Here is a 72,089-nt window from a genome sequence, read left to right on the forward strand (position 1 = left end):
CATGGAGAAGAACGCAGGGTCTTATACTCCAAATTGGGGACAGAATACTGGGGCTCAGGCTCTCTGCGGAAAGTGGGGGTTGGTATACTGGTGAGAAAGGGGATTCAACTGGACCAAGGTATGGGCAGACACAGAAGGGAGGGCTCTTGTAGTGGTGGGAAAGATATGCAATAGAATGTTCACACTTGCAACGCTTTATGCTCTGAATGTGGGACAATCCAGATTTTTACAGTGCACGATCCCAAAGATAATTTTGGAGGCAACGGGCCACATAATTCTAGGGGGGACCTTAATTTATGGCCAGATCCCATGTTGGATAGGAAGTCCGTCAACCCAGAATTATGTGACCCCACAGACTGTGGCCAAGCAGATGTGGTGGATATGATGCCGACATATGGGCTGCAGGACATCTGGTTACATACCACCCAAATGAAGCGGGATTCACCTTTTACTCTGCACCCCACTCCACGTTCACCAGAATAGACTATCTGTACCTCTCTGATGGGGCGGGGGACGCTGCAACTGCCTCTGAGATAATACCAATTTCATGGTCAGATCACAACATGGTTACTGGTTACTGTCGATATGAACTTCTTAACTCTACCGCATTGGGGGGCAAAGTGGCGCTGCAATGAAACTCTGTGGAAGGATCATGTCTTCCGCAAGGAGATGAAGAAAGGGATAGAGGAATATTTTGAAATCAACGATACAGGAGAGATACCCAAGAGCGTGGTATGGGAGGCTGGGAAGGTGACATGGAGGGGGATGCTGATTAGGGAGGGAGCAGATAAGAAGAGAGAAAGGGCTCTCATAGAAACTGGGTTAAGGGAGAGGATTGCACAATTAGATACCGTTCCCCCAAAACTCTAACGAGGAGCATGCAGAAAGAATAGCTGAGGCCAGGCATATAAGAGATGAGCTCAGGCTCTTGGGGGAGAGTCAGGTTGTCAGCAAACTTCAATTTCTTAAACAGAAACATTATGAAAAGGGGGATAAAGCAGATGGCCTGCTTGCTGCTAGATTATAAGGCCAACATGCAGAAAGGTCAATTCCTATCATAGAGGGGGATGATGGCACATTAACGACAAACCCAAAAGAGATTCCAGAAGTGTTCGCAAAGTTCTATGAGCATCTATATAAGTCTTAAAGGGTACAGGAGCAGGTGGAAATACAACAATATTTGCAGGGGGTGGACATGCCACGGCTCTCCCATGAAGATATGGAAATATTTGACGTACCAATCATGAGTGATGAGATTGAAAGAGCGATAAAAAAAGGCTACCACTGCAGAAAGCACCTGGTAATGACGCATATAGAGTTGGCTTCAACAAGGCATTTACATCCTCTCTCCTCCCCTTTATGGTGGAATTATTTAATGACATCCTTCAGATGGGTGTAGCCCCTGACTCCTTCTCAGAAGCACTTATCACTGTAATCCCCAAGGAGGGCAGAGATCCTAAGCATTGTGGATCCTACCGCCCAATCTCATTACTTAACATTGATGCCAAAATCTATACACGAGTATTGGCAGCCAGACTCCAGGTCTGCATACGCCGATTAATACATTCTGATCAGATTGGATTCATTTTAGGGAGACAGGGGGCTGACACTATGCGCAAAACGCTGCATTTGATCCATGACACTAAAAAAATAACGGGAGACCCCGCTCTCTTATCAGTGGAGTCAGAAAAAGCCTTTGACAGGGTGGAGTGGGACTTCTTAGAAGCAGTATTTGAGAAGGTGGGACTGGGTCCCATGTCTCCTAAGGCATCAGTAGTTGCCAACTCTGAATATTCAAACTGGTTTAGCCTGGAAAGAGGTACAAGGCAGGGCTGCCCCCTCTCTGCAGTAGTGTTGTCACTTTCCCTGGAGCCCCTCGCCCAGATGCTCAGAATGGACCATCGAGTTGAGGGATTACGGGTGCAGGGGAAAGAATACAAGGTCGCCCTTTACGCTGATGATATCCTTCTACATATACAGAATCCCATGACATCGCGGTACCAAGCGCTATTCAGCTAATAGAAAGTTAAGGAGCGTTCTCGGGCTATAAAATCAATAGATCTAAATCAATATTGTTCCCATTACAAGACCCCACTTCTGAAACCATCAATAGACTGACCACGCTCTAACTCAAAATTGGCAGCACACCCTCCGCTATCTAGGGACAAACCTAACACAGGATTTGGAGACTCTATATGACACCAACTATCCCGGTCTTATAGCTAGTTTTCATGCTGATCTAAATAAATGGCAGAATATCACAATCTCATGAATCGGGGGGGCTTAATGCAGTCAAGATGGTCTGTCTCCCGAGATTCCTATATCCATTTCAGATGCTTCCATTACAGCTCCCGGAGGCGTTCTTCAGGGAAACCAGGAGGGCCATTCTGAGATTCTTGTGGCAGGGGAAAAAAGCAAGGATAGCTTATGAAACACTTGTTTTACCCAAGGAAAAGGGAGGAGTAGGTCTCCCCGACCTTAAGAAATATTACCAAACGGTCCAGTTAAGGGTCATGGTCCCCTATTTGAGAGGGCAGACTTAATTACAGTGCGTACACCTTGGTAATCATAACCTAACACCAGCTACCGTTGCAGAATGGCTTTGGGTCCCAAGAGGCAAATTGCTCAGAAGACTAAGAAATCACCAGATGCTGGGCACCTTATGGGGGATCTGGAGAGAATGGATAGGTATGGCAGGGATAACCACGTGGCCGTCCTCTCTGAGCCACATATGGGCTCCGAGAGTGCGCAAGGAGATCCCTAACCTCAATAAGTTTCAGACATGGTTCGAAGCAGGCCTCGAAAGGGTGGGACAACTCTGGAGGGGAGAAAGTTTCCTTACAATCACCGAACTCGAGGAATCTCTGGGGATAAACCCAATATCAGTCTTTTCCTTTTTACAGTTTAAAGGGGTTCTCATGCGGAAGGAATAGAACGAGAAGATACAGAGAGGCCTCACTCCTTTTGAAACGTTACTTGACACAATGATGGAAACCAAAAGATTGATTGATCCCGCCCACTGGCATAACAGGGGCCACCACAGCCCCTGCGGTGCGGGAGGCCCCATGACCACATGTCTTGTGAAGGGGCCACACTTGGGCTAAAAGAAAAAGAAAAAAAACTTTTCAAATATTTTTATTTTTTATTTTATTTTTGAATTCACTGCATTTATAAAGACATTATTTCTGTAACAGAACTAATTTCTTTATGAAGGCAGAGTGAATACAAAAAGAAACTTTCTTTTTGAAATCCGGTGGCTACCCCCACCCCATGACATGAAGACGTTAGGCTGGAGGCCTCCATATCATGGGGTGGGGTAAGACCTATGACTTCAAAAATAAATCGTTTATTTTTTAAATCACTCTGCCTTCATAAAGAAATTATTTCCGTTATGGTTCAGTCCTTAACAGAAATAATTTCTTTACCAAGTCAGAGTGACTTCAAAAAGAAACAATTCATTTTTGAAGTTTTATGGCTCCCCTCAACCCCATAACGTGTGCGTGTGTGAGTGTATGGTGAAAGAGTGCACACAAATGTATGGGTGGCTTGGTATGTGTGTGTGCATGTAAGGTGAAAGGATGGACACTTAAATGTATAGGTGACTGTCTGTGTGAGTTTATGGTGAAAGGGTGCACACTTAAATGTATAGGTGGCTGCCTGTGTGAGTGTATGGTGAAAGGGTGCACACAAATATATGGGTGGCTGGGTGTGCGTGTACAGTGAAAGGATGCACACTTAAATGTACAGGTGGCTGCATGGGTATGCCTGTATGGTGAAAGGGTGCACACTAAATGTATGGGTGGAGGCCTGGGTGTCCCTGTACGGTGAAAGAGTGCACACTTAAATATATAGATGGCTTGGTGTGCATGTGTATATATGGTGAATGGTGTGTGTGTGTTTGTGTTCCGGGGCGCAACAAAACCTACATTTCAGGGGCGCTAACCCTTCAAAAGTTGGGAGAGCCGCTAACTTCACGTGTGGTGGGGAGGAGAAAACTTATTTGTGTGGGGGCATCTAACTACTTTACACATTTTAAGGAGAATATTCTAGTGCAGCTTCAATGTTACAAGCAATTAACTCTCCCCTTTAAGTCTGAAAGCACCCACTTATGGACTGCTGTGAGAATGACTGGTCTCCTGTTCCCTCTCTACCCTTCCAATCATGCCCCTGGCATGAAAGTACTAAACCCACATCACAATTTCAATTGCTTAAACATTGTGGCATTTGAATACAGGCACTAACAGTGAAATGCTGTACATTAGTAATTGCTGGGCAAGGCCCTTTCTAACAGCGGAACCCAGGTGCTGTTTAACATATGTGTCCTTTTCTGTTCGGCAACAGTTCTGTAGGTCAGCCAGGTCAAGTCAACATAGTCCACAATTTCCGGTGGGGGGTGGGGTGCTGAAGCCCAGTCAGCTCAAAGGTGTTGCAACACTACTTGTGTTTAATGCCTTGATTACTTATTGGTGATCTTCATTATTCCTAGCCCTATTCTTCCTCATCCCAGTAGTTGTGTATGAGGCAGTACTTGTGTATGAGGCACTATGCCTCATACACAAATACTGGGTTGAGGTAGAGGTACATGAAGGTAATGCCTGATTTAGCTACCTGTAATCTTCAATACTCCTAGTACCACTCTTCCTCATCCCAGTACTTAACTATGAGGCAAGGTGCCTCATACGTAAGCACTGGGGCAAGGAAGAGGGACGTGGAAGTAATTCTAGGCCAATGAGCTGATTTTGGAGGTTGGGGTTGGGGATGGGAGGGAGAGGGGATGTGTGGGGGGTGGGATTTTGCAATAAATCACAATGGTCGTCCATGTCCATGCTAAGCAGACATGATATGTGGTATTTGTGGCTAGAGAGGCATTTTGGTGCAGCCAGTCTAGTCATTCCTCAGTTTGGTATGACTTTTTTTAACAGGACATTTCTGATAAAGCAGTCCTGCTAAGTCTAATTACCTGGCTAGACTGGCATTTGGGTTCTGCCAGTCCAGCCGTTTCTTACTGCGGCACTGTATATCTTTCTGGGCATCTGTGATAAAATTATATGATGTGATAAGTCATATATAACACACCTATACACAAGTGTTTTTAGGCAAGACAAGACAAGGGAAGGAAAACAGAGGGAGGACAAGACAAATTATCTTACTAAGCCTTGTGTCATTCAGATTGTGCAAGTGCGAGAACGAGAAATGTAAGGGGAAAGGGAGGGGGGAAGTGCAAGGGAGAAGGGAGGGGAGGGCAAAACAGGGCAGCAATGCTCTGAGTAAGTACAGCCAAGGCAGTGCGTCTCTGGGTAGTGCAAGGAGAACAAGGGACTATAGGGTTACAGTTACAGCCCCTAACTGTGTGGTAGGCCCGGAGGCAGTGCAAGGGTGACTGATCAAGAAAGATCCTGGACTCAGTTAGACTGAGGGTAGCCAAGCAACCAGTTGGTAGAGCATGCAGGTAGGTCAAGTAGGTCAGCAGAGGAGGGAGACAGAAAGCAGAGAGAGAAAGCAGAAGCTTAAGTTTTGGAGGGGCAAGGAGGTCTTTCCTGAGGGAGGCACCCACAGGGGAGAGGGATCTACCTGCCCCACTCTCTGCCTGGAGAAGCATCTAACCCCTAGGGCTCGAGAAGGAAGGTATTTTGGAAGAGAGTGTTGGATGTAGTGCGGATCCCAGCCCCAGAAAGCCATGTGGACAATGCAAACAGTCTTGAACTTGATCCTTGCAGCCACCGGGAGCCAGAGGAGGGATTCTATGGCTGGAGAGATACAGTCCCTGGGCTTGAGGCCAAGGATAAGTCTTGCAGTCCTGTTCTGGATTAGTTGCAGAAGACAGAGAGAAGAGGAAGACAGATTGAGAAAGTGGCTGTTGCAGTAGTCCAGCCAAGAGAGAACCAGGGCTCTGGAGACAGTGAGCTTCTGGGGGAAAATGAGAAAGGGAACAGTCCCTTTGAGGAGGGGCTGATAGTGGGACCTCTTGGTGATGTCCGAGATGTGAGGAGAGAAAGAGAAAGTGGAGTGGAAGATAACACCAAGAATGAGCGAGAGAGGAGAGTAGGCTGAGGGGAGCCTGAAGGAAAGCTGAGTGTCATCTGCATTACACTGAAAGATAGAGGAGAAGATAGAGATCAGGTGGGCCAAAGGGGCCAAGTAGAGGTTGAAAAACTAGGGTGAGAGGATAGAGCCATGGAGAACGCCACAGGTAGAGAGAGGTGGCAGAGTGAAAGGGACCAAGTTGGACCGGGAGGGGCAGTCCAAGAAGAAGGAGGTCAGCCACTCCAGGGCCTGATCCATGATGCCCAGGTTCTCACGGAGACAAGGGTGGGGTGGTTGACCATGACGAAAGCAGAGGAAAGTTCAAGGAAGATGAGGACAGAAGGAATGCTGGATTCAAGGTTAAAGTTCAGATCTTCACAGGTGTTCAGGAGAGCAGTTTCCGTGCCTCTGGCAGCTCTTAAACCAGACTGATGGTCATGGAGACAACCAACAGATTCAGTGTGGAGAGTAAATTGGCCAGCTTTTCCAAGTGTTTGGGAGAGGGGAAAGTACCAGTGGCAAAATAATGATTACAGAAATCGGCCCAGGCTGGATCAAGGGTGTCAATGTGGTCCTTGAAAGTTCTGGAGGAGCAGGCGAGCACCTGTTTTGATAACACTTCCATAGATGGGACTTGTCTAGGTGTTAGAAAGAAAGAGGAGAAAGGAGAAGGAGGGGGAGGGAAGGCCAAAGGGGGGCGAGAGAGGAAGAGGGAGAGGAAGAGGAGATAGTGTACAGGATTTCCTGAGTTTTAGCGGTAAAGCGAGAGGCCAAAGCCGTACAGAGGGCCTGTTGAGGGAACAAGGAGAGGTAGAGACCGCAACAGGATTGGCCAGTTCCTTGCAGATTTTAAAGAGTTTGGCCGTGTTGATGGAGGCCGCAGAGACGCAGGATTGAATGTGTGCTCTCTTCTTGATGACTCTTATTGCTTTGACTGGCATTTTGGTGCAACCAGTCTAGGTATGTCTTAATGTGGTCTGGCATGCTTTTCTCTAATGGTATTATGTGTCTACACTGGTCTACATTGTGCAGCCAGTTGGACATGTTTTCATTATGGCATGGCATTTTTAATAGCAAAGCATTAATGTTCATGTGCACTGTTGGTGTTGCATGTATTGGATTGGTGTTACCCTACACAACAATAGCAAACACTGGGCCTCATTACGAGCTAGGTGGTCCAGATGTAACGGTGCCGGTAAAACTGCACCGGCACCGTTTTCCGGAACGGCTACCTCTGAGTTATGTGGCTGTGTGGTGTTACACCCTCCAGGTCTGAGCTGGCGGGCATAACGCCACCAGCCGCACATGGACATGGAAACACTGACACCATTACAGCATGGTGCCAGTGTTTACACTGCCCCCATTCCCGTGAAGTCCTATTGGACTCCACGGGAATGGGGAGTAACGGAATCCCCTGTAATGCCCCGGTGATTCTGGCACGTCCGGAGCCTGTAAATCCCCATGAGTCTGGCAGCAGCCTGCCAGTTTTACCGGCACGGCTACCGCCGGACTCGTAATGAGGTCCCTTTTTATCCCATTTTCCTCAGAAAGTGTGCTGCATATTGCATTAAAACACATATTTATATCTTTCTCTTAGTGCAGTGTGTGGCATACCCCTTCAGCAGCACGTTAGTGGGTATTGCGCAAAAGTGGTAATCTGTTCTGGCCCAGAGTGTGGCATGACTCGTGATTTGTTGCTGAGTTGAGGGGGGCCCCCTCAGCATGGCTCGCAGAGGGGCCCCCAGATCTTGTGTTACGCCACTGATCTCGCCATGTATAAAGCACTGATAGAAGAAGGGAAGGAGTTCACTGCTCAAATTAGAGAGAGGTGGGAATGAGATTTGAACCCGGAACTAGACCCTGACTTATGGATGAGGATTTGTAAAGGGGCCTGGCAGGTATCTATAGCTGCCCAATACAAACTACATGCCATCAAACTCCTCCACAGGTGGCAATATGACCCCGCTAGGATATACAAAAGGTTCCAATCGACAAATCCCATGTGCTGACGCCAATGTGTAGAGAAAGACTTTTACTGGCATATGTGATGGGGGTGCCCCTGAGTGAAAGTGTACTGGGATGAGGTCTTGGTGTGGATCAGACAGGTTGATGGGGTCTTCCGAGAGGCAACACCCCTATTGATCCTGTTTGGCCTGGAAGAATGTGAAGGTGAAATGAGAAGATTAACAGGGTTAGCAGCCCCACTTCTTTTGGTGGCAAGGGCCTATCTGGTGATCAAGTGGAAAAATGAATTTGCCCCGAGCAAGAAAGAATGGGTTGTGGTCGCCACAAATATGTTTGTAATGGAGAGAATTACAGCATCCCTTCACGGAAGGGCTGCGCAATATGAAACGCTGTGGAGTGACTTTGTAAGTTAGTATATCGCCAAACCCCCCCCCACAGGCCATCGGCGGGTGAGTGACAATTGGGCATGTTATTTATATATCACCATGGACACTCTGGAGGGACGATACGGAAATGAGCAAGCACCTGAAGGCTGCTAGAGAATACCGCCACTGACACCTCAATTAAATAACGGTATGTTACTGACTCAGAATGTGTTTATTGCAAGTCACACACGCTAGATTTGTGGACATGAACAAAGAAAATAATTCATTAGTGTGAAAGGACATTGTTCCAGGGGGCGAGGGGGGAAACAAACACTTGGTTCACGATTTCATGTTGTTATGCTAACGGGACGGGAGTGGGGGGAAGTAGATTAACAATGTTGGCATGTTTCCTCTGCTAGGTATATGTTGATCATTGTGTTTCCCAAAACCCAATAAAAAAAAATGCTATGCCACAATGAAAACATGTCCAACTGACTGAACAATGTAGAATAGTTTAGAGATGTAATAACATATTACAGTAAAGAAAGACAGGGCACATTTAGACATATCTGAACTGGTTGCACCAAAATGCCAGTTGAAGCAATAACACTTATCATGGTTATTTTATCATAGATGCCCAGAACAATGTACAATTCCACACTAAGAAACGGCTAGACTGGCAGCACTCAAATGCCAGTCTAGCCAGGTAAATACACTTATCAGGACTGCTTTATCAGAGATGCCCAGTTAAAAAAACTTCACGCCAAACAAAGTAATGCCAAGGCTGGCTGCACCAAAATGCCTCTCTAGCCACTAATACTGCATATTGTGCCTGCTTATCCTGGACATAGATGACTGTTAGTATTTATCGCACAATCCCTGCCCCACCCCTCACACGTCCCCTCTCCCTCCCACCCCCTGCCCCAACTTCTAAAATTAGCTCCTCGCCCAAGAATAACCTCAGTTTCCCTCTTCCTTGTCCCAGTGCTACGTATGAGGCACCTTATCTCGTAGGCATGTACTGGGATGAGAAAGAGTTGGACTCAGACTAATGAAGATTACAGGCAACTAACATAGGCATTACTTCCGTGTCCCTCTACCTCATCCAAGTATTTGTGTATGTCTACAAACCAAGACCACACAAAGCAACAGAGGTTTGAATCCCAGATCTGCGCTTAGAAAATGAACTCAAGTATTACGTGTGTTGTAAACAACCAATTAAAATAAAATAAAAAAATAGACAAAGTGCGTCATACACAAGTACTGGGACGAGGAAGAATAGGGCAATGAGTAATGAAGATTATCGATAAGTAATGAAGGCATTAAACACAAGCAGTGGCGCAACACCATTGAGCCGATTGGGCTTGAGCCCTGCCCCTTGAAATTTTTAGCTTGTCGACTTGACCTGGCTGACCTAAAGAGCCGTTGCCGGACAAAACAGGACACAGATGTTAAACCGTGCACAGATTTCGCTGTTAACAAAGACCCAGCAATTACTAATTCAAAGCATTACACTGTTAGCACCTGCATTCAAATGCTTAATTTTTTAGGCAATTGAAATTGTGATGTGGGTTTAATACTTGCATACCAAGGGAGTGATTTAAAGGGTATAGAAGGAGCAGCAGACCGCTCATTCTCACAGCAGTCCATACGTTGGTTCTATCACACTTAAGAGGGTGAGTTAACTGCTTGTAACATTGAAGCTAAACAAAATAGTCTCATGAGAATGTGTAAAGAAGTTGGATGCCCAGACATGAATACATTTGCCCCTCCCTCAACGCCCATGAAGTTAGCACCTATCCCAACATTTAAAGGGTTATGCCCCCTTAAATGTAGGTTTCGTTGTGCCCCTGAACATAAGTACACACACCATTCACCATACACACACATGCACATCCAGCCACCCATACATTTAAGCCTGTACCCTTTCACCATACAGACACAGCCAGGATTGCACCCATACATTTAAGTATCCACACTTTAACCATACAGGCACACCCTGGCACCCGTACATCATACAGGCACACCAAGGCAGCCACCAATACAATTAAGTATGCAAGCTTCCACCATATCGGCACACTCAGGCAACAACACATACATTTAAGTGTGCACCCTTTTACCATACAGGCACACCCAGGCACCCACCCATACATTTAAGTTTGCAACCTTTCACCATACATGCACACCCAGGCAACCACTCATACCACACACTCACATAGGCACACCAAGGCAGCCACCGATATATTTAAGTATGTACACTTCCACCAAAATGGCACACCCAGGCCGAAACCCATGCATTTAAGTGTGCACCCTTTGACCATACAGGAACACCCAGGCTGCCACCCATACATTTAAGTGTGCCACCTTTCATGATGCATGCACACACAGGAAGCCACCCATACCACACACTCACATAGGCACACCAATGCAGCCACCCGTACATCATGCACTCACTCATTCATGCATATTACATTAAATACATATATACACACATTTATGATATGATATGATGTTTCAGAGGTGTTTCAGAGCGCGACTAGGCAAGAGAGAGGAAACAAGGGAGAACACAAAAACAACAACGATCTTACTAGGCCCATTGACATTGAGAACGCGCAAGTGCATGGGCAAAAGGGAAAAGTGCATGGAAGGGGGAGAGTGGAAAGTGCAGTAGATAAATAAATAATAAATAAAAAAAAATAAAAAAATAGAAAGGAGGCAATAAACAGTGATAGTGCAGCCAGCATGTGGCAAGTGCTGTGTTTATGGCGAAAGACTGGGTAAGTGATAAGTGCAGAAAAGAAGAAAATGGGGTGGAGGGCTGTATGGGTACAGATACAGTCCATACAGTGCAAGGGGTGGCTAGGAGGCAGTGCAGGAGGGCGGCAGGGTGAGCAGGTACTTGGACCCAGAGGAAAGAGGATGGCCAGGTGCACAGTGCCAAGAGAGAGCGGGTCAGCAGGGGAGAGGGGGAGAGAAGGCAGAAACAAAGAGGAAGGTCTTTAGGTGCTTCCGGAACCAGAGATAGTTCTCCTCAAGTTTTAGAGTGGCAGGGAGGCTGTTCCAGAGGGAGGCCCCAGCCGAAGATAGAGATCTACCCCCAGCTTGTTTCTTTGAAAAACGATTAACCCGGAGTTAGAGGTAGAGGAGCGAAGAGCTCGAGAGGGGAGGAATTTGCGAAGGGATAGCTGAAGATATTTTGGACCCAGGCCCCAGAAAGCCTTGTGGACAATGCAGAGGGTTTAAATTTAAAGAAACAACATGTTCTTACCTTTAATCTGTTGGTCCAGAGAACAAGGCATTCAGCTCCCTGCAGCAGCCAGGAACACTTGTTCCCGCCATATGCAGAGGATCTTGATGCCACCATATTATGGAGTGCAGGGGAGAAACATTATTTTTTTTTTTTTAAATGGTTTCTTTTTGTAGTCACTCTGACTTCATAAAGACATTATTTCCGTTAAGGGACCAAACCATAATGGAAATAATGTCTTTATGAAGGCAGAGTGACTTTAAAAAGAAGCAATTTATTTTTCAAGTCATGGGGATCCCCCGAACGCATGACATGGAGGCCTCCAGCCTGGAGACTTCCATGTCATGGTGTAGGGGCAGCCCTCATACTTCAAAAATAAATAGTTTCTTTTTGAAGTCACTCTGCCTTCATAAAGGCATTATTTTGGTTACTCTGAAACAAAAACAATGTATTTAGGAAGGCAGAGAGACTTCAAAAAGAAACACATTTTTTTTTCTTTTAAAAAAAAATCAAATTTTTTTTAGGAGGCCCCCTTCCAGGACAAATTCTGGTGGGGCCGCCTACACCACATGGGCTGCGGGCACCGCTGCTATGCCAGTGCATGTGCGTGGAAATATGCTATAGAACATAGCAGGGGTGTTGCTAGGTCTGGAAAAGTTTGGGGGCAGCACTAATTCCACGACTGTCGTGACTCAGGCTAGCTAACATTTTGTTGGTAGCCCCTGAGTTTCTATCCAGGGCTACAACCGAAACACCCAGGGCTAAAACCACGTCAGTCCCCCTAGCAACGCCTCTGCACAATAGCACTCATATACGCTTATACATTCTGCTAATGAATAGAACAGATTTCAGTTAATACGCTTCAAAAGAAAGCAAAATAACTTTTGCTTTGACATAACCAGATGTTGCACACAAAAAGCAATGCTTTTGTTTGTTGAAAGGCCAGAACGATGGCAACAGTTTTCTTTATAAATACTGTGACATGACAAACATAAAATAATAATCAGTAGAAAATACTGTTTTATGTGACGATGTGAGAGAAGTGATACATCGAAAATGGACAATGTAAGGTTGTGTATTGATACATAATATATATTACACCTTCACACCAGCGCAAGGCTTAGTTAAGGTTAAAATGAAGTGTCTATGGCGTTTCAGATAAATGACTTTTCTCAGTAACTTTTGAGAGCTTGCATGAAAAAATCAGGTAATATTCTAGAGTAATATTTCATGGAAGCCACCTGTGCAGGGACACTTCAGATTTGTAAATCAATGACTTCACAATTTAAAACATGTTTACTTTGACTGCGTTTTTGACAGCTTTAAGTATGTGGCTCTCCCGTAGGAAAAAAGCGTTTTGCCCAAATCTCTCAAAACTGGTCGATTCAAATTTCCCAATTGTTGGCAGGAGCTTAGATTTTATCTGGAATTGGTGCACTGCAAATCATTTTTGAAAATCAACTCAGTCAATTTTGAGATATTAACTTCTATCTTATCTTATTTGGAATGTATTAAGTGCAACATACGCCCAAGGGCATCTTGGCACTGGAGACAACACTGGGAGTCAAGACAGAAGGGCAAGGGATCAAAGTACGTGGGTTTTTAGGGCTCTTCTAAAGGAGAGATGGTCCTAAATAACACAAAGAAAAAACACAGCCGCCAATCCCTGTATACCGGGTCCGAGGGACAACAATTAAGCACAGGTGTGTGGACCACACCACTCTGGCAGGGGTATAATGAGCACATTTCTGTTCTGGATACCCTGCTCCCTTGCTGTAGTGAGCCTAGTGGACCAGACAGACCTAAATGATGGACCTAAATTTGCTTGTCAATGGGGAGCCAGTGCAAGCAGCAAAGAATGGGAGTAACATGAGAGAAACGAGGTGCAAACCCTAGCCGCCGAATTCTGGAGGAGCTGAAGTTGCAGGATAAGATATGCAGGTTGCCCCAGATACAAGGCGTTGGCAAAGTTCAGGGTGCACAGTGCCAGGGAAGTCACCACCGCAGCCTTAAACTGCATGGGCATGAAGGGGAGGACCTTCCTCAAGACTTTCATCTGAAAGAGGCCCTGTTGGCATAATGCACCAATCTGCTTGTCAACGGAACGGGTGGCAGACATCTTAACACCAAGGTCTTTCACCACTGCAACCAGGGCAGGGAAATGTCCAAGAGAAGGGTGCCGGTACAGAGGCCTTCAGAGAGCTAGGCAGATAGGCAGTCTACCATCAACACCTCTGTTTTGCTACCATTAACCATGAGTCAATTTCTACTTATCCAATCCCCAACGGCTGCCAGACAAGCCCTAAAGTGAGAGGCCATCTCATCTGATGAATGTCCACATGCACAATGATTTGAGTGTCATCAGTGCAGTAATAACATAAGAAGCCGTGGAGGAGATGAGTTTGGTCAGTGGCTGTATGCGCATATTAAACAGTATGGGTGAGATGGCAGACCCTTGGGGACAACCACAAGTGAGAGAAACAGGGACAGACCAGAAAGTGGGAAGAGAAAGTCGCTGAGTCTGGTCAGACAGAAATGAGCCGTATCAGGTCTAGATGGTGCCAGCCATCCCTTCTTGTGCAAGGCGCTCCAGCAGTATTGAGTGGTCGACAGAGTCAAAGGCAGCAGAGAGGTCAAGTAAAATGAAAGCTCCCACGTTGCCCTGGTCCTGGAGGCACATAAGATCATCCACTGTGGCGACAAGCACTCCCTCAGTCCTGTGCCCAGGACGAAAGCCGGACTGATAAAATTGAAGAAGGAGGAGCTTTCCAGAACCACCAGGGATTCAAGGAGTTTAGACAAAAAAGTGAGAAGAGAGATAGGGCAAAAATTAGATAAGATATCCAAAGGTTTTTTTTTCTTCAAGAGGGGAATGACCAACACATGTTTTAGACTAACCAGAATAGTGCTCATGGTGAAAGAATGATTGATGGCCTGGGCAATGAGAGGATCAATGGAGGGCATAATATCCTTCAGCACGTAAAGAGGGATCGCATAGCTTGGAGAATCAGATCTAAGCTTGGCTGTGGCTGTCATGATATCCTGAACAGACTTTTTCTTTAAAAGAGAATCACAGGCCATCAGGCTTTGGTGCCTGAGCAGTAGGGAATGTCTGCTCCATTTGCACACCAGACGGGCAGATTTATTTGCAAATTATATTGATTTTATCCACAGAAAAATGTGCTAAGAAGTTAAACAGAGCTTAAGAAGGAGCGACAGACTCCGGGGGGACGGAAGAGAGAGAACATACAATGCTGTACAATTCTCTTGGCCAGTTAAGGGAGTCTTCAATATGAGAATAAAAATTGGTGCATTTGGCTTTGGAGAGAGACACTGCAGAATCGGGTCCTGGGAGCCATAAGTGGGCTGCCACTTCCTTTCCTCTTATTCCTTTTAAGGCTAACTGCTCAAAGGGAGTCATCAAACCAAGGTTCCAAGCGACAAGCTGTGGGTTTCAAACATTTAAGAGGGGCAAGAGACTAAGCCGAGACCAGGCAGGCTGAGATACGCAGTCCAGATCTAATAAGGGATGAGCAGTACAATGAACAATCAGATAGGCAGAAATCTTAACAGAAGAAACAGTATGCCACCTACAATGGGCTTCAGAGAGAATTTTAAACTCGACAGCAGGCAAAATAAATGTTGACACAAAAATAATCAGAAAATGGTCAGACAAGGTCACAGAACACAGGCCAAAAGTGGTGGTACATAGCTCAAATGCAAAGATAAGATCTAGAATATTGATCAGCTTATGTTTAGGAATCTTCGCCAATTGAGGAAGAGCCAAATTAAGCATTACTGAGATAAGACCATTTCCTGGGACATTAGGTAGATCATTAGATCTAAGATTAAAGTCACCAAGTGCACAGAAGTTGGAGAATCAGAGTTGAAGGACGGAGGCCAGTTTGGCAAATAATGTAGGGTCAGAGTTGGGAGGACATTAGACAAACAGTATGTGGACAGAGGCAGTGGGGGAAAGGGCAAGTCAAACAAGGATGGCTTCCTGCTATAATCGAATGCTAGAAGGTTACTCGTATATTTGGACCCAGATATAATGACAACTCCCCCTCAGGGTGCACAGATGCCCCATTTTAGCAGAGTATATTACACCCCAGAGGGAGGAACTGAACCACTATAGGGTCTGAAAATACTCTTAACCATATTCCCATTACACACAAGATACCCGGAGCATGCTCACAGAGAAGCTCATGGCACTCAGGGAAATGAACTGTCAAAGAGCGTGCATTAATTACACCACACTTCAACTGGGAGTAAACAGAGCTAGAGGCCGGAGCCAGAGACATTGTTTCACCCAGCATGAAACCAATAAGGAAGATGGTTGAGACAGGGGCAAGCTGCAGTTTTTCCTCCCGAGACAGACTCCGGTTGGTGATAGCACTGGAATCAGCCCACAGGTCTTGGCCCTGGCACCCTGTCTTGCCATGGACAAGCATAGATGAGCGCGCTTTAAGCATGCCTTTTGCGCGCTGCAAGCATGCCCATCGGGCGCATCCTCTGCATGTTACCCAACGGCACATATGTACTGGAAATCTCGTGGGAGAGTGATGCGGCAGCAGTATAGAAAGTAAAAAGTCTTCAGGTTAAATTTTAAAGAAATGAGTGCAGCACATGCACATGCACCTTTTGAAATGTATCTATGTATGATGCATGCAAAGCAGGACAAAGACTGATATGCAAGGATATTTCTCCTCTGTGAAAGGGACTTGGTTGAGACTCTTCTGGGGGCCATCCACCCAAGAACAGGTCAATGGGCCGTGTTTGTGATGGTCGAGGGACTCCCAGAACCCCCTCTTGTTTTGAATATTAAGTAGCTTTGGGTTTCACCCTAAGTTACCTGGGGAATCCAGATGTGGACCCCCTGTTCACTGTTCTTAGAGAGGCACAGCTCCCAACTAGGCTGAAACACGAGTCTGGGGTTGCTGTTGGTACTCTTGTTCAGAGGAGAATTGCCTAGCGTTTCGGTGCTGGACTGCTCCTGGGCAGGACTAAGAATGATATGCAGGGATATTTCTTCCCTGTGAAAGGGACAGTGAGCTAAAGACTTGGTTGGGACTCTCCCGGGTGCCATCCACCAAAGAACAGGTCAATGGGCTGTGTTTGTGCCAGTAGAGGGACCCCCAGACCCCCCTTGTTTTACAGAATCCATGTGCATATTGCATACGAACAGTACACAGAGCAAGTGTTACTGTTAGTACATTACACAGTTAGAAGTTTTTACATTACACAATTAACATCTACTAAAAACTTGCATCAAAGGAGAGTATCAGTTGTCTTGGATGTCAATTTTAAGGTGATGGAATTTAATATGAAATAATGTACACTTTAGGAGGCATACATTACATTAGCAAAATGAAGGTGCATTTCATATTAAAATACTATTCATACATTTGTTATATTAACATTGTGTATATGAACACTAATAACATGTGCCTATGACATGCGAACCTAATACACATGTATTTACTACACATACGATGTAGATGTACAACAAGTGCTCTGACATGCACCTATGACACATGCACCTACACACATGAACCTATGACATGTGCACCTAAGACACACTCCTACCACGCATGCTTCTACCACATATGCTCCTACCACACACACTCTTATGACACATTCCCACAACAAGTGCTTCTATGACACCCTCTGCTATAACATACACTTCTACATCACACACTCCTTTAATACATGATCTGATGAAAAGCACAGCTACTACACACGTATTCACTACACATAACTTGCCCCTACAAAATGTGCTCCTCATACATGTGCTCCTACCACATGATCCTTCGATACACATTCTTACAACACATACTCCTACCACACAGGTGCCTACATGTACTGCAATCATGTAAACAGAGCGTATGAGTTGTAAAGTTGGTACATTATAAATTTAACATCTCCTGAAAACTCACATCAAAGGCAGGTTATAAGAACTGCATACAGAACCTATGAGTTTTACTGTTCATACATTACACAATTAACATCTCCTAAAAACTCACATGAAAGGCAAGTCATGGCTGACTTTCAGGTTAGTTTTAAACTGATTTAATAAATGTACACTGCTCATACAAACTGTACACAGAGTGTAAGAGTTTTACAGTTCATGCATTAATCACTTAACATCTAAAAACTCACATCGAAGACAAGAGACAACTAACTTTGATTCCAATTTTAAAGTGGTGGAATACATGTACACGTTTCTTGTGAAAATGTACTATTTTATATAAAAAATGTATACTTTAGGAGGAATACAATGCATGAGCAGAATGGAGGAGCATTTTATATTAAAACCCTACATGTAAATTTGTGATACAACAAATGCTCCTAAGACACAAGTGTTACATCTGGTGTCCCTGTGTGCTACCTGGTACCGCAATGCATGGTGTGTGATGTCATGTTTGGGGTTGAATGAAGGTTCCACCCAGGCAGTTTGAACTATGTAGCCTGGGTGTTGGGAGACAGTGGTCTCCTAATGTACCTGTGGTCAAGTTGAAAATTGAACTGAACATGTAACTTATTAAAGAAGCTCAATCAACTGACCTGCAGAATCCAGAACATTTCTTTGTGAATGCAACAACAAGCTTATATAACACCCACTCCTATGACATATGCTCCTAACACACACACACTCCTATGACACATGTTTCTACAACACAGATTTCTACACTTCTATGATGCGTGACATGCACTGCTATTACTCACAATCTTACAGTGCACACTGTTTTCACTCATGCTGCTGATACATGCTTCTATAATACATGCACCTTCAACAAATGTACCTACAACACATGCACCTACAGCATGTGGACATATGACAAGAGAAAGTATGAAATATGGACATACAACACATGCTCCTTTGGAACATGCTCCTGTAACATGCCATGTTACAACACACACTCTTATTACACACGCTATTATGGCACACACTTCTACAACACATGTTCCTACAACACACTCTTCTTCAAAACATGCTCCTTCAACACATTCATACAACACACATGGCACACAATCTTATGACGCATGCTCATGAAACACTGAGATTTACAACACATGCACTTATGACAGATATATATAAACAATATTTATATTATACCTTCGCAATAACACAAGGCATAATTAAGGTTAAGACGAAGTATCTATGGCGTTTCAGAAAATGATTTTTCCATGAACAAATGTGAAAATATTTAAGAGAAATATTTCTAGGGAGCCACAGGTGCATGCACCATTTCAGATTAATACATTAACGGCTTCATAGTTCAAAACATTTTTACTTTAATTGTGTTCTGAACAGTTTTAAACATGGGTTTCCATAAACATCTGTCTCTCAGATTTGTAGTTTATATCAAGATGAAGACTCGATAGAGACCTTAAAACACTTGGTGATGGAGTGTGCGGCCCTGGAACAACAAAGAAAGAGCCTAATGATGGACAAAATCATCAAATATGGCCACAGACCTAAAGAACAGTGGTGGAAATTGTTACTTTCAGGGGAAAAAAAATCAATAACTCTGGCACTGATTAAGTTTTTTATTGCTATTCAAAAGATTTTCGTAGTGGATTAGTTGAATGGCTTGTTTTGAAGATATTGTTTGTTTGATCTGAAAAGAACTGTGGTTAAAGGTTGTCTATTTGTATAACCCTATGAATCACAATAAAACACAATAAATAAATAAATAAATGTCTGCCCAAACATCACCAAATTTGCTGCTTCGGCTTTCCTAATTTCTTTGCAGGTGCCTCATTTGTATATGGAATAGGTGCACTGAAAACAAATGTCACACTAATTATACACTCAGCAACGACGCCACCCATTTGCACATCAGCTATAATCACACACAATATAAGCACTCACCCCCAGTATGTACACATTACAGACACTGATGCTAAGCAATAAATAATTGAAGCAACAATATGCATCTAACTTTAACATGACCACACACAACATACACACTCATCCTCACTGCATACAATTACGCTGCATACAATTACAACATATGTTGAGAGAGACCAAAGGGCATTCTCACTCCTAAAACCCCTGGATCCTCTTCTCAGGTGGCCATGGAGAGGTCATTGCTTTTGGATCCTGACCCTGGGGGTTGAGAAGAAAAGTAGGATCACCTGGGTGGAGGGTCCTCATAGATGGTGTGTGGGGTACCCACAGGCAAGACAAAGTAACCCTTTTCCCTATAGATGACCACACTAACCCTCCCCTGACCTTTATGGGCTACTGCAAGTCATCTCCCCTCATTTACCCACAGTAATGGAACCAGGAAGAGGAGACTGATGAACACTGCACCTTCATATACCACTATGTTCCTGGGACAACGAAGATGCCTGCAGAGTATGGTGAGAGTCAGACATGTCCCCTTAATCATGGTCAGGCAAACATAATGAAGCATAGACACCTGCAACCTGTTAAGGGGTTGCAGTTGTATAAAGAGAAAGGTAGAGAACAACACATGGAGAAACAGGGAGCCTGTGGGGAAGATACCAAACGGGGGACCCATTTTCGAAGGAGGCAGCCGTGGTGGGACCTGCAGAGGAGCCAGGATGCCGGCCAGCAACCCATAAAGTCTGTTAAGCCACCCAAGGCGAGTTGAGCCATTGGGCTTTCACTGAAGTGAGAGCCTCAGTATCGAAGAATAATCAGCTGGAGCTGCGCAAGTGCAGGAGGAAGCAGAACGCTGTCCGCTTCCACAAAGAGGCAGCAGAGCAATGATTGTGGGCAAGACAGGCCCCGCTGTGCGAGTGGGACATGACGAAGCTGGCCTGCTGACCTATGAATCAGGACAGAAACAGCCGGAGCCGCTGAGGAACAAGACAGAGGACCAGTGAGTGTCGGAGAGATGAAACTTGAAATTAAGTATATTGGATGCATATGGAATACCGAACTGAGTAGAAACTTGACATTAAGCCCATCAAATGCATATTAAATACAGAACTCAATGGAAACTTGAAATTAAGCATATTGAACATTTGTTGAATAGCAAACTGAATGAAACCTTGCAATTAAACAAATTAAATATTGAATTGAGTAAACATTTATGGGCAAAGTATATAACAGAGTACAGCCAAAGAGAAAGGGTCCATATGCAAACCACATTGTGAAAAAGAGCACAGGTGTGAAAGAGTGCCACAGAAATGTGGGACATTAGAAAGACCACCACAAAGTAAATTTTATGAGTAAATGCAGTGTGGTAAGGCCAAAGACTGGCAAGAGGTTTATGACAAGTTATGGCAGAGCCAAGAGTATAAGCAGGAGAAGCCATAGGAATGTTAATGTTGCACATAAAGCCAAGAGGTCAATAAAGTACAACCAAGGAACATGGCTCTGAACACAGAAACAAGACTTGAAGAACCTGCGTGGACTGAGGAGACTAGGGATCCTGGTTGCATTACCTGTGATGGGTGGACCGTTTGGTCCGATAACTGCACCTAAAAGAGTGTGCCCTGAAATGTGAGACACAAAGACATTGTGAAATAAAACAAGGAGAAGCACTGCAAGTGAACTAGTGAAGCAATCCAGAAAGAGGGCTAGGCTGACCTTGAGTTGTGTTAAACATGTTGAAAGACTGAAACAGCTTCAATTGGCTGAGCTAAAGTCTTGGGGAAGGTAACAATGAGACATGAGGAACTGCAAGTATTGTCTTGAGGACAGATCCTGAAGACCCTTTTCTTTTGAACGGTGGTGCTTTTACCTTGGAGTAGGGAGCCTCGAGGATTGTGTGGAACATTATTACCTGGAACATGAGAAAGGTAATGCTGAGACTTTTGTGGAGCTTTCTTGGACTTGGGGAAGTGGAGCTGAAAAGGAAGCTGAGAAATAGAAGAAGCTCTGAACTTTGTGTTGATCACCATTTCTTTGATTATTGACATACCTACACACTGTTTAGCTTAAGTTGTAAGGGCAAGCATAGGTTGTGGACACAGACAGACTTTTAAGGTGAACTCTTTGACTCAGACTTTTCTCAGGAGGATGGCTCAGGGGCAACGTGCTTGTTTTGGAAGCAAGACGACAAGGAGCAACAAAGGTTTGATCCCCAGGTCCACGCTTAGAAACCTCTGGGTATTAAGAGCGTTATAAATAACGTATCATATCATATCATATAAGTTTCATTCACGTAGAGAACTCCCACCTTAGCATAGGGCAGTTAGGCATTCTACCATCCTGACATTTAAGTTAATAAATATATTTTGTTTGAACTTTAATTATGTTGTCTGTGTCTTGCCTCATGATGCATTCATAATTTATAATTCATGCAAAAATATGCAGCCAACATCATAATGAAAACATGCATAAATATTCACCCCCACAATAGACATGCACTCAAGAAAGGAAATATACAATTCAAGCAGAAATATGCAGCCATAATATTCATGACCACACACAATATAAACACTCACCCCCAATGTATACACATTATAAATATGCACTCAAGGAAGGATAAACATAATTCAAGCAACAATATCCAGCCAACATTATCATTACTGTATAGCATGACTGAGACCCTCTAGTAGTTGTTCCAATTATTAGCAGAGAACACTCAGACCCATCAATGACTCCCAGCCACAAGAACAGGAGACTCAACCATGGGTCAAAGTTTTTGTCTTTTACTAGCAAAACAAAAATGATAGGGATCACACCAGGAAAACAAATATTCCCCAGAGCTTTCGTCCTCCAAGGGTGTGTCACACGGTTGTATACCAGTGTGACATCACACATTCAGGTTCCATCCCCAAAAACATATCAGTCAATTACATTGGTCAGTTTGAGCTGGTTACATATAGAAAACCTATAAGTTAGTCATCTGATTGAACAGCCGTGTCTAGGAGCCGCAACTAACATCACCCCTACTAATATCAGACTACAATGTTGTAGGGTTGCAGAGAAATCATTGGCCCTTGCATCGTGAAAGGTGAATCCAGATTGGTCAGAGGGTGTCCTCCCATCCCTGAGTGTACCTATTCAAGGCATTGGGAATGAACATGGAAGTGCAATGTGTTCAATAATGTTGCCATTCTATGATCACCTAAGCCATGAGAGAGCATTCAGCTGAACATTCAGATGCAACACGTCTAGCTTATTTTCCCTTGGTTTGATGGGAATGGCTCTCTCTGCCGACCTTGTTTGAATGGGCATTTGTCTCGTTTGGCTGGGTTACATGTGCTGGGACCATGAAATGAAGCCTGCCTTCTTGTAATTATGAGGGTTTTAGTCTGACATTCTGCAGGTGGCTTATTGCCTTGGTAACGAGAAATGTTGCATCTCCTCTTGTCCTTAGCTTAGTACCTTGTTTCTGCTTGCCTCTGCCTTCGGAGATTGTGTCAGCTTTTCCATGTGCTCCAACACTGTCTCGCCTTTGCCATTTATTTCAGGGACCTGTAGCTTCTCTATTATTCCCTATAACGTTTCCTTGTTAATAGCAGTCAAGTATGTTCCAACTAGATATATGAACTCTCTGCATCTTGCGGTTTCAGCTTTGGCAAAGACATAAAAACAACAAAATGTACATGTATCTGTCCTCTTACCTACATGAGTCATAAGCATGTGCTTCATGCCTATATGCAATAACCTAGTGCATGTTTGCATAACTTCATGAATGGATGCAAATGTATTTCACGTGTAATGCAGCTATGTCGTGATGTCAATGATAATGTCATTGATTTTGTGCTATGCAGTCAGTCGAGATGCTCGATTGCTGTTATTTCCATATCGTCCAAGTCATTGATTGGGTATTGTCACAATGGTTGTCTGACTGAATAGCATTTCTCACACCTGTGATACATAACATTTTGTGGTGATGGGCCTAGAAGTGAGACACATCTGTTGTTTATCTGGCTTCGTGCTGAGGTTCATGTGGGGGGCATAGGAGCTTGATTTGGCCTCCATCTACATGACCACACGCAGCAGATACTCTCACCCACACTGTGTACACATTCCAACATACACTGAAACAATGGCATGCATAATTCAAGCACACACATTACAAACATACACTCAAGAAAAAAATCATTTCCCCAAAAAATAACTATGCTGTATAAAAAAACAAATGTAAAGCAGCCCCTTATTGCAAAACATAAAGAAGGCCTGCAATGATATTGTCTACAAATAAACTGTTACCCTCCTTAATTTATTGAACTCTATCCACCCTAAAATCACTCCCTCAATGTAACTTGTAATGTTCTGTTGAAAAATAAAATGCAGGCCATGTTCAATGATTGATCTTACTATAATTCACAGTGTAATGCATCCAAATGTTATGTGCTGCCAAACTTGAAAAGAGAATTTGTTTTCCGGAAATAATCCTGCTAGTTGTACCAAGTCACTTTGAATGTCAAAACATATTTCCGTTCCTCTTTGGCAGCACATATTATTTCCTGTGGATCAGAATAAAATCACATTTTGTACCACTTTCATAATACACAAAAAGGTTGCAATCTATTTGTTGCCATTTTCCACTGCGATAACCAAGCCATTCCATTTTCATGTCACCAAAGGGTGAAAAAGTTAGTACTTGCCTCACATAATGTTCCAGGCAATACACCCAGGTATCGCTGACAATTAACAATATTTTTTGCTACGTTGGAAATAAAAAACAATTCAATCACCACACGCACATGGAAAAATACATATACAAATGCATGCTTAGTTACAGATAAGTAAACCATGCGAAATGTAAACTACCAAAAGAATACATATACAAACACATGCGTAATGAAAGGTGCGTACATAAAAATATTCAGAGCAACATTAAACTACAATATTTTGCATCACATAGAAAACACCATACGTGAAGCATGCCAATCTTACAATACGCATACTTTTATATGCAAACATTGTGCACATGCATACTGGAATAACGCTGCACCTATACTTACGTGACTGGAGTAACACTAAAAAACTACAAATACTTACACATGCGTAATTCTAAATATACTTACACAGTGGATGTATAACATTATTTTCTAACAAAACTTTCACAACTAAATATACATTACAATAGTAAAAAGTGCAAGAACCCTTTTTCATTCACAAATGGCATGGGCAAATAATATTAACTGTTCAAGCGTAATGTAGACTAACCAATTACCATACAGAAACACCCCGCAGAACTTATTTTACATCAAACACACTTGGCATTTGTGCTTCACACCACGCCCAAACGCAGAATGTTTCCAACCACACTTACTAACAATATTAAACACTTCAATTGAAGATATTGACAGTGCTGATGCAAAGTAAGTACCATTTACAAACTTATACATTTTAAATAAACATAGCTAGTAGTTTTATAAATAATGGTAAACTCGTGATTTTCAAATTTCATACTTTAGAATAAATTATGTTTTACAATTGTACTACCGCAAAATTCAAAATCTCATCCTCAACCACTCAAGGAGAGGCTTTAATGGAGCTGGGTTACTAAAGTCATTTTTATAAAATTGCCATTTACCAGAGAATGCAATTATTGATTAAATGAGAACATTGTTAACAATAAAACCTATCCTTTGTGTTACTTATTTAATAACCCAATAAAACAATAAACATGCACCATACATACAACTTTGGACAGCAGCGTACAATTCATTTTTTCAGTGAATGTATACGCTTCATGTGGAGCATGAATGCTAAATTCAGTTATGCTTGTAATCCTAGATACAAATAAATACAAATGTAGGCACTAGCATAATACAAATGTAAACAATGCCTAATATACTTACAGTTATAACATAGACAAGTGTACAGTAAACAGTACATTTTATATCTGATAAGTGTCCTTACAAATATAATGTACAAGTGTGTACACTTAACACTAAACAGTATAAATAGAATAATACCCAATGTGCAGTTTGTAAACTATATAATTCAAGCCAAATGCGTATTCATGTATACATAATATAATTAAAATATATGCATTAAACAATAACTCGTGTACGCTTCACGTAATGTTGGTAGCACTGCGAAAATGTGATATGCTTTACACCTTCAACACATATATAGCCCAAACAGTAAGTATACCATTATACATACTGCTAATGTATAGTGGTATACATAGTAATGCTAATCTTACAGCAGCGTGAAGGGCCCTAATGTGTCCTCAGGACCTTGACCCACCACATTTCTCATCCCAGCCGCTGTCTTTATACTGCACTTACTTGGCTCCCCCACTCACCGTTGCTTGCACTTCCTTTCTTCTCCTCTTAGCACTTACCCTGAGTAGTTCTCGATGAGCATCAAAGTACTGTATCCCTCCCCCACCCCTGTTCTACACTTGCACATTCTGAACACTCAGAAGGCATAGTAGGTTTGTCTCCCCTTCCTTATTCTCATTATTTGTTTCTACTGTTATTGCAATTATGTATATTTGCTCTAATTCATTGTCTTCCCCTGTCCCCTCCCTGTTTGCCCTGTGGGCGCTTTGAAACAGTTTTGCTAAATGTATAAGCGCCTAATAAGTGACCAATAAATAGATACATTATCAGCATAAAGAAATGATGTTGCACTTGTATAATGTCTTATTTTCTTTCAATTCTTGTTAAACTCATAACATTTCACAGTATGTATAATGTCATCAAATTTCACACTACAACATGTACTGATATTAAACATAGCGTATAGCATTTAAAAACGGTAAGCTTAAACTAAGCGTAGCAATTTAAACATAATAATTTCTTTTTTTGGTTTGCTTTATTCCACAAAAGGTCATATAGCAACATTTAAAACAACATCACTGATGAAAAAATGGAAATACATTAATGGCAATACAAAGTTTTAAAAAAGCGATAAATCCATAGAAGGCAATATATGTATATATAAGCATGAAAAATACAAGTGCTGTATCAGACATGGATGATATGGTTGTTTGTCATGTTCAGTGCAAACATTTACCAATCAAAAAAGTAATGTCACAAATAATTCATAAGCTTAGACAAGTTAAAACATAGATAAAAAATGTTTCAGATTCAATACAAGAATCCATCTATCTTTTATATTTATAAAAGTGAAAATGTGTGGGTTTGTGGCTGGGTGTGTGGGTTGGGGAAGCGTTCCTTATAAAATTCCACATCGTTTCACAAACCTGCACCACATCTTGCATAGTTACCTGTTAGGACCGTCCAGACATCACTGGCTACATGGCATTTGGACACCCCACCCCTTTCCATGGATTTCAGCAAAACTCTAAATTTGTTTGTGGGTTTGTGGTTTGCAAAGAATTTTTCCAAATACAATTCCACACTGTTTCACTAATCTACACCATATTTTGCATAGTTACCTGTTAGGAGCCTCCAGACATTGCTGGATACATGACATTTGGACACCCCACCCCTTTCCCTGAATTTCAGCAAAATTCTAAAATTGTTTGTATGTTTGCTGCTTGGCGGAACATTGTTCCTTATAGAATTCAAACTGTTTCACCACTCTGCACCAAATATTGCAGTTACCTGTTAAGACGCTCCGCACATTACTGGCTACATTACATGTGGACACCCACCCATCTCCCCAGATTTCAGCACAAATCAAAATGTGTTTATGGGTTTGTGGCTTGGTGAAGCATTTTTCCTTATACAATTCCACATGGTTTCACCAATCTGCACCAAACTGTGCATAGTTACCTGTTAGTACCCTCCAGACATTACTGGCTACATAACATTTTGACACCCCACCCTTTTCCCCGGACTGTAGCACCTTCACACATGAGACGGTTGCCTGAAATTGGTAAAACAATCGATGTGGTGGTAGATGAACCAATCATGACACGAGGAACAAAACGTGAGGTCCCTAAGGGGCCCGGAAATCATGTTTCAAAGTCGTAGGGTGAGCGGTTTATGAGATATTTGCACCAGAATGCACAGCAACGCACTGCATCATGCCAGGGTGAGGTGAAAGGTGGGGAGAGAGCACAGAAGGTCCCAGTATGGAGCAGCACACTGACTCTTGCCTCCCAGGGAAGTCATTTCACCAAAATGCCAGGGGTCGCGGAAGTGACATCACAATGTCACGCCCCAAGAGTGCCATCACAGGAAGTGATGTCATTTGCCCACGCCCCCACGTGACATCACGTGAAGTGATGTCAATTGACCACGCCCCCACGTGCCATCACAGGAAGTGGCATCACATAGCATTGTTTCTAAGTACACTACGAACAATATGGTCACACAGGTAAACACATTAGCCAGGCAGATAAAAGACAGAGACATCGTACACACAAAAATGTACCCTCTGCAGACTACAAAAATGACAAAGACACCCACATCCCACAAACTGACATGTCAAGCATGCACACAGCAACAACATCCACAATAACCGAGATCTGAAGTTACTTAATGTCGGATGCAGCAGGCAGTCTCTCCAACTCTGCTTTCCCATTGCTCTCTGGGTTTTGTAGTTTTCTGTTTCCTTTTAAAAATATAACACTACGCATCCCAGAATGCAGGAAAATGATTTCTGAATGAGCTGCTCCCCCGTGACTGGGTAAACTCAAACCTTACTCCATTCAACAAATGGAAACTAAACACAGTGCATCCCAATCGTACACCCTACACAGATACACCACCGTCCCCATGTATTGCCAACATAGGACACACATGCACTGTACACGCAGAGAGCACTCAGCATGAACTCGCCACCCTATCGCACACAATTGAAACATTCAACACACATTTGCGACATTCGCTCAGACTAGATATGCACCACACACACGACCGCCACACAAACACGTTGCATGGGCTACACCTGCTGTCCTACTACTGCATTCCACCAGGTACTAAAGTGCGTGCCGATCACACTCGCCAAGAAGCACTAAAGTGTACTGCCGATCACACTCGCCAAGAAGCACTTAAGTGAGCTGCTGATCACACTCGCCAAGAAGCACTAAAGTGTGCTGCCGATCACACTCGCCAAGAAGCGGCTGCGAGTCCAGGCATTCATGTGTCCTGCCGGGTAATGGCAGCCATCTGAACAGCTGGCACACAGCTCAGGGGCGCAGTGCTCTCGCGGCACAGCCCTCTGTGCCCCTGGCACTCTGAGTGGCAGCCCAGCCGTACAGCTTTCCGGGCTCCATAAACTGAGCACAGTTGGGCGTTCACTATTGTTTAAAGCGCTATGTAAAAATGATAATGTAATAATAATGTGATATGTATATAGAGCTTTGATATAAAGCTACCATTCCGTTACGAGGAAGAAACACTTTTTGTAAAGGTGGCAACGTGTATGTTGCATTATTTATCGTGGAGTTGTCCATGTTTTCCAAACGCACCCACTTTGGGGATGCGTGTGGGCATGCAGGTCATGGGTGCCAATCCATTGTGAGCAGCCTTAACTCAGCTTTTCATCCTTACGGTGTCGATAAAATTAGTGTCATTGAGAGAGAGAGGGGTGCTGGCGGTATTGGTTACAGATTTCCAGTGTGTTGTTTGAATGTCTGGACGCTGTTTTGGGAGCTGCCTGCTTTCCAGTGTGTGGTTCGCCCCACTGGCAAGCAACGGAAAGGGACCGGGTCTGCTTTTATCAAGCGAGGCAGCGGAGTGGCACGTGCCAGAGAAGAGCGTATTCCCGCCACGTCCCTGTGACTCCCCTTCCCAACTGTAATATAGCATAGGGGAGCAACAATTCCACACCTGGGTCGAGAAATGCATAATTTCTTCCATTAGAGGCAATGGGAAACAAGGGCAACATATACCTGCATGTGACATATTCTGTGTGGTGCTTAAGCACCTTTAGTGCCCTGTCTAAGCACTTGACCTTTGAGCAGTGCACACATACATGCTGCTTTTTCACAGGATCACACAATTCGGCCAAGTGGGTGAACCGGGACCCGAAGTCAGACCACCATGCGATAACCCTGTAAATTGATGTACATTTTTAATACAAGAATGGATCAACATATGTATCGTTAATATCAGTGCGTATTGGCCCATATTACGAAATTACTGTGATTGCAAGCAGATGTCCACGGCCAAGGCCAAACGATAATGATGTTTTAATATATAGCACTTAAGCACTGCTTGGGCCTCATGCCTGTTACGCTGTGCCACAGTAACCGTGGCACCAGCCGTGCACACTGCATGCAGCCCTCACCTTGCTCGGCGGCAGTGTGGTTCCTTGCAGCGGCATCTTCTCCTCGGCCCGGGCGATGCAGGGCAGCCCCAGGAGCCGCGCCTGCCCCAGGCAGGCATCATGGAACCTGCCCTGCAAGTCACTGCGGGCACGATTCAGCCCGCCAGCGACTTGCCTCATAATTCTTTTGAAAATAATCAGATGTTGAAAGGCACTGGCAGGTTGACTCGCGCGCACGGTAACCCGCAAGGCAAGCTCCATGTCCTCACCTCTGCAATGCAGGAAACATAGCGGAGGTGAGGTCGGACAAAGTTCATGGTTGCCAGGCAACCATGACCTCGAGTGCCAGCCGAGTCCAGACCTAGTGGAGCCACGCCCGCCCCAAGCAGGCATCATGGAGCCTGCCCTGCGAGTCGCTGTGCACGCGATTCAGCCCGCCACTGACTTGCCTCATAATTCTTTTTAAAATAATCAGAGATTGAAGGCACTGGCTGGTTGAATCGCGTGCACGGCAACCCGCAAGGCAAGCTCCATGACATCTGCAATCTTTACACGACCCCTGATCAATTATGCAACAGCCTTAATCAGAGGTCTCAAAAAGATCACAGAGGTTGCAAGGGAATCGCCAGAGGTCGCAGTTGTGACGTCTGGCGACCCCCAAATGATGTCCCTGTTGCCTCCCCAATGTCTGCTCCGGGGTACTTCAACCAGGCACAAGCACCCGTTCTGGATGCAGTTTACTTCAGAGTGCAAAGCAAATCAAGTGATAAACAAATCAAAAAAGCAACGTAAAGGACCATTGATTTTTGACAATTGATGAGCGATTTGTCATGCCTGTCCACAGAACCTGTTCAGAGAAGGGGTACTTTTTGATAGTTATATATAAAACCAAAGTTAATAGCTACCTATATTAAATCTCCATGAGTTTAATACAATATTGCTAAAATAATCAGTCAGTAGTCACATCAATAATGTTATCACAAGTGTTTTGAAAGCTGACTATTCTTAATCTACTGACTATTCTTAATTTACTTAACTCAACATTGCCTCATGAGGCGTAATGAAGGAAGCATTTTGTGTCACAGCTTTCCTCCTTATCAACCATGATCGAAATATAAACGTAGACAATGCATAGGTGACAGTGTGGGTAATGTCTGTTAATATCTGATTATTTTTGTGTGCAACATGAGCTTTTCAAATCTCCAGTTTAGGGCTGCCTACAATACGTGATGCACAGCACCAGATCACTTTTAGACCAAGCTCTGTCAATTCAGCCTTGACGTGTTTGCATCACAGTTATGACCCCCGCTCCCCTTCTGTGTTAGCAGATCAATCGGGGGTGCTTTATGTGTAGCTAAGTAAGAGGATTCACACAAGTGAATCCAACACATTGATGTTCTTAAATCAATTGTATCTTCAATGTGTTTGTATTTATTTCAATTTGTAGGATTCTATTTGATGTAAGTTGTGTTTTTTTTTATGGGTTTTTTAGCACAGACAATCTTGTGTTTGTGAAACCCCAGATTTTGGCTCCATATATGACAGCCACCTTGCTTGCATTTTGTATATGGTGAGGGCTGGAGGAAGCAAAGAATGTCACTCTGTGCAAGCAAATGAGTTGTTTGCATTGCTTTTCGTCTTTAGGATGAGTGTTGAATGATCAAACGTGTCTATCCAACTCCTGTTGTCTATGAATCGAATGCCCAATAATCATAGCTACTGTCTTAGTAGATTGTTTGCCCATCTAATACAAGATGTAATCGTGGTGGGTTTTTTAAGACTTGGGTGAAAAATCATGGACTTTGATTTGTTAAAATTATTTGTAAGGCTGTTATTTGTGCAGCCTTCATGAAACGTATTTAGCAGATTCATAAGACCTGATGAAGTCTGCAAAATTAATGCCGCACGGAAAGCTGGTATTCCCCACAATTTCAGCAAAATAACCAAACAATAGACACTAATGGACACACCCCAGTAGGGAATTAGACCAGGACCAAGCGCAAGTGAGGTAAAAGAAAAAACTTTATATAAAATTAAAATGGGGCACGCAGAGGACTCTGCTACTCCAAGAGCGCTCTGCCCAAACAATAGAAAATGCATGATATATTACACAAATGCGTCATCTATGACGTGTACTATAGGGGATCCATTAAGTCATGGTTATTGGACAAAGAGAACACAACAGTATCGATGCTGTAGGGTTGATACTCCCGGATTGGTTGGTGCTGAACTGGCAACTGCGTAGAGCACGCGCTTCTGCTGGGCTCATCTGGGAGGGGTGTAGGGTCAGGTGATGTCCAGGTTGCTGTGAATCGTGCTATCTAACATTTACCCTTGCGGCCACACACATCTTAACACCATCCATAAATCCCCACATGCAATATATTTAGATGATTAAATGTTTGACCTGAACAATAAAAGTAAGGGTACATGGGTCCAGGTGTCTTAGCTGACACAGTATTTTTATATCGTATTTATCAAGTGTTCCTTAGATGTATTATGGGTGTTCTAACTGTTTGTTAGTATAAGGAGACTGTATGACCATACATGGGATTAGTGATAGGGGGTGAACTGGAGTGGCACACAAGTGAGGAGCATGCAACTGTTACATCAAAAGAGGGGTAAGGTTAGGGGGCTTGTGGTCTACATTTTTTTGTAAGGGGTCGACTGGTGCGGAGGCAGATTTGTGGAGACGGATATTTTTTCCAGGACCAGGCTTCGGCTCGGTCACACACAGGGCAGTGATGTAAAAGGAAGAAGAGAAATACATTGTTTATCTGTTAATTTGTGCGCATGCTTCCGTGAGAACAGGACAACATCGGAGACGGCAGAGCGAAGGAGGTGGGGGGTTGACATGCTAGCCGTGCGCGGAGAATGAAGGGGAGAGGTGCAGGGCTGCATTCAAAGTTTTTGTGCGGCCTACTAGAAAATGGAGTTGGTAGCTGACAAAATGGCACCTTGTCGCTCATATGCCAGGCATAGTTATGGATCATTTAAGGGTGGCCCCACACCTTGGCCAGAGGTGTGCTGCCAACCGTGGAATGAGCATATCATGTGCGTGGTTAGGTATGAAAGGGGGCCTAGGAGACCCTTCCCCCCTTACAGCATCATCTGCAAACAAACAAAATAGTAATTTTATCAAATCCCAAAGTAGGAGCGTCTACCTGTGAATTAATACTTGCCTCAATCATGCTATTGATACAAATACAAAATAATGTTGATGCAAGTAGACACCCTTGTCTTGCAGCACTTTGAAAGTGAACCGATTCAGTTGTTTTACCTGTAAAGTTCCGTCCTACCTTCGCTGTATTATTCTCATATAGACTGAGTATAACAATCAGCAATTTAGTGAGAATTTTTACTTAGACCAATGCTTCCCATAGTTTTGTTCTGGGTACCCCATCCAAGCTGACTTGATATCGTTCAATGCTACATATAGGTTCATCTTCCTAAGTATTACACATTTTTGTACTAACAAATATAGCCCAAAATATGTAGTATCCCACAAAACAGCTTCCTTCCTTTCTGTTATAGGTTAGTTATCAGGTGCCTCTTGACATAGTAATGTCCACCCCTTCAACATAAATGAGGGCAGATCGCCATGGATTATCCAAAAATATACATATTTTAATATTTATCAAAAAAATCAATTGACACTACATTTACTTAAAAATACCAACATGATCACAGTTCATTCTTACACATACTTATCTTCAGAACATATACATCAATGCATGAAGCTAATATGACAGAGGAGACGCACACATAATTTGGCCTCTTCTGTGCCTTATCGGTAAACGACTCAATGTCTTTACTGATACCCTACGCAGTGGTACCCCCTTGATTTAGGAGGGCAGAAAATGTGCCTAAATGAATTGTCAATGATGCTAAAACCATGGCTTATTAGCTGTTTTTCATTGGCCCAGGTGAAAAGGTGTGATGGTAAAGCTGTCGCCAATGTTTTCATTAACACATCGAGGAGCATAATATGCTTGTATTTGCCTGAGTCTTCTGGTTCACATTTCTTATATAAGGGGACTATTTCTGCTATTGTCCAGGATATCAGGACTGTACTGATTTCCAATACTGCGTTAAAGAGCCAAAGCAGTGCTGGGGCACAAATAGCTACTTCTCATTTAAAGACAGGGGGCCTCATTATGACTTTGGAAAGAGCCATGCCCTTATTAAGGGCATGGCTGCCTCCAAAATTGTGTCCGGGTCCTGGTTCCCTGAATGGGGAAATACCGGCCCATTCCGAGTATGGAGGGCCCGGTATTTCCTCCTTCAGCGAACCCGGGCCCAGTCCTTCCCCATTCCCATTCGAGCCCTCATAGGGCTCAATGGAAATGGGGAGGGAGCTAACAATGGGCCCATTACGAACGGGCCCATTGTTAGCTCCCTGGTCCCCTCGCAGGACCCGCTATGGACGTCTGGAAAAAACAGATGTCCAGAGCGGGTCCCCCAAGGGGACCTCGTAATAGTGCAGAGTGGGTTTAACGGTGCCGGCACCATTACCGGCACCGTTAAACCCATTCCTCACAAGTTATAATGAGGCCCATTGACTAATATATTGTCAGGGCCAGGGGGGCTTTCAAATATTTCAGTGTTCCATTGCATTTTGTACATCACTCAGAGTAAATTTGATGGTGTATTGATCTTCCTTGCATATCTGTGTGTTCCAAGTGAAAACTATATCATTCCTAGCCATTGCTAATTCATCTGAATCTGTATGCAACGTCTTAAAGTGGTTTAGCCATATTGCGCTGGTCTACTTCCTTTTATAGTATTACTATTGATTGTGCATGTGGCTATGATTTTCCAGAATCCTGAAATAACATTATTTTCAATAGCTTCAATAACTTCTTGCCACTTCTTAATTGTGCATTATTTCTTTATCTTTGACAAGGCTTTATAGTGGTTCCTTAGCAGTCTTATTTGCTCTCTGTCATATCTTTCTGTGTTCTTTATCCCATTTATTAATGCGATTTTGGCCTCACAGAACTCCCTGTCATACCAACTTGTGTTTGTGATCATTTGGACCTTCACTAACTTATTGGGTTTAGTCACGAGTAAACATATTTCCTTTATCATGATTAAACCATTTCTGAAGTATTCATGAGATATTAAATGAAAATGGGCCTCATTACGAGGTGGGCGTAAATTGATACCAGGCACCGTTAAGGACATCGGTGCCGGTAATCCCTTTGTACCTTATTCCGAGGTCCCTTAGCGGGTCCCTTCCTTAACGCCTGGTTTTACTAGGCGTTATGGACAGGGCCCATTAAGGGACTTCAGAGCAAATAACGGTACGACAATTTGCGGTACCGTTATTAGCACCTTCCCCCTTCCCATTGAGCACTATGGGGGCTGAAATGGGAATGGGGAATGGCTTTTTCAATGGGGACTTACCGGTACCGCAAAGGTCGGAATAGACTGGTAAGTTCCCATTGAACAAGGCGGACTTGGTACCGGTATTGGAGGTAGTCATGGCGCTAATAGTGCCATGACTACCTCCAACCTCGGAATGAAGCCCAATGTCTCTAATAACGGTACCATTGTTGCATACATTAAGGGGATTACACTGCTGTCCTCTAGATAAACCAATTTTAACAATGTCATTGCATTGCCTCAAAGGTTATGCTTGTTGTCCGACCCAGGTTTAGTTCTTTCCCTTCGGTGCTAATGCTCTTTTTAATTTCCAGGTAGAGAGGCCACTGGTCACTTCCGCTGCATTCACTAATGCACACCAAATTTAACAAGGGCCAGTTTTGTAGGTATATGAGAGCTGTTGGGGATTTTGTCAAAAAGCTATACCTAATTTGGTGGTATTTTAGGGGCCAATTCATAGAATTCGGCGCACAAGTGGCGCACGCGGCTGGCGCACAGTGTGCGCGTGCGGTAGTCTGCGCCAGCCGCGTGCGCCGAAACACATTCAGGCGCACAGCGTATTCATGGATTCCAACCTCCACAACCAGCCGTGGCGCAGAGTGGCGCAGCGACCCTGCAGCAGCGTCAGTTACGCCCCCGAGAACGCCCCTCGTGCAGGTAAAAGCCATCAAAATCCCCAATCCAGCGCAAAGGGCAGCAGCAAACGCAGAGCGGGGAGCGTGTATTTCAGGGGTGTGCGGGTGTTCCCACACGCGATAGGCCTGGGTACGTGTATTACAGGGGTGCGCGAGAAAATCTACACGCGATTGGGCTGGGTACGTGGATTTCAGGGGTGCGCGAGAAAATCTACACACGATTGGGCTGGGTACGTGGATTTCAGGGGTGCGCGAGAAATTCTACACGCGATTGGCCTGGGTACGTGGATTTCAGGGGTGCGCAAGAAAATCTACACGCGATTGGGCTGGGTACGTGGATTTCAGGGGTGCGCGAGAAATTCTACACGCGATTGGCCTGGGTACGTGTATTATAGGGGTGCGCGAGAAAATCTACACGCGATTGGGCTGGGTACGTGGATTTCAGGGGTGCGCGAGAAAATCTACACGCGATTGGGCTGGGTACGTGGATTTCAGGGGTGCGCGAGAAATTCTACACGCGATTGGCCTGGGTACGTGGATTTCAGGGGTGCGCGAGAAAATCTACACGCGATTGGGCTGGGTACGTGGATTTCAGGGGTGCGCGAGAAATTCTACACGCGATTGGCCTGGGTACGTGTATTACAGGGGTGCGCGAGAAAATCTACACGCGATTGGGCTGGGTACGTGGATTTCAGGGGTGCGCGAGAAAATCTACACGCGATTGGCCTGGGTACGTGGATTTCAGGGGTGCGCGAGAAAATCTACACGCGATTGGCCTGGGTACGTGTGTTTGCGGGGTGCCGTGAACTTTCACACGCGATTGGTTGAAATCCACGTGTGTTCTGTCATCATGTGCAATGAGGGATACACCCTCGCACGTCACGTCACAGACGCGCTCACGCGCTGAGGGCCTTTGGTCCAATGAAAATGCGTATGCGTGCAGACGCGCTTACGCGCTAAGGGCCTTTCCTCGAATTACACGCTGATGTGCAGATTTTGCACGTGCCAAATCACTCCGTATCAAGCTGGCCACGCGAATACACACGGAAGACCACGCTCCTGCCCAGAAGGCCGAATCACTGCCCCCCAGTGCCCCGAGCAGCCTCCCACGTGCCATCTGCTGCTGCCTGCCTGCCTGCCTGCCTGCTGCCACCGTGCCCTGCCATTTGGTGCCTGCACATCAGCCATCTGCAGGGGTCCAGTTGCTGTGTCCACCCCTGCTGGAACAGTAGACTCCCGACTGGGATACCATCGCTCCACAGCCCATCCCCAGGACCCAGTTGCCCACCCACGCCTGCCTCGGGGGTCGCCATGTCGGGGCAAGCACCATCTGAGACCAGTGGCGACCCCCAGCCAGAGAGGCAGAGGGCCACCAGCTTCAGTGAGAAGGAAGTTGGTGTCCTGGTGGAGCATGTCCTGGGGCATTATGATGCCCTCTTCGGAAGACCACGCGCCAACAAGGAAGGACGGGAGAGGATCTGGGACGATGTAGTGGTTGCCATCAACGCGGAGGGGGTGGCAACCCGCGACATCAAGCACATCAAGAAGCGCTGGGAGGACTTGAGGTCCAGGACCCTCAATAAGGCCCGGCGCCTCGCGGAGGGGGGCCGGGCACGCCTGAGTGACATCCAGATGAGGGTCCTGGAACGCGTAGACCCAGCGCTCCACGCCCAGATCCTTCGGAGGCAGACCCATCTGGAGTTGGCCGGTAAGTGGCCAAGCATTACTGTGTGAGACAGGGCATGTTGCAGTGTGCTGGTTGTCTGATACCTGCCTGTATGTGTGACATAGGCCATGTACGTATGTGTGTGTGCAGGGACATCATGGTCAGGCATGTGAGTACAGTGATGTGTTCTATTGCAACATGGGGGGCTCTGTGCAGAATGGACACATGGAAGCATGGCAGTCTCTGTTCCTGGACATGGGTTGGGGTGAGGGATGGGTGCTGGTCCCATGTACACGTATGGTGTCCATGTGTGTGTGTCTGACCTGCGTCTCTGTGACTTGTAACCGCCATGGATGCATGACACATGTCTGTGACAATGTTCAGATTCACTGATGCAGCCTAGTCATCCTTGAATCCACTGCGTCTGTGGTGCACGAGGCCAGATGGATGGAACTACGGTGAGGTGTGTGCATGTGATGGAAAGACCCATGATGCATGTGAGTTTGAAACCACCATTGTATGAATCATGAGTCCCTTGGTCATGTATGCCAATGTCCATGGCCTGCGCCATGCCTGTTACTGTATGTGTTTTGCCTGCACTGACCCATGTGTTGTGGAGGGACATGAAGGAAGTGATGTATGACAGTGCCACTCATCTGCTGTTGCTTCCTGTCTAGGGGACCATTGTACAGTACCCTGATGCTTGTGTTCTATGTCTCCCTCTACACAGTGGCAAGTGAAGAAGAGGGCGGAGAAGGCGCTGTGGAGCAGAGCGGCGGGGATGCCGCCACGGCTGCAGCGGAAGGGGTGGGTGAGCCCCCACAGGGGCTTGCACCGGCGGAAGACGGCGTGGAGACATCCAGGTTGGTGGTTTCCACAGAGGGGGAGGAGGCCGCTACTGAGCCACACATGGGGCCTGGTGGGGGCATCCCCGCTGGTGCAAGTGGTGCAGTCCAGGGCCAGGGGCAGGAGGCAGCACAGGTCGCCGTGGAGGTGCCTGTGCATGTCACTGTCCCTGACACTGTGACTGCACCACCATGCACCAGCAGGGATGCCCCATCCCAGGCCCGTCCGCAGGTAGGGGAGATGTCCATGTCATCTGACACTCCTCTACCTGCGGACGAGGGGACCCCTGGCCGTGTGGAGAGGGTCCTGATTGGTGTCGCGTTGCGCACGGCTGGCATTCGTGATGAGGTGCATGCTTCCCGGGAGGAGCATGCACATCATCACGAAGAGCACCGTGCGTACGTGAACCATTTGGGAGCCGCCATGGTCGGGGGTTTCCTACATGTGTGTGGCCTTCTGGCGACCCTCTCCTCCTCTGTGGTGGCTATGCGCCAGTCGTGCTCCATGCCGTCTTCCGGCCCAGATGCCACCAGGGCCCCCTGTGGACCTGCCCCGACCAACGCAGCCACCTCGGTGGGGACCCCATCCCTGCCACAGTCGGGAGTCGAAGGTCCAGCAGGGGTGGACACACCAGCAACTGTCCCCCTGCAGATGGAGGATGTGCCGGCATCATCTGGCAGGGCACGTGCACGACGGCATCGGTGGATTCCATCAGCCTGGATGCCGTCGTGCTGGCAGAGGCAGTGGCGTCGGAGGAAGCAGCAGGCTCGACGTGGGAGGCATCATGGCTCGGGGCCATCAAGATCAGAGGGGCAGGCATCGGCCGGAGGGCAGGAGAACCCTGGGATGGCAGTGTCTTCCGTGTGGGAGCAGTTGGTCCAGCGGATAGGTGCGGAGCGGCAGCGGGCGGAAGAGGAGCGGCTCACCATGGTCAGGGCGGAGTTCTCCATTCGTCGGGCGTTGAGGCGGGCTGAGTGCCTCGAGGAAGCTCGCAGGGAGTTTGAGGTGGACACGGGGTTGTCCCTGCGAGACCTCGGGGCCAGGACAGAGTCCCGCCTCCGGGACATCGACATGGAGTTCGATGATGCCCTGGCCGGCAACATCACAGAGTGAGCCGCAGGACTTGCCCGCTGCCATTGTATATAGTTCTTTAGTTAGTTAGTGTTAGGTTTCCTTTATTTTTTATGTTTTTTTTGGACCGCTCGGACAATGGCCACTTTTCTGTATATATTTTTTTTATTAGTTAGTAGTAGTAGGTTTAATTTATGGTGTTGGGCTCATGGACCCTGGGATATTCTTGTACATAGTTTGATGTTTGGAAAACAGCTGTTGGATTTATATTTTTGTTCACCATGTGGCAATGGTTTTTCCTTATTTTCTCCCCCCATTATTTTTCTTTGGACTACATTAGTTTTTGGATTCCTTTTGTTTTTTGATTTTTTCTATTAGTTCTCGGACATGGACCATTTGTTTTGTCATCCCCATTGTTGTGTGTTTTATTTCTTTACTTCATTTTCATCTTTAATACATATATTTGTTACTTACATTTGTGGTATTTTCTCATTGTTTTCATGCATGTCATGATATGGGTTTTGACATTCACTTGCACCCATTGTGTATGTGTGTGTGACGGACATGTGTTCATTTACATACTTGCCATTGGGGTTGTATCATGTAATTGCATCTACTATGTGGGTGGATGCAATCCTTGGCTGGGTGTTTGTGCTGGGTATGCTGGCCATTACTGCCATGATTGCGTTTCGTCAGGACCTGGGGGCAGGGGGACATGAGTGTGGGCCTGCTGGGGGGTGGGGGTGCAAGGGGACATGAGTGGGACATGGTTGGGGGCCTGCTGGCAGGTGCCCCACAGTGCTGGGGGGTGGGGGTGCAAGGGGACATGAGTGGGGGGCCTGCTGGCAGGTGCCCCACAGTGCTGGGGGGTGGGGGTGCAAGGGGACATGGTTGGGGGCCTGCTGGCAGGTGCCCCACAGTGCTGGGGGGTGGGGGTGCAAGGGGACATGAGTGGGGGCCTGCTGGGGGGTGGGGGTGCAAGGGGACATGAGTGGGACATGGTTGGGGGCCTGCTGGCAGGTGCCCCACAGTGCTGGGGGGTGGGGGTGCAATGGGACATGAGTGGGGGCCTGCTGGGGGGTGGGGGTGCAAGGGGACATGAGTGGGACATGGTTGGGGGCCTGCTGGCAGGTGCCCCACAGTGCTGGGGGGTGGGGGTGCAAGGGGACATGAGTGGGGGCCTGCTGGGGGGTGGGGGTGCAAGGGGACATGAGTGGGACATGGTTGGGGGCCTGCTGGCAGGGGCCCCACAGTTCTGGGGGGTGGGGGTGCAAGGGGACATGTGGCTTGGCTGGGGGGCATGCCCATGGTGGATGGGCTGCCTGCGGGACATGACCAGGGGTGCAGGGGAGTCCCCTGTGGTGTGGGCTGCCTGCAGAGGTCGTGGAGGGGGTAGAGGGGAGACCTGGGAGGACCCACACTGGCAATTCACCTCTTCAACTTCCCGCACACCCACATAATACACTGCCCCACTCGCACAGGCCCAATCGTGTGTAGGATTTCTCGCGCACCCCTGTAATACACGTACCCAGGCCAATCGCGTGTAGATTTTCTCGCGCACCCCTGAAATCCACGTACCCAGCCCAATCGCGTGTAGATTTTCTCGCGCACCCCTGTAATACACCTACCCAGGCCAATCGCGTGTAGAATTTCTCGCGCACCCCTGAAATCCACGTACCCAGCCCAATCGCGTGTAGATTTTCTCGCGCACCCCTGAAATACACGTACCCAGGCCAATCGCGTGTAGGATTTCTCGCGCACCCCTGAAATCCACGTACCCAGCCCAATCGCGTGTAGATTTTCTCGCGCACCCCTCTAATACACGTAACCAGGCCAATCGCGTGTAGAATTTCTCGCGCACCCCCCTGAAATCCACGTACCCCGCTCAATCGCGTATTTGACTTCCCGCGCGCCACTTTTTTGATGCGCTGGGACTCTACCGCCTGCCTTCGTGTGGCGGCCCTGTTTCAGCTTGTGCGTTTCTTTGGCTGTGCGTGGCTTTGCCCTGTTCGATTCCATGAATACGTGTGGTTCGAGTGCGTGTGGGCGTTCCGTCTGCTTCCCTGCAGTACATCCCCAGTTACGCCCTTATTTTCGCGTGTTGTTCCCCATTCCGCGCGTTACGCCCCATGTCCCGCCCACTTTCTGGTGTGTGCGCTGAGGTTGTGCGCTTTCACTGTGCGCGTCGCGCACGCCTTTCGCGATGTTGCAGTGACTTGTGCGCCATGCACGGGTTTGGCGCACATCCCGCGGTGAACACGCGCAGGGACTTCCATGAATCGCACGCGCCTGTTTTTTTCCGCTTGCGCATGCTTGCGCATGCTTGCACGAAGATTTTCGGCGCACGTTTGTTCCATGAATCGGCCCCTTAGTACTGTGGTAAAATGGTGGTAAAATGGACTAGCGTTATTTTTATATTGCCATATATGGTGTGACAAGACTCCCCTCTAATACCTGTATTCTATTTAGGGTCAACTCTAAACACATAATAATAGGCTTTGTTCATAAGGAATCTTAACAGTGCTAATGGTCACTCCAGCCACTTGTCTATGAGACGGGACTACTGTTTTCCACAGATTGGTTCATAGAACATCGTTCATTGTGAATGATTCAACAGTCACACATGCATGATGCTTTTAAAGTTACTTGCTAAGAGTGCTAAACTTTACCTTCTGTTTTACCACCCGTGGTAAAATGTGTTACCTCTTTTGACACACTGGGGCTCTTCCCTGTAATTTCACACCCTCATTGTCATTCAATACACTTAGACACAGAGAACACAACCCCATTGATTCAGTTTTAAAATGCTTTTTCTTTATATGCACTATTATTTGAAACAGGTTATGCGGCATGAACATTGATAAAAAATAGCACCTCTGCATAGATTGTATAACCAGTCTGAATTCATGACAAAACAGCCACATTTCTTATCTTGCCACAGACCTTGGGTCCGGACACAATTGGCAGAAGACAGTCTAAGAGAAGAAACAAAAACAAACACACAACATCAGGCCAGCTTTCTGTTGCCCCCTTTACAATTCCGCATTCATCCCTTTCAAATGCTAAAAAGACATTTCTCATAAAATGACCATTTGATCCTCCTGACTGACTGTAAAGATAAAATCAATTATCGCAACGTGCACCTCACTTTAACGAGAAACCACTCTGAACTGGATTTTCAGCATGCAGGAGTATCACGAATTCTGCAAAGCTCAGCCACCCACAAAGGATACAGATCAAAGCATCAGCTTCTTGGAAACTCTTGCACTGCACAACCCTGGCTAATCACTTGCTTGTCTGCCGGCTCTCTGCTGCTCTGTTATTCTGTTATCTGAACTCCCATTCTTCTCTGAACAACATCTGCCCACACCCCGTTTGTCTCCTGAAATGTTATGCTAAACTTTGTCAATCTCACTAAAACCTGCCCTTTTTCCTTACGTATATAATTACCCAAGCTGTTTCCCATTTCTTCCCTTACCACCTCCCAAAGATGTTTATAACAGTTGCTTTCTGAAGCGCACAATAGTGCCTTCATATTTTCCTTTGCAGCTTGTGTAATGAAATCACGGCTAATGCACTCTGCCTGCACATTTTAATTATACTGTAAAAACAGCACATTACTTTTTGACATGTTATCTGAACCTGGTTTGAACTGCTTTGTTAAGGGTCAATTATCAATTAATAGGTTAATTGGTTAGTTTGGGATACTATATAGTGCAAACTGGACAGATAACCTATACATCCCAAAGTGGATTATTTTAAAATGTGCTCAGTGTGCATTTCCATTTGTAGGCCAGCTAATTGATGTCTGTATTATATTTATTGCCTCCTCTGAATAGATCGTTGTGGGTCCATTACTGCCCCTTATATACAGTATCCCTACCTCTACAGCATCTCTCCTACTCTCTCCTACATCTCCCTATTTTCTCTCCTGCTGGGATCCTCTGGGATATCACTGCAGGGGAAACTAAAATAATCTTTCAAAATAATTATTAAAAAAAAAACATGTGTACTCACAATTGAAATGTCCATATTCGAAATAAATACCACACACATTAAACCACAGGTGTCATTAATTATGTACATACTCTGGCTTCATGGAACAAGCAACATGTCCCACCACAGATGCATTAATGATTTTTCAATACATCAATAAATAGCATATATTTTTCAGCATTTTTTTTAATCAGATCCCATCATCTTTTATCCGTCGTCCGATCTCCATTTTGGTGGAGCGCTGCAGAGCATCCACTCCATGTGCAATAAATGGAAAATAAAATAAAATTGAAGATTAAGGGCCTCATTCCAAGTTAGGTGGTAGGGGATACTGGGCACCGGTAAGGAGACCCGTGCCGGTAATCCCCTACCGCCTAATTTTGAGGTCCCTTAGCAGGAACCGTAAGGGACTTGTGGTCAGACGAACCGTCCCTTACGGGTCCCGCTAAGAGACCAGGGCGCAAATAACGGGCTTGTCATTCGCGAGCCCGTTATTTACACCCTCCCCATTACCATTGAGCCCTATGGGGGCTCAAATGGGAATGGAGAATGGTTTGTTCAATGGGGACTTACCGGTCCCTCCAGGGTCAGAATGGACCGGTAAGTCCCCATTGAACAACACCAGAGGCGGTAGCGGTATGGGAGTGTAGGATTATTTAGCGTGTTTTGGGAGCACAGCACCATTGCATGGGATTAATGTATTGCTATAATGTGGTACAGCAAGCCATGTGTTGCCAATGTGACATAGACATGTAAATGAAGACAGGCTACTCAGTCAAAAACACAGCAAGTTTTATCACATTCTCTCTCACCTGAAATGCCTCTGTTGCAGGAGACACATTTGAGGATTAATGAACTAATATAATTAACATTACTAACATGATCCTAACTTCTTAACAATGTAATGTGTTCTCAGTGCAAATTGAGGCAGGCTGAAAGTCATTTTAAACGTGTACTTGGATTCATTTTTTTTTTCTCTGTTCACTGTGTTAGCTGGATGCAAAATCTGCATGCCAGGAAATGAGTACAAGCCATTGTTTAAAGAAGGAGGGTATGACATGACAGAATTTTATTGGGTGCACGTTACCCTAGGGGCTGTAACGGAGGTGTCCTAAAGAATCTCGGGGAGAGAGAAAGGCAGTGGACATTTTTACACAGCTTGGGTGAGAAGCCTGAGGGGAGTTGCTGGGGCTGCCTGATTGAGGGGTGTCATTCCAGTGTACTGCTGACTTTCACAGGCTGGTGATTCCAGTCATTTGGCACCAGTTTGAGGACCAAAGAGTGCAGATTGGAACTGCATGTCCTCGCCGGGTGTTACAAAGGGAAGTCCCGAGCCATTTAAAGAATTCGACCTGTCCAGAGAGTTTGCGTGCTGATCTGCTACAATTTTGCTGGTAATTATCTCACACAAAGCGAGAATGCGGTGTGTGAATGAAAGCTATTTCTGTCAGGCAGCGTAGCGATAGCTGCGTTCTAATGTTGCTATTCAGAAATGCAAGTCAACTGATGCACTGTTCTTTTTATTGTTGCGAAGAATCTAATGAAATGCCATGTATTTTGCAATTGCTTCTCTTATGTTTATTCTAGAAAAGACTGCCTCGCAAAACTGTATGTATGATTTTGAAATTAAATTGATGCAAATCACAATCCGTGTAAAGGCTTCTATTTGCTTCTGTTTTTCTCTGGTACAGTTAGCCCATATCACCTGATAAAAGGGGAGGTTATTAGGTAATATATGTCAAGCATCCCATGTGGAAAAAGTTATGTTATGAGTAATTATAAATAGCTGTGTGCGTGGTTCCACTCAGTGTAGAAAACATTTACTTAAACGGCACAGACCAATTGTGTTTGCAAATGTTAGTCCTTCACAGAAATGGAACAAACAATCCTGACAACACTTACAGTGTTTCTGGAATAAGGCAGGAATTGGACTACTGTGCAGAAATGGTGAGATTCACTATAAACACACAAGAAGATCCACACACATTTCTAATGTACTTACAAGTACTGGAAAAAAAAACATACCTATAAATGAAATCTTCCAGATTTCATACATGTGGAAACATAGATGCACTCTCTGCAACCATGTAATGCACAAACAAGTCCCTAACGAGTGCTGTGTGTATATACCTATACCTAACTGTGAATCCAATCCATTTCAGCAGCTCGTACAAAATGCAAACCATGGCATATTATGTACTACTTGCAATTACGATAATCATTCCACCTTACAGATACATTCACACAGCCAATACGTAATAGGATTGGTTTTGCATTACAATGCAGATGGTACCAAAAACAACTGCAAGCTGACTGGCTTCACACATGGACAAGTATCACTTGGCAAGAAAACCTTCACAACAGTAGGCATAATCTAACACTCAGGAGACACAACCAATGAAGTTCACTATACTGCATACATTGTAAAGAAATGTGGATGGTTTGAATGCAATGATACTTCCATTACTCTGAAACAGAGATTACCAGCAAATCTTGCAAACACGTACTTAATATTCTTGAAACCAAAATGTATTCACTAATCTGAGTATGAACTTCTACAAACTGTCCTCAATAACCTTTAAAACTACAAACTAGAAGAATAAGGCAACAGCAATTAAGCAATGCCCAAACCAATGCAACTAATACACATCTACTGCAACTACACATATTCTGCTGCAAAAACACTTCACAACAGTGAAAATGTACATCCACCAACAAAAAAAACATGCTTACCCTGCAGAAGTGAGAAACTGTAAACAGTTAGAATACGACAACTGGTATATGACTGCAACCATAATACTGCAGTATAGTTTTTTCTGAAGAAACCCTGCAAAACTTATTATGTATAAACATACCCTCAACAACTTTGCAACTATCAACAGGTATATAACTGCCTCCAAAATTCTGCTACATTAGTACTTACAAAAGATCAACAACCAAACACATAAATAAATACTGCTAAAAAGCACTAACAAATAAACAATTAGAATACTCCAAAAGGTATCTAACTGCAACAATAGACCACCTATTCCAAAGCAAAAACCATACACCTTTTAAATTCCTCCTACTACTATTGACCACCAATAAAGACTGTGCGTTATAACAACAAATAAAGGTTATAGGTTTTTTTAAAATCCTGCATGGATATTTTTTTTTCCACAGATCCAATGATTATGCAAACAAACACAGGAACTGAGTACATTGCACAGTACTCTGGTTTGAAGCATAGTACTTATAAAGTACTGACCTCCGGCCATGCACCCAAGACTCTAGGCCCTGGCGACAACCACTGCAGCATAACACAGCCATGCATGCAAACACCTGCCCACTTGCCAAAACCCAAAAACATAACACAGCCACCTCAAGCCCTATCCACTTTAGTTTGCATACTATTATAGTACGTGCAGCCAATGCAATAACTCTTCAATGCATGCCCTCTCCACCCAATACTCTACTAACTACCCAAAACCAATACATCATAACATAGTAACATATTATTTTTAAGTATTTACCCAACAATCTGCCCAGTGGCCACAACCCAAAAACATAAGGCATCCACTTGAAGCATTGTCTATTACAGTATACATAGCATTCAAGTACATGAAACTAGTCAGAGCACTCTTCACAGCAATAAGACAGTCAACTGAGGCCTGCCACACTTATCCGCAGATAATATTATATTACTGTAATGAGTGGCCACACCACTAGACTTTTCAGTGCATCACCTCCACCCATGCACCCAAGACTGTAATAGCTGGTAATAAGGAACACAACATAACACACCTTTGCACCCAACAATCTATACTCTAACCACAACCCACACACACAATCCAACTACCTGAAGCCCTCTCCACTTCTATAACCTTCCTCATATCATCTACATCTCAATCCTCCACCATAATGAATCCTACTTGCAGTCACCACCTAAACTGTTCCCCTGAGCTTCTGTTCGTGGACTACCACGGCATCCGCGAACAACGCAATCACAGCACGGCCTTCTTCCACCTAAACAAATGCATCATTTGACCCATCTTTCACGCCCACATCCTCTCCAGCACCTCTTTAATCAAAGATTGTTGGCCCTGTTCGCCCCGTGATATCCGCGGATATCCGCAGATCCAAAATGACGTGTGCATCAGGAAAATGTGACGCACATCAAGGTTCCCTCCAGCCAATCGTCAAGCACATCATATGTCCGCGTACATCACAGAGTCTTTCTAGCCAATCAGAGTCCTGTCCGTGGAATGAACAGGGAAATGGATCTGCGTAACATACCCAGATATCACTAATATTTTTGGACCTACACTTTTCCTGTTTTACAAAAAACTATGGAACGGATTTTCACCAAATTTACAAAAGCACACTTTTGGGACAGAGCTGCTGCTCCTGGTGCAATTTTGAATAAAATCCATCCAGCTGTTTCGCTGTAGGCGTGAGCAAAGTTTTTTCCATTCAGTCTATGGGAAATAATAAATTTGGACCCCCCAATAACTTTGCCCCCCTTTGACGAAACCTCACCAAACTAGAAATATTCAGAGTGGGCCATATCATTTTTTTTAAAGTTTGGTCAGGATTCGTCCAGGAAGAGCAAAGTTATAAGCTGCTCAAAAAGTGCTCTTCGTATCAGATGAGCAACTTAACCATAACTACACAGCCGCTATTGGAGGCCATATAATGTGTGAACAAGTTGAAAACAATTGTTTCAATATAAGCATACCCGTACTATGCTCTGTTAGATACAGATCTTGATGAATCTGTAAAAAGAAATCTTGGACAGCTATAGAGTATTTTTTTATGCAGATGTCTTTCATTAACAGGAGATATGTACTTTGAGTGTTCAAGTGTACATCTAAAGAGTTGAAGTGAGAGGATTGGGTTAAGTGTAGAGGTTTTGGATGTGATTGGTGGATGGATGTGTGACTCTTTGAAATCAGCCAATCAGTGAGTGTTGAGAACTGTGAGAAAAAGGAGGGTATTCTCCTGAGTAGACCTTGAGAATCTATTATTCAGGTGGCCAGGGAAGGGTTTGCTCTCTCAGATACCAACCCTGGGGTTTGATGAGCTATGGAGGATCACCTGGGTAGGGGAACCTGGGGTTATGCTTGAGGGAATAGTTCAGGTGAGATGCAGTAGTATACTCGGGAAGAAGGAGAGGGGGTGTGATCCCTCAGGCCTTTGTGGGCTGTTCCACATCTACCCCCTTTCTCCCATTAAATCTCTCCTACCCAAACCTGCTGATCCCCAAATCCACTAGGTTCGAACACCCCATTGCATTCAGAAACCATCTCTCTCAGAATTCCTGCTTTCCTGTTCCCTATCCAAATACTCCCCATCCTTCTTCTCCATGCACTCTGGTTATTCTGTCCCAAACACCCACTCTACTTGGACTAAACAGTATCGTTCCCAGAATCCCTCCTGTTTATTTCACAGTAACAATCCCGGTCATTCCCATCAAGCTCCCCCTTCGAAGGTCATCAAACGTCCTGATCTGAGGGTTGTAATTCCCTAAAACACCTCTTCCCATCCTACCCTCCCAGGTACGCTGAGACTCCAAACCCCCCCTTTTCCAATTTAAACACTTATTCACACCATGGAAAAACCACAGACTAACCCTAAACCTGTTTACCTGACATGTCCCACACCAAGGGTCAGTCAAAGTTAGGCAATTGACCAGAATCACACAAACCTGACGGCCCTTTCACTTCCCCACAGGGGTAAAAGGCGGAGCACAAGATAGACAAGATTAGCAAGGCAGATGGCAGAACCTGAGAGCTAACGCAGCATGGCAGTTCAAGAGGAGGAAAAAGACGGCACAGAACGAGAGGGTGACAAGGAGAGAAGCAACCCTGCCCTTTCTGACCAAGGTTCGTGAGATCTCTGCAGAGGAAATCATAAGTCTGTGAACAATAGCCAGCTTGTGTTGCAGCAGATGTCGACGGTACATGAGACATTCCTCCGCTGATAACCAAGCTGAGGAGAGACATGGGTCTCCATGGTACCAACCTTGACTCGAAGGAGAAGAAAGCCAAGTGGTTCATCACAGCCGGTGAGCCGAGGGAAGAGCGAATAAGAAACCAAACTGTGTTGAATGATAAATTGCCAACAGCTAATTTGAACTTTTGAGAAGCTTAATGATACCATTGACAAAAGAAGGGGACAACCAGCAACAGAGGCGTCCGACACCACGTGGGTGTTTTCTTGCAGGAAACTTTGGCCGATTACCCAATGGTAGAAATTACTGTAACCAGAAGGCCTTAAGAAGAGGCGAAGAAAGGTCAAAGTGGTCATACAGGGGTTGTGTAAAATCCCCTGTACCATCAAAAAAGTCTTGACCGTCAGATGATTGAAATGCTAAGGGAAATTAATCCTTCTTGTTGAAATGAGCATATGAACAGTGTAGTGAAGTTGGCAAGAGTGAACCAGGCGGAGGGATACTGTCAAAGAGGGACGAGGTTTGAAGTCCCTAGGAACAACCACGGGGTGTCAATAGTGAACTGTCTGTAAAAGTTGGAGAGAGTAAAAAGACATTAAGATTTGTGAAAGTAAGAAAAGCCACAGTGAGCCCGAAGGAGCGAGGTGTATTTCTGAAAGGGGTCCGAGCTCAAAGGCGGGAGTTCGGGGTGGAAAGTTTTCACCCAAAGATTAATTGGAAAGGAGCTGTTTAGCCAAATTGTTGCATATGATATTGTGAGGGGTTTATTCTGAGAAGATGGAGACACACGGGTGAAGCCATCACCCAAAGTTCACGTGAAGCAGAACTTTGTGTTTGTTTGTTGTGGAATACATCAAGATAATTTTACTGAAAAAGTCACTCTGGGACTCAAATGGGAATGGGGAAGAATATTTTCCAGCACACAGGATTGGGCAAATACCGGTCCAGCAATGCCGTAATTATCCGGTAATTGCCCATTCCTGGGCGCCGGAAAAAAAACAAAGGCCTGACCAATCAGGCCTTTGGATTCTAGCTGTTGATGGCGAGGGTTTCCAACCAATCACCAGGCTTCTTTACTGTAACTATTTGGAATTAGCATCTTTCAGGGATGATCCAAGTACACCACCTGACCCAGTAACCTTCAATGGTGAAACTTATCTATAGGGTCCTATACTGGATTTACCACTCAGGGGCCAATCCTAGGCCTCGATAGGTTTAGGAGGGAGGTTGCTGAGCGATGAAGGTTATTGCATCACAGGTGTATAAAACTGGCCTGCGAGCCAGACTGGGATGAGATGTGCCTGAATGTCGTTCATGCATATGACCCCTGTGTGTTTCGTATAAAAAATCAGTTACCCTTTGCTCCTTGTGTGGACCTCGACTTCTTGGGACCAGGGAAGAAGTTGGGGCCTTCTGTGAGCTCGGAGTCCGCAGACCCTTGGCACAGCTCTGCCGGCCCCAGAAATTACCCTAACAAGTAATTACTATGGAGAGGAAGGTTTTTTGCTATATGTCAGAATTGTCTAACTTCTGTCATATAGCTGTTTTCAATTAACTGTAATTTCATTCTAGCTCTGAAGAGGATCAGCTCATTAATAATGAGTCATGGATTGGTGCCCAATAATCCCTCAGATGCAGAAAGCATCTCACCTGAGTGCTTCTGGATCAGCTGATTTTATGGTATTTCTATTATCCTACCTGTCAGTGTACCTCTTGGCTGATTCTACAGTGCCCCTGCCCTGCATGCCTAATGGTCTAAGCTAGGCTGGGGGTGTTTTGCTTTTCCAGCCTGCTATGACCCATTGATAATGCTAGCTGTGGTTCTGCAGGTATGCTTCTGAAGAGAAGGTGCTTTATAGCATCTCAAACAACTTAGAACTTGGAGGTGTACTGCTTCACTACTCCAGAGCATATCTACTGCCTTAATGGCTTTGGCTATGAACCTTTAGGCTCCCATGTTCAGCAGGAGGCAGCACCCCAGAAGTGCCACTGAGTGACGCCTTTCCCCTTTCCTGCTTTCTGTCTGAAAAGAATAACTGGCAGTGGTAACAATGAACTACTCCGTTTCCAGGGTGAGGCAGACCTAAGTAGTACAATTACATATGTGAGTACTTTTGTATGTGTCTGTGTCTATGTGTGAGCAGCACAATGTTTACAGTGTAATGTTGGCATATTTTGTTGCACACAAGCACAATGAAACGTGTTGAATGTGGGAATGCTGACATACACTATTGGGGGCAGAGTGGCACAATTACAGTAGGATTTATGGGACATAGTTGACATATATTATGCAGATCCATCATAAACATGTTATTTCTTATAGTGACATGCTGATATATACTGTCACAGTCAGCATGAAAATACGTTTTTACAGTGCCAATGAGGCATGAATTCATTAAAAGAAACATGAAGATGTGTCTACAGTGGCACTACTTGTATATAGTTTTGCTTACTTCGAGCTTGGAAGAGTGATGTACTTGGGAGTGGTGCCATATATTGCTGGACAATGCAGCATGATGTGTTCCATAAAGCAATGTTGCAATATATTGTTGGGTACCACTAGAATGGAAATGTGTTCTACAATTCTGTATATATTGTTGAAAAAGGCCTCATGTTTTTCTTTGACAAATCCAACATGATAATGGAGCACATTTTTTAAGATGATGTAAATTGTTTGGAGGGGGCCACTTGCATTGCACCTACTTGCAATGGAGATTGCACGCGAGAAGTGTATTAGAAGACTTTGGGCCTCATTCCGAGTAGGGCGGTAAGGATTAACGGTCACCGTTAACGAGACCGGTGCCGTTAAACCCTTACCGCCCTACTACGAGTTCCCTTTGCGGGTCCTTCCTTAACGCCTGCTTTTAGCAGGCATTAAGGACGGGACCCGCAAAGGGACTTTAGTGCTAATAACGGTACCGTAATTTACGGTACCCTTATTAGCGCCTTCCCCATTCCCATTGAGCCCTAGGGGGCTCAAATGGGAATAGGGAAGGGCCCTGGTGAATGGAGAATTACCGGTCCCTCCAACCTTGGAATGGACCGGTAATTACTCCATTCACCAGGGCGGAGTCGGAACGATTTTGGAGGCAGCCATGCCGAAAATAGCGGCGTGGTTACCTCCAAAGTCGGAATGAGGCCCTTTGTATGCCTCTCTTTTGCACTAGGCAGTGCAGTATGATTAATTTCCACCTGCAAAGATTTCCTGTGTAATGTGACTGCTTGTTGCTGTTGTAAAAAGCAAGTGGATTCCATAGGAATGTATTGATATTTTCATGCTGGCATACAACCAATGCATTTTTGAAGGCAGTGGGTAAAAGGGAGGAAAAAAAACACTACTTGCCCTCTTCTATAAGCAAACGAAAATTCCCTAGACCATGAATGAAGATGTTAGATACACGTACATACGCCTGTCTTTTGCACCTTAATTTATCCTGAGGGGACTTAGAAAATGAGTCCCATTGTGTTGCAACCGGGCATCTATTTGCGTTCTCACATAGAAATGTTACATCTTTCTTACCCAATGGCCCTCCTTACGAGGATGGCGGTAACAAACTGATGCTATCAGCGGGTTCCCGACAACCCCAAATTACTGTTACTGCTGCCTTACATCCCGGTGCTACCTGGGTATCACAAGAGACAGTCGTACAGTAAATTCCCATTCCCATGGATTCCCATAGGACTCTATGGGAGTGGCAACCCTGAAGCACTGGCACTGTTAGCAACGGTGCCAGTGCTTCAGTTAAAAACAGGCCGGTAGAGGCCTAACTCCCAGCAGGTCAGGCCCACCGCTAGTTTAGTGCCCCTTACAGCAGAATCACAGTGATGCTGTCCGCTAAAGGTGCCGGTAACTTTTTAGCACACCTTTAATACCGGACCAGGTCACTTGAAATGAGGCCCAATGTTTCAGAAATGCGTGCTGTAAAATGTTATATCAACCCGTTATTGGAAACAAAGTTCTTAGGTGATAACCTCTTCATATTTCTCGCACTAGTTCTGGCTCTTTCTGTGCTCAAATATTTTCCAGCTGTAACTGACTTAGGTTGGTGTTTTAGATAATATATTTTGAATTTTAGCAATTTTGTAAAACCTGCAAAAAACGTTTGTTTGACGAACGTGCTGTTTATATGGGCCTTTGCCCGAAATAAAACTTCGTGAAATGTAAAAAGAGAAATTATAAGGATGCCCAACTTGAGTTCCAACGTGCGAGGCTTCCTCTAGACAGGAATGGGTGGAAGATGTATTTCGTGCTGCATAACTAATACTCTCCCACGGTATTAGTTTCAGCACGGTTTCGATGTGAGAGCAAGTGAATGAAAAAGAAATATGAACGTGTTTCCGATTATTTTGCTAAAAAGGGGAATAGAAATTATGTAATTATTTATTAATTTATTTATTTAAGGAAACGGTCTATTTTCCTTTAAACGTAGGATGTTTTCGCATCACTGGAATCCTGACTGACAGAAGCTTTCCAATCAGATAATTCTCTACCTATACAAGAGATAATGTAGCTTGATTCTGCAAAACTATCGGGCTCCCCTGTTCGCTGTTCAAATATATATCACCGCTGGTTGAAAGTAAGTTTGAAAGGGTAGCTACGCAATTCCTGCCTTTTGAGAAACATGGCGCTTTGTGCACCGCTGATATAGCTTAAGCAAAATGACTTATCAGTAAAATTACGCCTAATAAGAGATAAAAGTCTTATTTTGCCTATTTTTGTGCATGAGCATATTATGGCTGAATTGATGCCTAAGGGTGTGTTATCTACCAGGGATGTCATAGAACACGATATAAACATTTATTTCACTGCATGTTACATGTAGGTACGTTGTGGAAAATCCAAGAGTTACAATAGCTTTAAATTGAACATTTAAATCTATATTGTCAACGTGGTTCATTTGTTTGTTTGTTTGTTTGTTTATTTATATAGCACGCCACACCAGAAGGTATGCAGGCGCTTTTACAAGTTACAACGTTTTTTAAAGAATGTTACAGAATAGAACAATTGCATTATTTTGAGTATTTACATAGCACTATAAGGATGTTTACAGCAGGTTACAGAGTAAAACAATTGCATGAGAGTATTTACATTGCATTATTAGAGATTTACATTCCATTATGCATATACAGAGTCACTTTTACAGATATGTACACATAGATAGAATATTACAGATATAAACATGATTATCTGACTGATGCAGTTTATGTATCAAAAGAGAAGAGCCAACTTTTGTTCTTTTTTCTGAAGCTATAGAAGGAAAGGTCAGATTTTAAGGCTACAGGGAGGGAGTTCCACAGCTGGGAAGCCATGACAGGAAAACTACTTCCCCCTTCGTTCTTGAGCTTGTATCTGGGGACCTTAAGGCAGTGTAAGTGCATGGTTCTGTTAGGATGTTCCGAAGTGTTTTTGGAGAATGTATCCACTAAGTATTTAGGGGCCGAGTTGGAAAGACATTTGTGGGTGAGGGTTAATGATTTGAACTTGATTCTATCCTTGACTGATAGCCATTTAGTGTTCCGTCTGGCAGCCGAGATGTGCTGCATTGTAGGAATGCTTAGGGCAGTTCCTAACGCGTTGTTTTGCAGAATTTGTAATTTACTAACATTGTGTAGTTAGAGTACATTACAATAGTCTAATTTCGAGAGAATTAGAGCTCTTGCCAGGGTAGCACAGCTTTCTGTGCAAAGGAATGGTTTACAGGCATTGATTAATTTACATGTGTAAGCTGTAACCAAGGCTGTAGCGTTGACTTGTCTGTTTAAGTTCAATGCCGAGTCAAGGTAAAAGCCCACGTTTTTTACTTCGGAAGCTTTGATATTGATTCAGTCGATGTTTAAAGATTTAAACTAATTGCTTAGTTTGTTAAATTTTATTGGCAGGCCGATGAGAAGGAGCTCTGTCTTTTCATCGTTAAGGCAGAGGCCATGAGTGGCCTCCCATGCTTGGATATTGAGATACTTTTCATTCAATAGGGTACAGTCAGTGTCATAATCACCATATTAAATGAGAATGAGGGATGAGAATCTGAGTGTCTTCTGCATAGTTAGTGTAGGTGACACACAGATTGTCAATGTCATCAAAAAGGAGCTTCATAAAAATATTATACAACGTGGGAGAAACACACGAGCCCTGTGCTACTCGCAGGTTATGGCTGTGGGCTCCGCTGATGCTATAAGTCAGAAGACTCTCATGGACCGATTATCCAGAAAGGATTGAACCCAGACCATAGCTTCAAAGGAAAAGTGTGTTGCTGTAGACAGATGCTTAAAGGGCACCTGGTGATCCACTAAATGAAAAGCGGCAGACAGGTCCAATAAGAGGAGAAGGGCTAGTTTTCCTTTGTCCTTTATCTCATCCATTTGATTTTTCAGGTCAATGAGATGTTTGCCTTTTGAAGAAAAAACTAAAGAGCTCCATACACATCTGCATAGCTGTGTTACAATTAAAACACGGTTGGGAAAAAATGTACTGTGTCATTTAGCACAAATGATAATGCAAACTTTGTGTTTTAAAATAGGTTGCAGTGATATGAGACTGGTAAAAGGTACAACCGCCACATTGGTTGTGGTGTTTTGTGGAAGAGAAATACATTAGGCCAGGTACGCTAGCGAAAGCAAAGTTACCATTTATGAACTGTATAAGGTTTGGTGACCAGTTGGTTTGGAAGACTGTTGTAAATATTTACATATCTATTCATTAAAATCACAGGAAAGAAATGCATTCTTGTCACAAAAACACCTGCAGAATTTAACATTGATAACAGAGTGGAAGACATGGGTCCTTTACAATTTGGTGAGAGAATATAACTTGAAGACCAGATGTTGCAGAACAAGGTGGAAAAATAAAACACGGATGAGTACAGGACAACATGACATAGGAACAGGATGGTTAAGAAAGTACTGAATTAAGGATGGAGGGGTGATGGAAAAGTGCTGTAGAGTTGTCCATGAGGGTTAGGGGGGAGAGGACAACAGGGTGGTGCAGTAACATAGAGTGCTAGGAAAAAGGTTCTTCAGAAAGAAGATGAGCTTTGAGGTTGGATTTAAATAGTGGTAGAGCTGAAGTAGTACAGAGATGGAGAGGAAGAACATTCCAGAGTAGGGGAGCAAGGAGAGGGAGTGAGAGCGAAAACAAGAGTGGGCACAGGCTTCTCGAATGGTGGCAAGGAGGTCAGCTGAGGATGATCTTAACAAGCGAGAAGGAGAGCAGGGCGTCAAATGGCATTTTTGCTGGTATTTACTGGCACGTGCTGCAGCCACAGCCAGGTCTTGCACCCATTTTCTGTGATGATACAAGTGATATATGTGGAAGGTTGGTGGAGCTCATTAAGGAATGTCCATCTTATCCTGTGCTCTCTGCTGACCTCCTGCTAATTATTTTTCAAGTAGTATATGGATGTATCTATCTCCCCTGATCTGAGTTGTACTGCTCATAGGATGGTGTTGAAGTCCAACTATGCCATTCCATTCACAGCCTTGTTGCAATAAATCTGAGTTAAAACTGAAGATGCTCTCTTTATTTTCTATCTGAATGCAATGTCCAGCTTGGTTTGAGAGGTACACATTTCCTTTGTGACCACCACCAGATGAAGACCTCCATGTGATTATGAAAGCTAATTCATTGTACCAGCTAATTTTAACATTTTTATTTAGTCCAATAAAATGTATCAAAACTTGGATTCATTCCAGATTCACAAAGATTTTCACTGGAGCACATGAGAACATGCCTTCCATCTGCTCTCGTGTTCACTTACTACCTTACACAGGTTTCACAACCCTACACAAAGAGCAAATCTGAGAGCCAGTGTGTGTCTGTGAGTCACTCAGGTGTAAATGAGTGTTACTACCAATTGTTTAAGAGCATCTCAGAGATAACCCAGGCATATTCAGATTTTCTCCTGGTTTCGAATTTAGGAAACAGTTCTGAGGTAGCATTTGCAAATCAGAGATAATCATGGGCATCCAGTAGTAGAAGTGTGCCGAAATAAGTAGTGGAACTATGGTCTCCACAAGGAAAAGGGTAGGCGGAAGCATAGTGCAACATGTAACGAACTGTTGCAGCCGGGGTTTTGCAATAGTCAAAGTGAACTAAGGCTCCTATTACAACTTTACTCTTGCACAAGGACATGAATGGACACAACCTCTATATAAAAAGTAGTGGAACAGTGATCCCGACTGTTCCCGCTCACTTTGATCACTGTGGGCATCTCCCAATTTAGTGAAGTGCACATCTTTGTGAGCCAGGCAGTTTGTTTTGAATGTGGATTAAGAAAGACCCTTTCACTTGCATAACCCCTGCCACAACTAACATTGTAAACATTGAAAATGTGCTTTAAACTGCACATGCTTAGTTTCTCTTCAGATCCGGGTAATGTGCTTCTAAATTGGCGTTCAGACTAAACTGGTTAGGCAAAGGTGAGCTGAATGTCATAACAGAAACGGAAACAATGTTTCCCTCTATATTTAAGGACATGTAACGCTGCTCTGTGGCACTTATGTTATTATTGTAATAGAACACCTTCATAATCATATGCAAATATTTCTGCAATAACTATTTAAATAAAGTTGGCCTTCTCATACCTTATTTACAAAGTTTGTTTTCACATTGTCGAGGTAGGTGCAGTCTGCACTTGTGCTATTTGCCAGGACAATTTACTTAATTTGTCATAATTCTCATTTCTTTTAACCAAAATATGATTTCACATGTAACTAGTGTAGTTGTAACATTGCTTAGTTTAATTACTATATAATGTATGGTTAGCAATTGATTCACTGTTGTTTAAGGCTGGATATTCCAAGAATGGTTCATGATAGCATGGACATGAGAAGGAATACATTGCCCACACGTAGGCATTACATCACTCTCCATTGTTCACAACTAGATGTCCCTTTGAAAGTGCACTGCATTGTTACATTTGGTTCTGCATTATCCTTTCATATCTAGAAATCCCCGAAAACATATTACTCTATTGTGTTCACATCTAGGCCTCCCAGGAAAGGGCACTGAGTTGTTCCATACTGTGCCATGTTGTATTGTACATCTAGAGATCCCTAAGAAACCACATTGCATTATTTTCTGTTTTGTACTCTTAAGTGTTCACAACTAGGCTTCCCATTGAGGTATTGCTCAAATACCTACTAACAACCTCACATTGTAACCTCTCTCACTAACCACATGATGACTAAAAACACCAACACAACCAGCAAGAGAAAATCCTGGTTCAATGCACCTGAACAATCTACAACTCATGAATCAACTTGCAAACCTCATCGACTGACCAGAGCAACCTGCTAAATGAAACACGTGAGTCCTAAACTTCTCAGTTGTACAAATCAATACCTACCTAAAGAAATCATGCCTGCACAGATGCCAGTTTCTGCTGGTTATACTAGTACTGATGGTTAAGTACAATTCCTAGTCTTTCCCCTCTCTCCCAAACCACTCCTCCTCCCCCATGTTGCCTTTCTGATGCTTCTGAGCACCTGGAGTCCATGCAAATTGCATTAGTACACAGTATAAATCCCAATAACATAAATTAATATTACATTTCTAGTAATACCATCACAACCCTCTTTCTCAACCATACCCTCACCAAATGAGACATACTCAAGATAAATGCCTCATAGAAGAAAACAACACATCACACCAAAAGTCAATGCAACGCATATATTTATCTGAGTAGAGTTTCCTGCACATATCATTTCATTTACCAGATCCAAGCAGTAGAGTATGATTCTTCGAGAGCCAAAGTGGTTGCCAAAAAAATGCCTGATAAAGGAACCAGGTTGACCTCAGCTGAATAATCTAACATTGCCATGGTTGGCTACCCTTAGACTTTTGAGGATTAGGACCATTTGCTTGTGGTTTATCTAAATAAATAAAACCCATAACCTATCTACTAAGGTGATGTAGTGGCTTTCTTTCATTGGTCTGATAAACCAAAGATGACAAAAAGGCTCCCTACATTTTTCAAACGTTTTGTCCTCTCGAGATAGTGAAGAGCGTCCCTTTGAACATTGCACAGATGCAGAATCCTATTTTCTTCCTAGGTGGCAGAAGTATGAAAAACAACTTGAAGCATGGCCACCACAAATCTTTGAAAGAAGTACATTCATTTTGGCTGAAAACCTCCATTTGGTCCCAGGGCTTTTCACCTTTACCACCAATAGTTGTTATCCAAATGTATGAGACAAATTAATTACTACAAGAAAAAAGGATCTCAAAGGAGAGGCACATACAATGCATTAATTCCAGAGACACTAAACGACCAGATTGGGGAGCCTTCATCACCAAGAAAAGGTCATACTTGGAATCTGTGAGCTAGAGCAAGGATGTGTCAAAGAAAAATTTCTAAAAAAAAAAATGTAGGACCTTCCATGGGTTCTTGAAAACAACCTTAATAGCTTCCCAGTGACATCTCAATGATGATACTGACAACACCAAAGAAGAACCCATGCAGAAGATACTTTGAAATGTAAGGGGTGTGGCATAAGTGGATATGGTTGTATGCTGCACTATGCGCCCCTTATCAAACTCACACTGATGCTTTCTATAAGCAGAAAGAGTGAACTGTCTTCTGGATTAATATAGCTATTTCCAGGACAAACGTAGGCCAAGCAACACTTGCCACCATTTTCCAACACCGGCAAGTGAAGACGGTTGGTATGACTCCTTCTGCCCTCCTTTTTGATAATCATTGAAGGGTCTGCAGTTAACAACAACACCGGAGCTATCACTAGGTTACTGCCAAACAGAATCAACACTGTCTCTGCCAATATGGTACTAATAATATCAGTCGGAATCTTCAAAATCACCCTTAGCACCACCTTCACAATCAGATGAAAAGAGAGAAAGACGAGCAGAGGCTGGGCTAGTCAGGTAACGATAATACATTGATTCCTCAATCAAGAGATCTGGAGTCTATCTGTATAATCTCTGTTTCAGAACAGTATCCTTAATGCAAATAAGTTCGGGTAGGTAGACCCAAACCTTCTGGATATCCTTTTGAAATCTATTTAGAATGAGACAATAGAGACGCCTAAGAGGAAAATACCCTGCTGTGGGAGTTTGCTCAGAGTGTTCCAGCACTTGATGTGTAAGTCTGTGAGGGACAGGATATTGCCTTGTGCCCATAGACCCAGCTGCTAACGCAGATGCGCAAGAGATGGAGCCATGGTTTCTCCTTTGCCATTGATGTATACCAATCAAATGTTGATATCCAGGGACTGCTTGACCAGTCAAACTAACATACGTGTTTTCAGTGGTTGGAAATAGCGGATGACTCCTAGCAGTTAGAAGCATACCTCCATTCACTTGCACTCACCCTCGACTGCCCGTGGGCCTAAGTTTGCCCAGCAGCTGATGAATCTGGTGTCCACTCGGACTATCTCCAGTCTCCAGGGAAGGAGAGCATTATTGCAACCGTGGCTTATGTTGCTGGAACAACCTAATAGTGTAGGTTATCTGATACCTTGCTAACACTAGAACAGGAGCCTCAGAATACTGAGAATTGGTCCAGTTCTTATCAAGTTGATGCTACAATAGTTTGACATACAGCATGGGCCAAGGGACCAGTACTACACATGATATAGCGTGCTCTTTTACCTTCTACATCTGTATTGCTGGTGTGATCTGATTCTGTGGGGGAGAAGATAGGCATGCAGTGATCAAGACTGCATGCCCCTTATGAGAGAATGGCATCGCCTCAATGTACAGAAACTCGTGACTATAAATGTCAGGCACTGTGATGGAGAAAACTGAGGCTTGGCCCATTTGATAACAAAGAAAACTTGACACTTTCTCCAGGTGACTGATCACGAAAGTCATTGGGGACACTGTTTTATGGGAGACAGAGCTCTTGGTAAAACACAAACACGTGAACGGAGGATAGTACAGGGGCAACGCGCTGGTCTTAGAAGTAAAATTACACAGAGCAACAGATCCGTGTTTAGAAACCGAACTCAGGAACGGTATTAGGTGCGTTATAAAAAACAAATTCAATAAATACATACATGGGTGGGTTATTGTCCTTATCAATATTTTGGACTCTAGTATTCCACTCATCATCCTTCCCCTAACTTAGATAATGTTGCTTGCCAGGTTGAGCGACTAGGAACTCCGGCATCATCTCACATACTATGTTCCTAATGCAGTACTCTGCAAGGCAGCTGTACCTACATCTCACAGAACAGCACCCTCCGTAGACTCTTCAAGATGTGCACTCAAGGTGAGAGCTGTGGGTAGACGAAGACCCTGTGGAAGGAAACTCGTCCCTCCAATGTTTGATTTTCCATAGAGCTTTGCCGATTGTTTTGAGTGCTGAAGAGTCTTGATGAAAGAGAAGGTCAAACTCAACCGGCCAGTGTCTCAGTTGGCTCCGAACAGACTCCTGAGGAATTTGTTCTTGTTTAATCATTCCATGCGCAAGCACAAGTATCGGTTCTCTGCATATATATTGAACAAACTCAGTGAAACGACTCAGCAGCACAAATGGGGAGAACAATAATTCATTGGCAGTGGCCCGGACATTTTATATACAGGTATCTCAGTTTACCACAACAATTGCTGCTACCCTCCTTTGTTCCACATGAAGTAGTCTCTCTTGGACACTGCTCCTGCGTGTGCTCAACATGGTTCCAAGCCCGGCGATCCCCACGGGGTGAACTTCAACTCTCCACTTCCCTCTAACAAGCCTATCAGAGTGGAACTTGTGTTATAGGGTCTTGTCTATGAACTGAAGGCGGGCAGGGTGGGGGGAGGGGTCAAGCGACTCATTTAATAAGGAAGGGGGCAAGCTACTTTGGGGAAATATACCCTCATTTCTTTCGTTTTTTTTTGCATTGATTGACTGCTAGAACTTAGCAGCCAGGTTTATCTCTCAAATATTTTTTTTCACAGCTCTCTGGTCCCTATGTCTATGACTGTTCAGCACTTTGCAATAGTCACTGAGAAATATGCGGAATACTCACGAAGCTTTAATCTGGATTGGCAACATCTATGATTTGAACCTAAAAATCAATCGGCAATTGAGCAAGCATCGTGCTAGATGCACACACCTCTCACTTTCTGTTTTTTATTCTCTTGCATATGGAGAGTACCACGCAGGGTTTCACAATTGGACAACATCAATATTCCTGCAACAACGTAAATCTCCCATGGAGACCATTTTAGAATTTACCAATTATAGCTCCCCGGGTCACTTTTCAGATCAACATGATTTTTCGGTGACAGGTAAAGATCCGAATTCCCTTAATTAGACCAAATTAAGCACTATGGAAACAGCAAATGAGAAAAATGTTGTCTTTCATCAAGAACGCGACCGTGATAATACCTGATGCTGCCTAGTTATCATGATAAATAGGCTGCCGCGCATGCACGCTTTAATTATGAACTCCGAAAAGTGTTGAAATTGAAATATTGCACTTGGTGTGAGCTATTAAGGCTGAAATGACCCATTTAATTGTGATTGCTGACATTAAAAAATGGATTTCAAATGATAATTACCAAAGGACCAATTCTGAACATGCTAAAGACGAGAGAGCTGAAGAAATGCTAACTCTGCATCACGTGTAACAGAAATGCATTGATATTGTAGTTCACAACATTAATGCTAAGTTCATTTTTGAGCTCATAACAAATGATCGGGCTATTGAAATGGATATGTGACTTTGATTTCAGCTCGAAAAACAGTGCTTCCAACAATCCACTTTTAAGAGCATTAATCCTGCTCAATATGCAAATGCGTGTCAGGGGTTATTTTTAAACTGTTTTCATAAAATTCACTCTTTAACTAAAACGCACAGAACAAGCATTAAGGAGTAACGTTCAATAGATTCATTTTTTTTTTCATTAGATGTTACAGTTGCATTCGCTTTTGCAGAATTGGACACTGAGGTAAATTGATGGCTTGAGAAGTGAAAACACAATGTATTATGTGTTTGGATGTGACGTCTTTAGAAAAATAAACCTTTTACACTCAAGTCGCGAGAGGTGATGCTCTTTTAATTTTAGTTTAAGAAGTAAGCACATGGAGTCTCATTTTCGAGTTCCCCGTATTTTGGCGGCGGGGACCAGTTACGCTTACACTGTAATGTAAGAGGATCCCCACTGCCAAATGTTGGCAATGGGACATATAAGCGTGTAAGCCACCTTTTGTCCTTCACATTTGTAGTCCACAGTGCAAAGTGAGTAAACACTGCCTAGCATGTTAGCACGCCAGACAGTGTTTTCTAGTGATTACAAGCACTGCTTGACATGCTTGCATGGCATGCGGTGCTCACAATTACAATTTATAGCCCTCTGACATGCTTGCATGTCAGAGTGCGTTTTTTTTTTTTCATTTGTGAACACTGTGTACCATGCGCGCAAGCATGTCGGGCAGTGTTTATTTATTATAAGCGCTTATTGTCGTGCAAGCATTCAGGTGGCATTTACAAGGGATCCCTATGTGGTCCGCCTGCTTACCCATTAGGGATCACCATCATTTAGCCGGCAGGAAAATCAATTCCAGCACAAATGCGTGAGCATTTGTATGGTGGAGAGGAAGGAAGGTGGCAGAAATTTAAGGTGCGTTCCACCTCTCGTCTCTGCCATCAAATAAGTGGTGTCAAGGTCTACCATTGCTGTTACGGCTCAATGGAAAATGAGCTCCATGATGTTTGCCAATATTTAAGGACGTCACTTTGCCATTACTAGGGCTTGTTTTTACAAATACGTGATATTAACAGCATATGACTTTATAATTCTTTGGAAGTTAACTCAGACATTAACTCTGAGAATGGCAAAGATGGGAAGATGGTGTCTTGGCTGTTAGGAGATTTTGTCTTTGCTCCTGCTTTCACAGTACTGCTAGAGTCGACCCACAACTAGGCTATCCCCCCCCCCCCCCACGTGCTAAAAGTGTTAGACCAGCCGAGGCAATATTTTTTTCACATTGATTTTGGAAATTATATTGCAGATTGGAAACAATTGAAAATCCGATTGAAAAACATTTTTGGGGAATCAGACCCCGTGTGTACAGCATTCTCTAAGCAGATTCAGCTGTTGTGCCTCAAATCTGCCAAATGGATTAATGTGGTAGGAGGGCCGGGCTGGTAGGCACAGACATATCCCCAGTGGCAACAGACAACAATCTATTTTTTTCAATAAACTTCACAATGAATCACAACTCAAGTAGTTCCTTGTTTTGCTCTCTTAGACCATACTGACCTCACATCAAGTTGTTAACATCAGGCTGTTTTGCCGAGCAGGGCCTTGACAATATCCTCCTTTTGTTTTATTTCTGTATCATTATCATTTCAGGGATGCGAGTTTTGAGAGCACTGATACAGATTCCTGCAATGTCAAGTAAAGCATAATGCTCGCCTCCTGTCTTGTCATAGAATTTGCTAACATCGTCCATCAAAATAGGATTAGGATATCAATTACACTTTTATAGAAGTGTGCTAAGTACTCATCAGGTCCAGGTCTTTCCCCAAACCTTTGTGACTTAATTGGCCCCTTGATTTCTGTAAATGGACCCAGGAACTCCCTTATGTTACTCTTGGCAAATGTACACCACTAAGGGAATACATACACTGATCTTTAGATTTGTACAGTTTTGCATGGAATATATGGAAGCCCTTTTATAATGTACACATTTCCACTGTGATGTTCCCATAGCATATCTGATTTTTTGTTACCATTGTCTTTAGCTTAATATAGTAAAAGAGGACAATCTAAAACTATTCATGAACATATTTAAATGAAATATATACATTCACAAAAGTCTAATTTCAAACCACCCCAAAAAATACTACAAAGGTCTGTTAACATTCAAGCTTAGCAGAGTACGTGGCAGCTACATATTTGCAAGTTTTCTGCTAGATAGGTTTGGTTCCAATGTATTAGGTGTATGAATCACACAAACAACTTAAAAACAATTATACATCTCTATTAGAAGACAATGAAGCATGGTTCAGATCACCGACACATGGACAAATATTATTGACCCTATGATCAGCTTAACTGTTGCATGAAACATTGTCGGTAAAGGTAGCAATACATTTTCTGGAACTCCCACCACAGACGCATTCCCCCCATCAATGTGTGCAATGCCTGTTGCATGTACTACAGGCTGAAACATTTCTACTCCAAACAGCACTTTAATTTCCTCTAGATAGAAACAAAATTAATAGTGGGCAACTTGTGGTTGTTTCTCCTCGACAGTATTACAGTTTCAAGGAGGGTCTAAGAAGAAGCCTAATGACTTGTTTCCTGCTGACAATGTAGGTCAAATGAACCTAGCAACATAGTATGCAATCATTCCTTTATTATCCCTTCACCTTACAATTCCTGACTGAAACAAGAGAAATTCAGATTATTTAGGATTGCATTTTAATTAAACTGAAGCTATTCAGGTTTTATGTATACATTTCAATTCACCAGGTGATGGACATCAACAAGTGATGGTACAGTTGAGTATCATCCGGATACTGGGGGGGAGGGTGTGTGTGTGTGTGTGTGTGTGTGTGTGTGTGTGTGTGTGTGACAAATGCATTCTGACAGCTGCTGTGCCACCAAGCCCTTGCAGAAAGATGTAGCACCTCATTAGTCTGGCATAAGTGTAAAAAGGCATACCAGGTTATTGGATAGTGACTGATGCAAACGCACGAACATAAAATCCACTTCAATTTGGTATCATGCAATTGTCAACCCTGTGATCAAACATCAGTGATATCAAGGCAATGTATATGCATTGCTTGCATGTCTGTGTCCACTTCTCCAAGTGAGACAATAGCTAAGGTGCTGCCTTCTTTTGTTTCATTGGGCAAAAGAGTAACACCTCCACTCCGGGCACATGCAGTCTCAGCAAGAGAGATCTCCTCAGAACTTTGCTTCAAACAGGCACCCACATAACAAAGGCCAGCCTCACACAAGTTTGTTGCATACCAAAAGGCCTTTAGAGTCATCAGTCTTGGGTGGGGGCAGGTGGAGCTGGGAAGGGGTTCCACCATCTTATTTGTTTTTTCTTCCTGCCCCCTTCCATTTCATACAGAACAAGGTAATCTATGTATAATGTAAGAAGCCAAGGGTCACTTGTTACAACAACAGGGATTGGATGCCTCAGAGCAAGCTTACTTTGAACCAACACCCTGTGATTTTATATTGATCATGGGGGTGTCTCCCACCCCTTCTTTGAATGAATTTAGCATATTTCTTTTATTTTTTTTGTATTTGTTTTTAGTTTTTTCAAAGAAAACCTTAACAAAATTACACAAAAATAGTCATTTTTATCATTAAAAATAAGTATACATATATATCTCCACATTTGCTATTTACAGGACACACGAGTCTGCATCACCCAAATACTTTTGATCTCATCTATTCGTGTTGGTGACCAGATAGAACTACATTTGATCTCATACTTATTTTTTTCGTATTAATAACGGTTTTGGGCTCAACATGAAAACTAAATTATTTTTTTGGAGAAGCGCCTCTTACATTAAACATACAACCACAAACATTTGTTAAAACCACGCTTATAGAAACACATTTCATACTACATATTCAATGTCAATAAAGCAATAAAACAATATCTTCTATCCACTCCCATTTGGCTAACACGCTTAAGTACATTTGATCTCGTCAGCTCATACTGATAGCCCAACGGCCCAGTAGAGCTACTTTTCATGAAAACATTTAGTTTCTTACTTTCCTGTTGATAACCAAGTTGGGCTTATCTAATAATTTCCTTGTAAAATCAAGCAACCAAGGAATAGTCATACAGTAGACATTAATCCACAAACATTTGTTAAAAATCTCACTGTTGCCATTTTCGAAGAAACAGATTTTACGTGCAACATATTCCACCACATTACTTCTGGAAGTACTCTCTCCGTGTTGGACACAAGTTTACCAAAATACTCCATTCTTTTTAAACGTAAGGTTTCACAGTCAAGTAATAAATGTCTCAGTGTTTCCTTTATAGTAGCATTATTACAAAAACGGCAAGGCATATGCCCCCCTGCCGACCTGTCTCTAATTTCAAGAATTTCCCCTGAAGCCAGTACATTGAAGCAAAAATGCATAACATTATTCCTCCAGTTACCATCGGGGAATCTATTCAGATACGGTTCCAATAGGCCAATAGATTTCCAATTAGATACCAGATGATAATAAAGTGGAGATGACAATACTTGCACATTTGTTTCCTCCCAATCTGAACACCTTAGTAGAGATTTCACTTTCAAGGGATTCTGTATGAGAAGGTCCATACCAACTCCAATCTTATCAATTGATAATGTGGAACTTTCATACATAGAAATTAATAACAAGGATTTTGTTTTCCCAGATTTTAGTTGAGAACCCAAGATTGCGTATAAGTTGTTACCTGAGGCAATAATCAACTTCTGAAAAAGTGCCATTTTCTTCCATTCAACAGTACTAGTGCGAGATTGCAAACCCAATTCATACCTGATGGCAGAAATTGGGATGCATTTTGGAAGAAAGTACAGTAAACCTCTCCAGATTTTTGCTTCCATTCTAACAAAGTCATTTCAAGTACATTTTGGAAACAATTCAAGGCCATAACACATTTTAGGAATAGCTTTTAGGTTATAGAAATGTAGCAGGGACTGCATAGAGTATCTACAATACATCCTGTTAACTCTTTTCATTAATGACATCATTGAGATAATTTGTTCTTCCTGTACATTCCAATATAAACATTTCTTTAAGTTAGTTAACACAGGATAGCCCAGATACCTAAATGAACTTCTGGTTGCAAGTGTATGATCCTTTCAAAACCAACTAAATCTGGTTGATTTTTAGTTTTTACCCAAAATTAGAATGATAGATTTCGTCTCATTTATACTCAAACCATTCCTGTCAATATAATCTTTAAAGCTTTTTATCATCCTTTGCAGGCCTATCTGAGTTTTATCCATTAAAAGAAAGTCGTCCGCGTAGGCGCACTAGTTTAACTTCACTCCCTCTATTTGAGGTGAAATAAATGATGCTCGGTCTAACGGGATCCCTGCGTCGGATACAAAGAAATTAAATAAGGTTGGACCAAAAATATAGCCCTGTCGTAGACCGTTCGATGTACTTATAGGGACCGATAATTTACCATCACTATTCAAACGAACCTGTATCACGGATCCCCCATGCAAGTGAATCAAAATAGCCAGCATGTATCTAGGCATTTCAAATAGGGATAATTTTGACCATAATAGTACCCTATCAACCCGGTTAAATTCTTGTGACAAATCAATACTAGCCACAAATATAGGGGCAGCATTTTTTTTCCAGGCATTTTCTTGCAATAATGAGAACATCGACCCTCCTAGTTCAGTTCCCATTCTCTTCCTAAATCCAAATTGCTTATATTGGAATACTTGATTCACTTCCACCCATTCTTCTATTAGTTTTAGGACTAATTCCGGCAAGTATCTTAGAATAAGCATCCATTATCGCTATAGGCCAATCATTTTTAGGATCACTTCTATCACCCTTCTTATACAAAGGAATTATATATGATATTCTCCATGAATTAGGTATTTCTTTAATTGAGATAATATCAGAGAACAGCATGTAGAGTGCATTCACCCACATCCCTGGGTTAGCCCTAAAAATAACATTTGCAAGGCCATTGGGCCCAGCGGCTCTAGAAGGATTAGATTTCTTAATTTGAGTCATTATCCCCGCCTCTGTCAGATTACAATTCCAATCATATTCATTTACTTCAGTCATTAAGGGAATTGGAGCACATTTCTCTGAATAAATATCACCAAAGTGACCTATCCAAACTTCTGCAGATACACTATTTGCTTGGGATGTCATTTGCAGTGATTCCAAGGCATTTATTAATTTCCAAAAACTCCTTGCAGACCCATCTTTTAATGCAGTCAACATTGCTTCATTATCTTCCTGTAACATATTGCCCCGGTAAGATTTGAGACAATTTTTCAGTTTTTGTTTTTCCCTTTGAATTCTAATAAACTTCTCTTCCCAACAAATAGGAAGATTTTTGATTCTACGACTCTCTTTGTTACACCAATAAAAAGCATGAGTGTGGGGAGCGGATGTTATCCCATTCTTTGATTTAATAGTCATGCTTATAATTCTCTCTACATAGGTATTAAATTTAGCACAACTAAATAGCTGCCATCTTTCTTCCAATTGTAATTTATGACAATCTGAATTAAAAACCACATTTAATTTGTCCACATTTCACGTGTGCCATGTTATTCTATTCTTTTTTACATTTACTTCAATAATGTCTTTATAGCAGCTCCTGATGCTGGGTTTGGCCCTGATGTTCATTATGATTTGCAAAATTCTATTGTCACTAAAATTTGTGGCAGTCAGAGTATAAGATTTACATACATCAAATAGGTTCCATGACATGAAAATGTGAACTATCATTGATTTTTGTATACCATTTGACCACGTATATGCGTCCTCATTACTTGTTAACATGGAATTCACATGGAAAGACCCCAATTCAGAAATAGAGTGAGCCAAATTTGTTTGTGGAAAGCTTTCCTTGTACATCCCACTGGTCCCCCCTTCAATGGAGCATCCTACCTCTCTCTTTACCATAGACACTATTCCTAAATTCAATTCATGGTTTGTACTTTTGTTGTTAGCAATAGGAATATGGGCATACACATCTCCTACCACAATAATATGTAAACCTTTGTATTTGTTGGTCATATCTGAAAAAAAGGAATTAATCATCTTAATTGTAGCTGGCAGATTGTTCAAGGGTTCCAGTAAATATTAAGAATCAAAATGTATACTTGGACTCTGTTAGATCTAATTTCTACAATCACTGCCAGAACTCCTATTATCACTGATTTATATTCCAGAATGTGTATTCCATCACCAAACCTTACTGCTATAACAAGTCCACCAGACGGGCATCCCTTCATAGATTTTTTTGCCAATTCAAATCTAGAATCAAAACCGTCAATGTGAAATCTTTTAGTCATTCTCGACCCTTCAATACATATTACATTATTTTTTATCAAATCCCTGCATAGTTCTTTTGAGGAGATTACATTGGAGAAAGAATTCCAGGAGACCAAATAGATGTCGTCATTAGTTCTAAAGAGCCTGCCTTAGATTCTTGAGTTGAACAATTGATTCACTTAATGATTGTGCCAGCCACGTCCATGATTTCACATCCTCCAATTTAGGAGGATTCCTATTGATATATGTAGATGCACCCTCATTCATATACTCTCCCCCTTTCTCTACTTGTTCATTCTGTTGTTCATTGCGATTATACACAAACTCTCTTCCATACCAGTCACCCATTCGCTTTCCTTGTGAAGGGAGATGTGGAGGTAACTTTGCATATCAGAAGAAAAATTCACTTTTAGACCTCTGCTAGTAGTGCAGTTGATTCCAAGGTCCTCTAGTGTATAGTGTAATGCAGAAGGCATCCAAGGCAGAGGAGAGCTCTGCCCCTCTAATCACCCACAGGAAAACATGGGGTTTAACTGGGTCTGCCACTCTGCCACATGTACTGGAACAAGGCTTCTCAATAGAGATGAACACATCCATATAGATGCCAGCCAAACTCCCTGAACTGAGAAGGAATATCAGAAAGGACTCACCTTGTTCTACAGCCCCTGAATCAGGACTCACAACAAACTGAGAAGACACAAACAGCTGGGAACCCTGTTATGCTACTTTAAGCTGCCAGGCAATTGATTTGACCATGCTTGATGCATTTGAGTCATCACAGAACCTGTGGTGCTAAAGTTGGTGCTCTGTCCATCTTCTAACTGCTGACTGCATTTTCAAAATGATTCAACACATTTTCACAGCACTAGAGTGCCTTAACAGCTTGACACAAAACTCAACTTGTTTCTTTGGAAGCACTTGACTTGCTGCCGCTACAAGCAGCACTTCGATCTATTCAAACCTAATGCATGGACCCGACTCAGCCACTGATTCAAACTACTTCAAGCTATCCTATCACACAATGACTTGATACAGTGGAACCATCATCTTTTCCCGAATTAACTGTTGACTCAAACTGGCACCCATCAAGATGCTGACTCCTTGCTGGATCAACACAACTCTAAGCATCTCGAGCCTGGTTTTAACCACAAGTAAAATGCAGGGAAGCCGAGTTTGATGCTCTCAAACCATGCACAACCGTAATTAAGGCACTTTCAAGACACCCTGCACTTCTAACCCACTTTCTTGGACCATAGTGACCCATTACCCAATATTTCTTGAAAGGAATATTTGAAAAGTGACATGTGTGTCATTGCGTGCCTGATCACCCCTGCCCAAGTACCCAAAGTATCCTACTGTGCCAATTCTGTGTTTTTTCTGTGTTCTCTCCACAGGGGTAGGATTTTGTAAGCATTCATATTTATCTGACTGTATTTTTGATAGTTTAATTAAAATGCATTTAATTTTAAAGAAATTGGATTCTTCGTGCTTTTGCTGTTTGGGTTGCTACTGTTATCCTTTCACACCCCTCTTGAGATTATAGCCTGAACTATGACCACACTATCGCAAAAGGGGAAGAAGGTAGACCAGCCGTACTATGTATGTTTCATCAATATGATTGGTATAGCTGCTGGTTTAGAAGTAGTGTGTGGTTGAGTAGGAAGTTTAGCCACAACTCATCCCTGTACTCTTGCAGAGAAGTAGTATTTTGGCGTAGTAAGTCACTCCCTCCTGGGGTTTTATGCTAGTTAAACATGCTCTGCGTAATGCCACTAGAGTTCCATCTCGCTCCATCTTGGCAAGTACATTTGTTTAATCATGGTTTGTTACACTCAAAACTATTTTTGCTTATTGTCTTGCTAAGTAATATGCTCATCCCTGTCACTTTTCTGTCATGGGTGCTGTTGTGCTCC

The sequence above is a fragment of the Ambystoma mexicanum genome, chromosome 7q (genome assembly GCF_040938575.1).
Source record: "Ambystoma mexicanum isolate Mex_15411 chromosome 7q, UKY_AmexF1_1, whole genome shotgun sequence".
Taxonomy (NCBI): Eukaryota; Metazoa; Chordata; class Amphibia; order Caudata; family Ambystomatidae; genus Ambystoma; species Ambystoma mexicanum.